This window comes from Sceloporus undulatus, chromosome 7 (genome assembly GCF_019175285.1).
Source record: "Sceloporus undulatus isolate JIND9_A2432 ecotype Alabama chromosome 7, SceUnd_v1.1, whole genome shotgun sequence".
Taxonomy (NCBI): Eukaryota; Metazoa; Chordata; class Lepidosauria; order Squamata; family Phrynosomatidae; genus Sceloporus; species Sceloporus undulatus.
Genome location: NC_056528.1, coordinates 30,869,956 through 30,923,155, shown reverse-complemented (window position 1 = coordinate 30,923,155; position 53,200 = coordinate 30,869,956). Strand labels below are relative to the sequence as shown.

At 48.8% G+C, this 53,200-nt stretch overlaps 3 protein-coding genes across 9 annotated transcripts; 2 read left to right on the top strand and 1 right to left on the bottom strand.

The window, feature by feature from the left end:
- Nucleotides 1-13,482: 13,482 nt before the first annotated feature.
- Nucleotides 13,483-22,902, top strand: GJB1 (gap junction protein beta 1). 5 transcript variants are annotated; one of them, XM_042479700.1, is made up of 3 exons: nt 13,498-13,637; nt 18,274-18,422; nt 21,032-22,902. In XM_042479700.1, the coding sequence occupies exon 3, from the start codon at nt 21,044-21,046 to the stop codon at nt 21,881-21,883; it is 840 nt and encodes a 279-aa protein (XP_042335634.1). In that variant the 5' UTR covers nt 13,498-13,637; nt 18,274-18,422; nt 21,032-21,043; the 3' UTR covers nt 21,884-22,902. The 5 variants fall into 5 exon arrangements, with proteins under 5 accessions (XP_042335632.1, XP_042335634.1, XP_042335635.1 ...); XM_042479701.1 differs by lacking the exon at nt 13,498-13,637 and adding an exon at nt 14,154-14,488 and having other exon boundaries at nt 18,324-18,422; XM_042479699.1 differs by lacking the exon at nt 13,498-13,637 and adding an exon at nt 14,154-14,488.
- A 137-nt stretch (nt 22,903-23,039) lies between these two features.
- LOC121936958 (gap junction alpha-3 protein-like) lies at nt 23,040-28,561 on the top strand. Its single transcript, XM_042479696.1, has 2 exons — nt 23,040-24,590; nt 25,182-28,561. The coding sequence occupies exon 2, from the start codon at nt 25,202-25,204 to the stop codon at nt 26,129-26,131; it is 930 nt and encodes a 309-aa protein (XP_042335630.1). The 5' UTR covers nt 23,040-24,590; nt 25,182-25,201; the 3' UTR covers nt 26,132-28,561.
- A 21-nt stretch (nt 28,562-28,582) lies between these two features.
- On the bottom strand, nt 28,583-50,992 carry ZMYM3 (zinc finger MYM-type containing 3). Of its 3 annotated transcripts, none has more exons than XM_042479693.1 (24): nt 50,115-50,992; nt 49,644-49,687; nt 49,213-49,285; nt 48,337-48,631; nt 47,316-47,493; nt 46,609-46,821; nt 46,139-46,289; nt 45,607-45,722; nt 44,069-44,155; nt 43,463-43,613; nt 42,789-42,961; nt 39,928-40,093; nt 38,274-38,332; nt 37,645-37,804; nt 36,527-36,642; nt 36,237-36,411; nt 34,469-34,615; nt 33,521-33,624; nt 33,166-33,334; nt 32,918-33,069; nt 32,378-32,492; nt 30,354-30,608; nt 30,131-30,248; nt 28,583-29,721 (listed from the first exon to the last, which is right to left on the bottom strand). In XM_042479693.1, exons 1-24 carry the CDS (start codon nt 50,965-50,967, stop codon nt 29,520-29,522), a joined length of 4,272 nt encoding a protein of 1,423 aa, XP_042335627.1. In that variant the 5' UTR covers nt 50,968-50,992; the 3' UTR covers nt 28,583-29,519. The 3 variants fall into 3 exon arrangements, with proteins under 3 accessions (XP_042335627.1, XP_042335629.1, XP_042335628.1); XM_042479694.1 differs by having other exon boundaries at nt 29,583-29,721; nt 30,400-30,608; XM_042479695.1 differs by lacking the exons at nt 39,928-40,093; nt 42,789-42,961.
- Between the last annotated feature and the right edge of the window lie 2,208 nt (nt 50,993-53,200).

The window sequence follows — 53,200 nt, the reverse complement described above, 5'->3', positions numbered from 1 at the left end:
CCAGTCTAGGAATCCATCGCCCTCAAAGTATTCCTGAGAGTTGAGTGTCTTAACTTCTGCCTCCAACGAAGAGTTTGCTAGCTGCCAAGGTAGTCCGTTCCATTCCTGAACTGCCACCATCAAGAAGTTCCTCCTAACGTTCAGCTGGAAACTCCATTCTTGTCACTAGGATCCATTGAGTTGGTTTACGATCTCTTTTTTATAAAGACAACACCCAGCATCCTGTTGGTGTGTTACAAATGCACAAGATCCCTTGCACACTCAGCTGCACCTTTTTTTTTTTTTGGACACTGCATACTGTCCATATTCAGTTAAGTTACTACTCCATGATGTCTTTCCAGTGTCTTACTTGCAATAGAATCACCAGGCACCCTTCCATCCTACACATTTATTGCCTTACGATTCCATTGCAAATGACATGGCAACCCCCTGGTTTGCAGTTTGCAGGAGGGCTATTTGCTACTCCCTGCCAGGGAGTTGTACTGCTCCACCAAACTACAAGATCCCATAGGATGCAGCCATTAACAGTTAAAGTGGAATCATAGCACTATTATTGTGTGCCGTGAAAGGGTCCAGTATATTCCACCAAGGTCAAGAGCATCCTTTAGCAACACAACTCACATCCAGGTGAATGAGGATGGGTTGGGCTGGCATGGATCTGGTTCAGGTGTGTGTGTTTTGCCAAGATGAAGGGTGTATGTGTGTGTGCGCATGCAACCACACGCAGATGCTCTTTCCTGGGGAGCCCTTTATGCCCAGGAAGTCACTGGTTTCACCTCTTTTTTAGATGCAGTTTTCTCATGGTGTTACCATGGCAACCAGGAAGAGAGGGATGCCTCCTTCCTCGCCCGCATCCCCAGGCGAGCACATGGTCCATGATGCCTGGCGAGGTCTGGGAGATGGGCACACACTGCAAAGCATATGGGCTTGGCATCTGTGCATGGCGAAGGGGTTGCCAAAGTGTGCTGGGAGGGGACCTTTGAGGATTGCACACACACACGCACACATATACACACCCAGCTGTGGGGCAAGCAGGGCACCCAGGGTGAAGGTGGGCTCTTTGGAGGACAGGACAGGTGCCAGGTCCCCTTCCCAAGTTGGCACTTCATGAAGCCGACAGGCCTGGTTTCCTTCCTTCTATGCCCCCAGCGCCATCTTGGCCTCCAAAGGAGCCCAACAATAATGACCCACATCTTGCAAATGCTCCCATGTCCAAGGTGTGCTTGTTGTTGTGTATTTCCCTCTTCTCAATCCTTCCCTGGGGTAATGTGCTTGCACAAGTGCACATGCACTCAAAATCATGCCTAAGAATAAACCCGCCACAGTCCGCTGTAGATTTGCCCATCTGCCAGCCGTGAAAATCACCAGCTGCCCTGCTCTGGGAGCATGTGCGGAGCACTTTTGCTAATATTAACACATTCTGACGAATGCCTGCAAATGGAGGCAGGAGGAAGGCAGTATTAATGTCCTGCTAGAGGCACCACAGGAGTCAGAAAACACTGCAGTCAATGGGCTTCGAGTCAGAACTTGGGAAATTTTACTTTTTGCAAGGAAAGTTGGTGAGCGCAACTTGACAGACCCCCTTGTGTGACCATAATGTTGTGCCAGTTGCGGATTTCAGCATATGTTCTCGTTCTTGGCAGAGTCCAGTTCTCCTCGGAGGGCAAAGGCAGCCAACAAAACCTCCTTGATCTCACCAAGGTTGATCCAGCGCTTCGCTCTTTGAAGCATCCATCCCTCCGAGAGGAGGAACAGCTTTTTATCTATTGTTGTTGTTGTTGTTGTTTTGGTTTATACTGTAACTTTTTTTCATACATGATCTTGCATCATCTTTGAGACTCACTGAAATAAAAGGAAGAAATTGGCAGCGTGAGCAAAATGCATCTGAAGAAGTAGATCGAGGTCCACAAAAGCTTCTGCTGCCAATTTCTTTCTTTCAGTGAGTCTCAAAGGTCCTACAAGATCTCTCGACGTATTATTATTATTATTATTATTATTATTATTATTATTATTGCATCTAAATGCATCTGAGAAAGTAGACTGAAGCCTAGAAAACTCATGCTGCCAACTTCTTTCTTTCATTGAATCTCAAAGGTGCTGCAAGATCTCTCTATATACTGATTTTACAGACGGACACAGCTATATCTGTGATTTCTCTTTTTTTTCCTTTTGTCTTTTTTGAAAACACCCTTTCCCTTTAAAAAATAAAATGTTTTGGAAGCCACTTATGGCAAAGCAGCCCGTAAACATTGTCATGAAATAGAGACGCCAAAGGAGAAATCAAACTAGGCTTGTCCCTGAACTATAGAAAGCAGGCCAGCAGTTTTGAGGCAGGTCCTGGAGAGCAGGAAGCTCACAAATTCAGGTGTTTGCATGGCACTTGCACCATCATGTGCATTTACCCAGAAGTAAGCCCTGCTGAGGTCGGCTATGCTTCTTCCCAAGGATGCGTGGGGATGTTTGCAGCCTTGGAAAAAAGAAGTGGCGATGGTTCCTCGGAGGGTATCTGCAGTTACTTTCGGCACGGTTCCTCTCCAGGCTGACCCACATCTCCTGGCCTCTGAGAGCGCCAAGGCTATTTTGGTCTCCTTGCTCTTTCTCTCCATTGGCCACTGAGGGGACAAGGCTGGCGGTGAGGTGCTCTGATCCACTTTCAGGGCTTTTCCTGATCTTCTCCCCAGCCGACCCTTAGCAACATTTCCTCCTCTTTTTAGCCACCTTTGCCTCTGAGGTTCATTTTGCTTTTCTGTGGAGCAGAAGGAGCATCTCATTCAGGGCATAACTTGGGGATGGAGGAAAAGTGGAGAACCAGGCAGAGCAAGTTGGTCCATTCCATCTCAGTGGATCCATTCTGGGTCTCAGCCTGGATTTCCAAAGGTCCTATTCAAGATGCTGAATGTATTTTAATGGACAGCGTTCAGCTCCTTGGATAACATGGAGACATTGGAGTGCTCTGAGAGTTGGACCAGGGCCTGATTCTCACTATCTTTTAAACCAGATCACAAATCGGTTTGAACTGGTTCAAATGATCCTGGTTCCCACTTGAATCAATTCACTGAATTGATTCAGAGGGGGGGGGCATGTGCTAGACCCATTTAAATTGTGTATTTCTGACACTGACTTTTTTCTGTGTCTTTTTGGGTAAATCGATTCCACGCAAGTGTGAACCAGATGCGGGTTGGAATTGATTTAAATTTGCCCTTCAGCCGGCTGGAGCGGGTCCATTTTGAAGTGATTCATTCATCAATGTGAACCACAAGTGGGTTGTTTTATTTTATTTTGCAGCAAGAAAATGCAATTGGGGCAAACGTAGTGTGGACCGCACTCCGATATCGAATCGATCCATCGATTCGGATCACAAAGCGATTTATTTGTAAGTGGGAATGAGGCCTAGGACTCAAGGAGACCAGGATTCGAATCCTGGAAACCCACTGGGTGGCACTGGGCAAGTCATACTATCTCAGCCTCAGAGGAAGGTAAATGGTGGCAAGGCTCCAAGCTTGCCAAGAAAACTCTAGGATAGGATTGTCCTAAGTCAGCTCAACTGGATCCATGTATCCAGCAAAGCACCAGGAGAGGACTTTGCAGAATTTTCCAAGCTGTGAAGATCAAGGTTAAAATAAAGAAGGAAGCCCTTCAGCAAACCCTTCATGCTCCTATGAGAAAGACAAAATGGATGTGAATATGCAAGGCTGCTGCGTGGAATATCTCCTTCCATTCCTGCCTAGACCCATATATTAGAATCCTATTACCTAATTCCCGCTGACAAGGGCCTACTTCTTTCATGCAAGTGTGACCCCTTTCCTCTCCACCTCTCTCTGAATGAATAATATAGGCGTCCAGGGCCCTCCTTAGGGTTTCCGCACCTGGAGCGATGATGCTACCAGCCACAGTTCCCATGGGCATCTCCGCACCTTGTGCTCAGACCCCCCCCCCCCAAAAAAAGAGGCTGTGCCTGGCTAGACATGGATCAGGATGCTTCCTCCGTGGATAAATGTGGCCCAAAGGCATCCTTGGATGGAGATTGGCAGGCTATTTCGGATCCCGGTTGCCATACCAACGGCAATGCTCGGAAAGGCCTGGTCCAGCCAACCTTTTCCTGCAGGGACTCAGAGGAAGGGAGTGCTTTTTACTACAGGGAAGGATGGGGGGGGGGCTGTTTCCATAGGTATCATCACTTTTCTTAGATCATTTATATCTTTCATTGAGTCCCAGGGAAAAGAGAGCAGCCAAAGCATAGAAACAGTGCTGCAATGGAGACTGCGATCCCATATCCAGGAACACCAGTCTTAAAAGCCTTGTGTGGCTGTTGTTGTGGGTCTCCATCCTACAAGCCCAATAAACCTATTTGGGTCCTGCAGAATCTCAAGGTTGCAAAGACCAAGAGAATGGCTGCCTTCTTTCTGGAAGGATTGCGGGACTGGAGACCAAGCATAGCGTCCGCTTCCTTGGGGCTGCTGCAGGGTCCTGTCCCCGAAGGATGTTTCCAAAGTTTCCCAGCCAGTTTTGTCTGACTGCCAAGGCAGGAGCAATCCGGATCAGGTGCTTAACCAAAGTGGCTATTCCAACCTCTTTATTTTTCTAGGCAAAGGACTGAGCCAGTGTGGGGCAGTGGACCAGGACTCCAGGAGACCAGTGCTTCTGCATTATGGACAGACACCTCAATGTCCTAATAATAATAATAATAATAATAATGCAGCTGCACTGCACTACGAATACAAAAATGCAATTGCATTGCAATTACACCACAATGCTGCGGCGCTGCACTGTGGACGCCAGAAACCATTGGCACTGCCCTTACATGCCAGCACAGTGCCACAGTACTGCAGGCCACAAAATACAGTGGCGCTGCACTGACACCACAACATAGTGGCACTGCACTGTGGACACTTCAACACAATGGCAGTGTACAAGGGACTCCACAATACGGTGGCACTGTACTAAAGACAACATGATGCCGTAGCACTGCAATGTGGACCCCACAATGAGGCTGCACTGCACTACGGATACCCCAACGCAGTGGCACAGCACTGCAGACTGTAAAATGCAGTGGAATTGCACTATGGACAGCACAACACTGTGGCACTGTGCCACGGACACCACAATGCAGTGGCGTTGCACTTTGGACATAACACAAGATGGGTAACACAATGCAGAAGCAGTGCACTAAGGGCACCACAATGCAATGGCAATGCATTAAAGACAGCACAGCACAGCACACTAGCAGTACACTGTGGACCCCAGAACGCGGTGGAGCTGCACTAAGCCCACCATAACACAGTGGCATGGCACTGCTGACCCCTTTCATTACGGTGCAATAGGAAAGTTTGCACAATAGAGGGAAAAACAGAAATATGGCTGTGGCATTTTGGCCGTTGTCATCCAGAGATGAAGTTTCCCAAGCTCTGCCACCTCAAGATGCCAGGATGAATCATCTGCACCCGGCTGGTGATGGCGCATGGTGGTGGTCTAGTTCACCCTCCCCGCTTTAAGTGCCAGCCTGGGATGCTATGGGCGCAACTTCTGCTTTAAGACTGAGGCCCAGTAGGGCAGGTCAGTGGGTCTCCTAGCTGTCCCCAGAAGGAGCAGCGAGTGCGGGGTCTGGGGTCCCTCTTTCCCAAGGCATCCTCCTCATCCTCATCGCCGTCTTCTCCTGCACCAGAACCCATCTCTCCCCATGCAATTAGAGACATTTAGATAACAAATTGCTGCACTAATTTAATTAGCCCAGCGGTAATTGGCAACGCGGAGGGCATGCCGAGTTCAGAGCAGAGAGGCTGCCTCGAATGAGCGAGATGATCTGGGGTGAGGCTCGGCCCTATGGGGACACCCCACTCTCTCCCTGCCACCCACCCACACCCCAAAACACATTTGCAACGTCCAGCTTTTCCATCCTCGAATACATTGATATATTCCCCCCCAAAGAGATTGTCTGAGCAAGTACAAAGTGCCGCCCACTCAGCCCCTGAGTTGCCTTCCCATACCACCCTGAACAGACCCCAATCTCATCCGATTTGGAAGCTCAGTAGGGTTGGGCCTTGGATGAGAGACCATTAGGAGGCAGGATCGAAGCTGTGCCTGCACTGCAGGAACACAATAGGTTTCTAGGGCTGAGCAGGGATTTGAACCCAGGCCAGCACTGCAACCTCTGGACCATGCTGGCTCTCATCCTTTCACCCAGGTGACCAAGTGAGGCAACAGATTTCAAATGGCTCATTATTTTCTGATCCCAAAGTACAGTGTCATCCAAAATCCACAAAACAGTGATAACTTTATGGGGCCAACCAAAACGCACCATTTACAGCTTGCAAGCTTTCGAAGCTCCACTGGCTTCTTCATCAGGGAAAGGTGTTTAAAATGACGCAGGAGCAAGAAAGATTCAGTGAAATGCAGCATTCTCTTCCTAACAAAGGGGTTTGCGGCCTCAGGAAGGATCTTGAGACTAAACTGGATCTCAAAGGAAGTAGCTTTTTTGAATTGCTAATGAAATTTAAAGCTTATTTCCTGGACTGAATCTCCCAGTATCCACATCTGCAGAAGGAGGAAAGGGGCCTGCCTGCATGAAGACCCTTCCATGCCATCTGAACTGAGGCCATGACCACTACATCTGGACCAAATGCAGGGCTAGGATTAACATTATCTTTCTTTCTTTCTTTCTTTCTTTCTTTCTCTATCTTTCTTCTCCTGCATCATTTTAAGCACCTTTCCCTGATGAAGAAGCCAATGGAGCTCTGAAAGCTTGCAAGATGTATAACATGCATTTCGGATGGTCCAATAATGGCATTGGTGTTTTGTGGATTTGGGATAATATTATACTTTGTTACATTATTTTAATGAACATTATTTTAATGATTACTGGAATGTTTTAATTGTTATTTATTTATTATTATTATTATGTGGGGATTTTATATGTTTAAGGGAGGGATGGAATCATTTTGGGGGGATTATTTTGTATTATACGTATTTTTAATTTTTGCTTTGTAAGCCGCCTCGATCCCGGTGGAGAGGCGGCATATAAATAAAAAGATATTATAGTATTATGATGATGATGATTATATGGCCAAGATTATATGTTTCCCATCAACCCCGAGAGGAAGCTGCAGGCCTCTTCCTCTGCGTTTGGAAAGAAAACAACCCAAACTGTCAGCGCTGCGCAAGGGCAGGATCACCGAAACCCAGATGGCCAAGGAGCCCTGTTGCGCCCAAATCTCCCGCTGGCATGGAAAAACACAACGCTGGTTATGCAGGAACCATGTGCAGCCGGCAAATGGAAAACTCAGCATGTTTGCCTTTTAATGAGCCACCCCGCATCTCTCCCCCGCCAGGCATTGGCAGAGGTCCTGGACGTTGCGTGGCGCGCTTCTACCTTTGTCCCCCTCGCCTTGGTCGTCCTGGGAAGCCCAGGGCTCTTTTCCAAGATGCTTTGGGCAGGTGAGCCACGTTTCAGGCATGCAAGCATGCATCGTGCACCATGGGCACCATCCACAACCACATTGGCTCTTCTGGCGCCCAAGAAGTTTGGGGTTTAAAAATGTAGATCAAGGCAAGGCACGGTCCATTCTTATTTATTTGTTTATTTACTCCAACAAAGGTAAAGCAGTTTGTCTCGATATTGGGACTGGACTGTCGTTGCTTGATCTCAACACCATGATGCAAAACATGAAGGCTTCTTGAAAAGTGCAGTATTCTCTGCCTACAAAGGTGCCTGCAGCAAAGTCAGGAGACATGGATTCCAAAGGAAGCCTCTTCTTTGAGTTGCAAATGGACATGGCATTTCCTTGACTTTGGAGTTTATCACACAGGAGGAATTTCTCTTAATTTCGAATGAAAAGAAAATGGGGCCAGAGCGCATTCACTTAAAGTCGCTAGTTTCGTGCAATTACGTGAATGCGCATTGCATTCGAACTGGCTTCCCATTGCCCGAAAATGGCATGCCATTGCCCGAAACTGCATGTGGTAGTCTTCAGATGCCAGCCACAGATGCTGGCGAAACGTCAGGAAGAAACTCTTCTAGAACATGGTCACATAAGCCGAAAAACCCGCAAAAAACTATGGATGCCAGCCATGAAAGCCTTCGACATCGACTCTAAGACCCATCCTCCTGATGGCACAGGCCCAGCTGACTAGAGACGCTGCAAAATAGGCAAGGATAGTGGGAAGAAATATTGAAGATACACAAGGAGATGCAAGATGGTTCAAAAATAAACATTCCTCTCCTTACTGAATTATTCTTACTAAATATAGTGGACCCGATTCAAGTGAAAATTACTTCAGATGCGATTAGTGTAAATCTATATGTGATATCAGCCACGCGTCTGGCGCTAGCTAAATGTTGGAGATCCAGGGAAATCCCTTCCATGGATGAATGGAAAACAAGTCTGACTATGCACTCGGCAGGGAAAACCATTCAGGATTCAAGAGCAGACGTTGAAGATGTAAAGCACTTGGGTTAAATGTCTCCCATCTGAAAAGGACGCTGGAGGAAGACTTTGGCAACGCCTTTAAGGCCAGTTTACATTATTTTATTATCAGCGTTCCTAGATTTCAATCAACTTCTTTGGATAACATTCAATGCACCTTGAAGACATCATTCAATTCTTCCCTCCTTTCCTTTTTATACCGAAACTATCACTACGTCTTATCTCTCCAATAGTTGAGTTTGTTAAAGCGCTGCAGGTTCTTTCCATCCAAAATAGGAAGACAAAGTTGGTGAATTTTTGGCAAATGGAGGTTCGTTCTCATTGCGTTGGAATTAAGGGCATCGGAGGAGCAAAGGCGCCCCCTGATGGTGGACTCTTGGCTGCGCAAATCGGGTGGCACTGCGCACTCCGCAAGTAGAGCACTTCGATACCAGTTTAACTGTCCTGGCCCAGCCCTAAGGCATCCTGGGATTTGTAGTTTGCTGAGAGGATTCTTAGCTAGAGAATTGCCAGCCGCCAGGGGAATTTTCTTTACAAGCATCTCATTTTGCCAAATTTTCACTTGAAACACATAAAACTATACACACACACACACACACACACACACACACACACACACACAAATATGTTTATGCTGTGCAGGTGATACTGTAATTTGGAGGTATAATTTTAACTTTGATAGAATCATAAAATCATAAGAGTTGCAGAACATGGCCATATAGCCTTAAAACCCCACAAAACCCAGTATCTGTTTAATTAGAGACCCATTGTCTGCTGGGAAAAACCTTGATCCTGGCTGGTTTTCATTTGCATTTTGCTGGGTCTTGATTTTAGTGTTTTTCAGGACTGGTGCCAAACTTTACAAACTTTTCTTCTTTCCTGTTGACGTTGTCCGGGTATTTATGGGCTTCCATGGCTTCCCTATCTATGCATCCTGACCTGATAGTTATTGGCACAGTGCATGATTTCAGTGTTTTCAAATGCAAATAGAAAGGGTCTTGGGTTTAACCAACAGACAATGGGTCTCTAAAGGCCAATCCTCTTTGCAGATCCTGAGGCCCTGCCATTCAGCAACAGAACAATACACAGATTAACATGCAAAGCACTCCTCCAAATCCAGGGTCACACAGTATATATATACTGTATATGGTGTGTGTGTGTATGTATATATGTATATTCCACTCTCTTCCATGCCAGCATTCTCTGAAGATGCTAGTCACAGGTATCCAAAATAAACTCTGAAATAAATGGCCTGAAAACACCCACAGAAACCTATGTATAATAATAATAATAATAATAATAATAATAATAATAATAATAATAATAATAATAATAATATGTAAGCTGCCTCAATCCATTGGGAGAGGCAGAGTATAAATAAGTTATCATTATTATTAATAACTTATTTATTTCCCTCCCTCTTTTTATTGATTTTTTTCATCATGTACAAAATACACCAAATTAGCATCTCAATATTATTCCATCTGTACATAAACCTCCTTGACTTCCATATTTACCTGCCTCTTATCGATCATTCCCCCTCCCATATATCTTAATACAAAATAAAGTATTAGGCCTGTTACAGACTGCCAAAATAAAGCTGCTTCAGATCTCTTTGGAGTTATGCTGTTTAAATGATGCATGCATCCTAAGAATCCGGAAGCTGGACCAAAGCTGCACTCCAGTGCTTAGGAATGGAGTGTGGCTTTGGCGCAATCTCCGGACTCTTAGGACCCATGCATCATTTAAATAGCATACCTCCAAAGAGACCCGAAGCAGCTTTATTTTGGCAGTCTGTAACACGCCTATTTCATATATGCTAAATGTATTAATAACTTATTGATAGCCCCTTCTCCCAATGGATCGAAGCGGCTTGTGTTCATAAAGCATATAACGCAATACTCATAAAATAACCAGTCACATAGAAATTTAACCCCTCCATCCCCTTATCCAACCCAAGCCATAAACTTACACATTACACAACTAACCATAATAACAACGTTAAAATGTTAAAACGTTAAAAAATGTTAACAACCAGGTGAACCCCAAAGTGCAGAGCGCACCGAAGGCCACTGAAAGCAATGGATGGTTTAAAAATCCAGGTAGAAGGAATTGCACAAGCGAGGAAAGAAGATGGCAACCTCTTTAAATGATGGAGTTGAGGAAAGTATAAGAAACCAGAGGTTTTTCCCTTTTAAAGTTGAGGGTTTTGCACAAATGTAAATGGATCAGAGATTCTGACGGAAGACAAGAAAATGGAAAGGAAGCTAAAAACGTGGGGAGCAGGTTGTTTAAAACTATATGTGTAAAATCAACAATGAAAGAGCCTTGAAATATGTAGGAGGCATGAAACCATCCAGGGAGGCGTCCAGAGACAACAAAGGTGTGAAAAGATTATTCATCCAGGATAAGGGCTGCGCAAAAATGGCAGGAAAAGCCCAACCGTTTCTCCGTATCGGCCTCCTTCGCTCCCCAAAATGTAGGACAGCGAAAGGGGCTCTGAACCACTTTTTCCAGGAGAATTAATATATAGATCCGGAGAGACAGGCTTCCAGGCCAAATGGAGGCATTAAAAATTCACAAGACACTTTTTGCCCAGAAAGACTGAACTGAAACGTAAAATGGTTGATCTTCTAAGAAAAGTGTGTAACGCGCCCCGAAAACTTCACTCTGAGGCTGAAGCGCAGCCAGTGACTCCGGTGTGTTTTTTGACGGAAGGAGGAGATCTGCAAAAAGAGATTGTTTAATATCAAGTTCCTGGTTAACCGGCGGAAAATGCAAGATTAAAGCTGGACTTATTAACGCGGGCGGCTTCTGCTCTGAGTTTTAGGCCGGATTTTAAGGGAGGTATCCAAGTTGTTGGACTCACAGAATGGTAGGCAGCAGTCCCTTGGAGACTTCCTTTCAATTTCAGGGTTGAGCCGTTAATGGATCCACGTTTCCGCAGATGTTTGCACTGTCAAGATGGACTTCCAACATTGAGCAGATGGAAACTGGGGCACAGGCAACACCCGAGGCAGAAGTTATATTGAATTTTAAAAACCAACACACTTAAAAATATGAACCCATGGGTACATTTATACATACAACGTCTTTGATTATCTAACATACGTAGTTGTTGCTAGCCTACAATTCTTCATTCATACAATCATTGGCAACCATTACCTTTACATAGCAACCATCTTTGAATCTGACTATACCACTGTTGAATCTATCATCTTATCCGATTTCTGGTCCCCTTGCCCTTTCCTCTATCCCAACCTTCCTTTACTTATCCCTCTTTACCTCCTACTTCCTTTCTTCCATTATCCTTCCTTCAATCTTTCCTATGTCTATTCCTATTTCACCAATTTGAATTATGGTTAATATCTTCCCATAATACCGCCCACGGTTTCCGTTCCGATTCCCAAATGTTGATGGACTTATGATTTAATGCATCTGTCAGGGAAACTAGGAGGTGGAATTGGAAGGGTTGTTGCCAACCAAGGCAGTTGGACCCTAGCTGGGGATTTGCGTCCCTGCTTGGGTTGCCCACTGCAAGTCCCATCCGGCAGGGAGGCCTTGCTGGGTTTGGGTGGCTGTCAACTTTCTCCCAGTTGCTCTATGTGAGTAAAGGGTGAGCTGTGCCTGTGCCCAAGGCGATAAGTTTCCTGGCATCCGCCCCACCTGCCCAACCCTTCCTGGGCAAAACAGAGGCACCGGCCGGAAGAATCTTGGTCTTTTCCTCTGGACCGAAACAGAAGACCAGGGGCTTCCCCAGGAGGGAGAGATGGGACAGGTGTGCACATGCGCACAGAGATGGGACAGGTGTTCCTCGTGATGGAGAGACAGGACAGGTGCGCATGCGTGCATAGACCCATTTCACCATCAAGGGTCCCCAGAAATAGGACCCTTCTTGCCTATCAGAGGGATAGGGAGAAATGTCTGATACTGAAGATAGTTTATCACACTGGAGCTGATTTCGGCATCAAAGAGAGATTAAAGCACATTTTAAGCATCGCACAAATGAAGCAGGAAATGGCAAGCCATCGGGCAAACAGTGATCACACGCAAATGTACAAAAAAAGCGATATCAGCAAATGCATTGTTGCTGAAATGCCAAAAGTAAAAAGGTGCACGTTAATGCTTCTTTGTGACTACTTTAATGGCGGGTTTTGTGCGACGGCGTGTGAAATCGTTTAGTGTAATTACGCGGGTTTGGGGAAGATATTCGTGGGATAAACTCCCGATCTCCTTTGTGTGATAAAGTGCACACTGAACTGTATTGCATATCTCTTCCTGCAGGCCCACCCAGTCCATCTTAAATCATGGCTTTTTAATTGGTGTAGGAAAATCCACCAAACAGTGATACCTTCATCGGCCAAGTGAAATGCACAATATACTTGTTGCAAGCTTTCAAAGCTCCACTGGCTTCTTCTTGGGTGTTATAACCCAAACAAGAGGAAAATATTGGAGATGTTAGTAAAATGCCTGCATTTTGTTGTGTTCAGTCAGCCCTCCATAACCACAAGTTCTCTATCCACAGATTCAAAATCTCCTATATAGATCAAATCTTGATTTTCTACTTTATATAAGGGGCACCATTTTTCTATGCCAGTTGCAGATTTTGGGATCCACGGGGGGGGGGGGGGGGCTGGAACCAAACCCCAGTGAATACTAAGGGCCCACAACAACAACAACAACAACAACAATAATGTCTCATTGTATTTAATGAGATTTGAGCATTCACAGATTTTGGGATCCACAAGGGAACCTAGAACCAAACCCCAGCAGATACCAAGGGCTGCTAATAATAATAATAATAATAATAATAATAATAATAATATCCCATTGTATTTAATGGGACTGGAGTATCCACAGATTTTGGGATCCATGGGGGGCCCTGGAACCAAACCCCAGCAGATCCCAATAATAATAATAATAATAACAACAACACCCCATTGTATTTAAAGGCCTAGTGGGTGGAGCAGTGTCCAGCCAATTCTTCTCCTTCCCCACTTTCCTCGTGGTTCTTGTGTGATCTTTGTGTTGCCTCACCAGCTGTTTGTGCCACATCTGCGCAGACAGAGGACCTTGGAATGGAGCGTCCAAGTACAAGAGTTAATGTTTACATGCGCGGATGTCAGCTTGGGCCAGAGGCTCTGAAAGGGCTTTGGCAGCAGCTCTGGCGGTACAGCGTGTGAGGTTCGCAGTGGATTACGCTGAAGGTGTGCTCAGGTGGGTCAACAGGTGCTGAGAAATGTCAGTTTGGGACTTGGTTGGAAAGTCCGTGTGGAGATGTGTGCCCCAGAGATTGACCAGTGGCTTGGAAAAGTCTTGCCTAGTGGGTGGCTCAATGTCTGTTTTCTGTAGCAGTAAAAAGCAAAGCTTGGGCAAGTTAATTTGTTATGGGCTTAAAAGCAGAGCTTGGACGAGTTAATTTGTTATAGAAACAGAGCTTGGACAAGTTAGGGTTTGGGGCAAGTCCAAGAATTTGTTGGTTGGGGGAAGAAATTTTCAAGGTTGTATTCTTAGAGCTTATCACATGAAGGAGATTGGGGGTTTATCCCGTGAATATCCAGGGATATTACGCAAAACGATTTCACACAACATCGCCATTAAAGTGGTCACAAAGAAGCATGAACATGCATCTTTTCACTTTCAGGAAAGTGCATTTCCCATATCACTTTATTTGTGCATGATCACCATTCGCGCAATTACTCGCCATTTCCGCTTTATTTGCGGGATGCTTTAAATGCGCTTTAATCTCTCCTTAACGCCAAAATGTGATAAACTCCCTTAATGAGAAATCACGGGACTCTTTGCACTCGATCAGTCACCCGGGAGAGTTGTTTTTCTATGGAGATCTTGCAGTTGTGTTTAGCAGCCGTGGGTCAAACCCACATTGTGCAGCCTTGGGGCTGGAGGAGCTGAGGTCAGGGTTGGGCAAGTTTCCTCCCAAGAGAAAAGGAGGAGGGATTGGCCCAAAGTATTTAAGGCTCCGCTAGGCTGCCCAAATCACTTGGAGAAAGAAAGGCCACCTGGACGCGTCTCTCCGTCTCCGTAGTACCTGGCTGTTTCTGCTACAGGTGAGTCTGGAAGGGAAGGTGAGCACAGGTAGGGATGTCTTGGTGAGATCGGGTCTACATGCAAAGGTTGTTGCTCTTGTTGAATTCTCTCTGGAATCATGGACTGGGAAAGTTGGATAGTATGCAAACTTCACAATCCAAACTCAAGACTTTGCAATGAAGTCCTAAACTTGAACAATTCAAACCCAAGAGGACTTGAAATGCACAATGAGAGCCCTTTGCATCTGGAAGGCACATATATTTCTGATGGTTTTAGGAACAGTTTTATGGTTGGGGGCCACCACAACATGAGGAACTATATTAAAAGGTCATGGCATTAGAGAGGTTGAGGACCACTGTTTAAACTGGTGTGTGTTTTAACTGATGTTGTTTGTTTGTCAATTGTTGTTGTGCCCTGCCTCAATCCATGGAGAGAGGTGGGTAAGAAATACTATTACTACTGCTACTATTACTACTACTACTATTACTCATCATCATCATATTTGGAGGAAGGCATAGCAAACCTCCTCTGAATAAATCCACCCCAAACCCCAGGACAGGGTTGCCATATTGGAAACAGGGTGGATGGACGGACGGATGGATGGATGGATGGATAAATAAATAAATTATTATTATTATTATTTATATCCCGCTAACACGGGAAGTGGCTAACACAAAAATAATCACTTGTTACCATTGTATCCCAAACCCTCCCTAACCCTCCCATCCTCAATAAAATGCAATTAAACTATCGAACAATTATTAAAACAATTATTAAAATACAAAAAAAATTAAACCCAAAAAAATATTTTATTTTGAGAGGTTTGAACGTTGGGCCAGGACCCTGGAAGACCCTGGAAAAACCCATTGGTTGTCTTTGAGCAAGTCCCACTCTCTCAGCCTCAGAGGAAGACCATGATGGCAAACACTTTCCGATCATATTGGGCCTCAACCAGTTTTGGGTTGCCATAAGTTGAAAAGGACTTGAAAGCATGCAACGGAAGCATAATCCTTGCCTTGCAGATGTGATGCTGTGCTCAGGGTTGAGGGACCCCTCACCTTCTTGGCTGGCCTTCTGGGTCATTCCTGGTGCTCCTTCTTCCTTGCAAAACCCTACAACCTCCTTTTGGGGTGGCATTATTTCGCTGCCACCGCCCAAACCAACCTGATCCCTGCCAACTCTCACTGCCGTCATCACCTTTAGCTGGCAGTGCGTCAACACCGATTAAGGGCGAACTGGCCCCAGCCCACCCTGGTCCTCTCCCAGTAAGTAAATGGTGGCAAACAGCCACAGAGGGGTGTGGAGTGGCACATGGCCATTGTTTGGCTGACTCCTGGGTTGCGCCGTGCGCTATCTCAACTTTCACGCACCGCACCCGCATATGTCTGCAATGAATTTGTTATCAGTTGCTCTATAGTAAGACAGATTGGAAATTCACTCTCCAATCAAAGTGGAATCAATAAGACACGGAAATGAAATGCCATAGCTAAAAGCAGCCACGAGATTGCAGGAATATTAAATTGGCCATAGAAATCCAATTGAGACAACAAGCAGGATAAGAGGCTGCTGGCTCATTCTACCTGTGCGTCTTCAAGTCTTTCCCCATTTACAGTGGCCCTAACATGAGGATTTGGGGGGGTTGAGAGTGTGTGACCCACCCAAGGAGTGTCCATGGCCTAGAGGGGAACTGGACCCCGATGTCCAAAGTCATAGCCCAATGCTCAGTCCATTAAACATGCTGGCTCTCTGCTGTTGCACCTTCAAGTCATTTCTGGCCTATGGTGACCCTAAGGCAACCCTATTTGTGCAAGTTTCTTGGCACCTTTCTTCAGAGGGCGTTTGCCACGGTTATCCTCTGAGGATGAGAGAGTGTGACTTGCCCAAAGAAACCCAGTGGGTTTCATGGCCGAGCAGGCAATCGAACCCTGTTGCTGCCCAGTTATAATTCTATACATGCACAAATATGTTTGTTGGTTCATTGCAGACTTTTCTTTTCCTGTTTCCTAATCATCCTCATCCTCATTAAGAGCTCCCTTTTCTTTGCTGTTTGGTGTTGTGTTGTGGCTTTTCGGCACCCCTTCCTTGCTCTACAGACAAACCAGGAGCTGTCGCCTTCCCAGGATGAACAGACAGCCAAGACAGAGGGATCTTTGGCCCTTGGAGAGGAGACATCTGACCCCTGTTCTGGCCTTGTGTTTGAACTGGTTTAATGGTTACCTTCCCTCCATCCAGAGGAGATGTCCTGTTCTGGTGGAGGTTAACCCACCCCCAGCTGCCTCCTCACTCCAAGGGCCGGATTGGGAGCTGACCAAAGGCCTCTGCTCTCTGGGCTCCTGTTAGCCTTATGTTGGCTGTGGGAGCCATTCTTGGCCACTAGCACTCTCCCTGTGCACAAATGGGGAGCATTTCCCCTGCCAAGTATGAATTCATAGAGTTGGAAGAGACCCCAAGGGCCATCCAGTCTAACCTCATTCTGCCATGTAGGAACTCACAATCAACGCATCCCCCAAAAGACAGCCATCCAGTCTGTTTCAAGACCTCCAAAGAAGACTCCGAGGCGGTGGCATCTTCCAATGTCGAATGGCTTTTACCTTTAAGAAGTTTTTCCAAATGTTTAGGTGGATCCCCTTTCCTGCAGCTCCAGGTCCTATTCTCTGGAGCAGCAGAAAATAAGCTTACTCTATCATCAATATGATATCCCTTCCAATATGTAAGCATGACTATCATGCTACCCCTTAACCTTTTCCTCTCCAGGCTAAACATCCTTAAGTGTCTCCTCAGAGAGCTTTATGGTTTCCAGACCTTTCACTCCATTTTGGTCACCTTGGTCTCCAGGTGTTCTGGACTTCAACTCTCAGAATCCCTGGCCAACTTGGCCAACAGTCAGCAATTCTTGGAGATGAAGTCCAAAACATCTGGAGGACCAAAGTTTGGGAAGCGCTGCTCTCGACTGTCCACATCTTTCATGGATGTATCCAAGAAGATACCTGCAGTGATTGCGGGAGTCTCTGCCCTACACACACAAACCCCATTTTGCCAGTGGCTGCCCAGTTTCGTGTCCCTGTGTTTCTTTTCTGGACCTCACTGAGTCCATCCAGTTGAATGGTCACCTACAATGAGTTTACGTTTCTCGAACAAAACCGTTTTGCTTGCTGGCTTCTGTTTGCCACATGCAAATGGGCAAGAGGCTCTGTACCCACAGACAGGAAGGGTGCTGTGTGTGCTTGTGTTTATGTGTGTTGGAGGAGGAAGGCAAGACAAGGATGCCCTGGAACAGGGTCAGCTTTCCATATTCCAAGAACTGAGTGAACCATTGTGTGCCTCCTTGGCTTGGCGTTGGGCCCTGCACCCCGGAAGGAGACGCAAATTGCCAACCTTTCTCGTGGGACATGGTACAGCTGACGCCAAGTGGCGTCACAGCCAAGGCAGTTGCTGCGCATGGCGCATCCTGACCTCTGATCCTGAGGGCCTTAATTCTTCCTCCTTTCCCTCCGCATCGACTCCCCCGTGGGCACTGCCATGTTCCCAAATGGGCAGACAGCCAAGGATGTGCAAACTCCATGCACCCTTTTGCCCTGCTCTTCTCCTACATAACACATACCTTCCAGATTTCTGGGACCCATATTGGGACAGAGGGCAGTGCCCCATGGAGGGTCTTTGCTCCTGGCAGAGCCTGGGGCCAGGTGTCGGTGGGGGACAGGGCAGCCTGGAATGCCATACACAGACACTTTGTTTGGCAAGGGTGGGCGGAAGTCCGGGCAGCCGGTCTGAATTCTAAAGTGTGTTGTTTGGGGCCCGACAAAAGGCCCCATTGTATGCAAAACAGCTTATAAAGCAGCATATGACTTCCCCGAGGCGCTCGGTGCGGTCCGTGAGGCAGCAGCATGAGCCCATAGAGGAAGCCGGCAGATGCTCCGGGGAAGAAGGCAGCGAAGGAAGGACCTATTTTGCAAGGTAAAACCCTCCTTGGTGTGTAGACCTCCCTGGGCCCAGGTTAGTGCCATAGGAGTCTGGCAAGTTACCTTGGACTGGTGGGGCGGGGGATCTGGTTATCGGGTCAGAGACGCATACTATCCAACCGTTCTGATTTGGCAATCCAGATTAATTCTTTGCCGCCCCACTTTTTTCAACTACTTTTCAAATGTCCCAGTTTCTTTGTCCACCTCCCGCTTTCATCCTCAGCTCAATTCAGTTGCTGAAAACTGAGTTCAAAGTGCAGAAGTTACTTGCGCTCAGCAAGGAGAAGCTCAGGCAAAAGCAGACTTCAGCAGCCTCTCCTAGTTTGCTTGTTCGTCCTCTTTAAACACTTTTGTCATCGTGATCACAACAGCGTTGCTTTTCATTTGTTAAATGCTGGAGGGTATGAATGGAGGATGACCAGAGGCTGGGAAAGTGATTGCCCAGGAATGGAAAAATTACACTTTTGTTGTTGTTGTTGGCATGTGTTTTTTTCACACTCACTTTGTAAACAAGATCAGTGTGGTTGTCTCTAAATTGCAAACAAGGTCTGAAGTGGAAAATATGTGAGATTTGTGTAAGGCCACCAGAGATTTCATTCCTGGAGCACTACTCCATGTTTTTGGGAATAATGGCATGGAAGGATAGCACCTGGAGTGTGGCTCCTCTTTAACATAAACCATCCTTTTGGCAGGAAAAGGTTGCCATAATCTCGCAGGCGCATCCACTCATCTCAGTCTGTCTGCTGGCATTCCTTGGGGGAATGTCTCTTTGAGGTCTGGGGTGAGGTTGTTTGTGTTAACACAGAGTGAGGGTACCTTAAACTATAGCTGGGAAATGTTATCATTTTGGACAACAATCCCCAGAATCCCCCAACCAGACAGCTACAAACCACTGGCTTGGAAAGGTTACTTTTTTGGACCACGACTCGCAGAATTTCACAAGAAGCCTGGTCCTCTTCCTCTTTGATACCTAATAATGGCTCCTCCAAAGGTTGGGAAGATTACCTTTTTGGATCACAACTCAGTTGCATGCTGGCTGGGGGATTCTGGGAGTCGGAGTCCAAAAAGAGTTGACGTTTCTCAAGTCTGGCTTTAAAATTGCTCTTTGGAATTGAGATTGCTCTATTACCAGACTCTAATCTACAAAATTCTGATTTAGTAATTGGATGAGTCCTAGTTTTTTATGGGGGAAGGCAGGACAGAGAGTTTTGTAAAAGCTTGGTCCCAATCTCTGGTCATCCAGAAACCAGTTCTGCAGAGGAATGCAGGGAGCCCACCCTCCGGCCTCCTGTCCTGTTCCTCTGCATGGCACATACCTCTCATAGTAACAGCAGAAGGCGGCAAAGGAGGGAGGGAGGGAGGGAAAGAATAAAAGGAAGAAAGGTCCCTAAGCGGTCCTTCTCAAGAACAGGACACTCCAGAGAGGCAGCTGCTTTAAGGACCAAAACTGGACTCCCAAAGACCTCATTTGGAGCTGGACACTGACATACATTAATGCTATAAAATAAGCTGCGTTGGTGATAAATGATGCAGCAGGTGGCCGACGGCAGAGAAGCATCCAAGTCCTTTCTCTGATGGGACCCAGCATCCTCTTATGCCGAAGGGGAGAACTGGACCCCTGAACAAGTAATTCTGCTCAGACTACTATTCCCTGGAGCAGAGTTGGAGGAGACAATGGACAGACTCCCCAAAGGGTTACATAGTGCAGAAACAAAAGCAAAGTGCACAGCCCAGACCCTCTCCCCTTAGTTATGAGAAAGGTGCAAGCAGATTAGCAACAGAGGAAAACCCATTCCTCTGTCTGTTCTTATGGAGAGCGGAGGAAAAGTGGTGTATGTAGTATTGCTGGATGTAGAGTTGGGATCACACTGTCTGACCTGCATTAACTGCCATAAAGTCAATACCGACTTATAACAACCCTATGAATGGGAGGCTGTGTCCTTCTTGGCCAAGCAACATGTCCTCCCCACATCCTCATGATGATCAAACGATGCAGGGTCCAATCCCAAATCTGGAGCAAACTGACCACACAACATATGGCCAGTTCAGCACCAAATCCACCTTATACCACCCTTAACGTAAAGGGACCAACACCAGGTAGCTGCTTATAATACATGCCATTGTACCACCTAATGGTATGGGCTGCTCCCTCTGTGGTCAGATGCTGGGCACCTGGTTTTCAGCTGTAGAAGGAGCAACTCATACTGGCAGCAATGGGAGACCTCTTTGGAGGTCTTTAAACAGAGGCTGGATGGCCATCTGTCAGTGGTGCTTTGATTGTGAGTTCCTGCATGGCAGCATGGTCCTTGTAGTCTCTTCCACCTCATTGATTCTATGTGTAAACAGGCAACTGGTGTTACTCTGGAGTGCTTTGGGTCCAGAAGAGTTCAGACTGCTCCCAGAGTATAGACACGGCCCAAGTCCCTCTATTCTCAAGCGCCCTACTCAAGTCTTGCAGACCCAGGGCTGTGGCTTTCCTAATGGATCCCATCCACCTCTTTTCCTGCTGCCTCTTACTTTGCCAAGTATTGTTGCCTCTTCTAGTGAGCCATGCGATGCCTTGTACTGGATCCCTGATCAGGATTCTCTTCCTTTGCCTTCCAGGTGTGAGGAACAATGAAGTGGGAGAGCTTCTATGCCATCGTGATTGGGGTGAACCGACACTCCACGGCCATTGGGCGCATCTGGTTCTCGGTGGTGTTCATCTTCCGCATCATGGTGCTGGTGGTGGCCGCCGAGAGCGTCTGGGGCGATGAGCAGTCCTCCTTCACCTGCAACACGCAGCAGCCCGGCTGCAAGAACGTCTGCTATGACTACTACTTCCCCATCTCCCACATCCGCCTCTGGGCCCTGCAGCTCATCCTGGTGACCACGCCGGCCTTGCTGGTGGCCATGCATGTGGCCTACCAGCAGCACCAGGAGAAGAAGCTCTTGGTCATGACTGGCCACGGGGACGCCAAGCACTTGGAGGAGGTCAAGAAGCACAAGATGCGGATCTCGGGGGCACTGTGGTGGACCTACGTCTGCAGCGTGGTCTTCCGCATCATCTTCGAAGCCACCTTCATGTACATCTTCTACATGATCTACCCAGGCTACCAGATGATCCGCCTGGTCAAGTGCGACGTCTACCCTTGCCCCAACACTGTCGACTGCTTCATCTCTCGACCCACCGAAAAGACCATCTTCACCGTCTTCATGCTGGCCACCTCCGGCATCTGCATCATCCTCAACCTGGCCGAAGTGGTCTTCCTTCTTGTGCGGGCGTGTGCCCGGCGTGTACAAAAGCCCCACAACCCCACTTCAGGCAAGGGCTCCTTCCTGGGCCACAAGCTCTCCTCCGAATACAAGCAGAATGAAATCAACCAGCTGCTGACGGAGCAAGATGGCTCCCTCAAGGACATTCTCCGGAGGAACTCGGGGCTCCAGGAGAAGAGCGACCGCTGCTCGGCCTGCTAAGGAAGTCCTGGGACACAAGAGGTGTTGCTTTGGCTGTAATGTGTCACGCCCGATAGGAGAACGGGTACCCCTTCCATGAACTTCTGTGGCCCCCCGAACTGGCTGGGCCTGCCCTCCTGAGATGCACCCCACTCACACACTTGGTCTCTGCCAGCTCCCCAAAGTCCCTTCTTCTGCCACCTTCCTGCTGTCACCTTCCAGGCTGCCATAAGTCTCTGTGGACTTGGTGACCATTGCTACGGTTGCCAGGACCTTTCTAGCAAAGGACCCCTGGTTGCACTTCATCAGGGGACCCCTGGCCAAAGGCTGCTTGTCAGGATAGGATAGGCATGGGAATCCCCACCCCATTCCAGCCTCGATTCTGTGGTTCTGCAGAGCAGTCCTTGCAGGGTTAAGGCAAAACAGCTGCAGAACCAGGGGTCCCTTCTGCTCATTTCCACATGCCCAGATCCCTTTTCCTCCGCCTTCCCCATATCTCACACTCACGGCTGTCCTAACAGTCCCAACCAAAAATCAATAGGGGAAATGCAGCACCAGGCCCAAATGTCAGGTCCATCATGGGCTCATGATATAGTGTCAAAGGAAATCATGTCTCTGTGGGTTTGTTCTTGGGTTGACATGGGGTCCAGAGGGACTCCTCTGGACACCTGACCATCAGTGTGTTTTTAAACTGGCCCAAACCCCTTGGTTTCTTGCTCCTTGAGTTTTCTATCCTGGGTCTACCTTGAGTTGGGGAGGGGGGACGTTTGAGTTATAGACTAGTCAATGCAAAAGAGTAACTTTCTGGAAAAAGCATCGGTAGCAGGATTCCTGTGCCTTGGGCAGGGACAATAAGGAGAGGTTCAAAAGATGCCGCTGGGCAAATGGCTAAAGGAGTGGGATGTCTCCCACCGGAAACAGGGCCAGGTCACTGGTCTCCATTGGCCTGGTGCAAGGAGAGTGGCTGGGCTGCTGTTCCCAACCGCTGTGCATCACACTGTATACCAAAGCAGTCACAGTATTAAAAGGGTTTTACATTATATTAAAATGGTCTCTTGCCTTCTGTTTTCCTTCTAGGGCTCTGCGCACAGCCAGGGTGGGGCCAAATTCAGTTTCAGTGAATTGCATTTTAATGGTAGGTGGAGCAAAAATCGGACCCAAACTATCAACCTGTTTTAGCTTTACGCTCTCGCTGCCAGGAAGAAAGCCTTAGGAGAGGTAAATGTCCAGATTTTTTGGAAAGATGTGCACCAAAGATGTTGTCCCAGGAAAAGTCATGCGGACATTTGGGAAAGATTGGAGGGCCAGCCTGACATCCCAGGAGAGCTGGATTTAGCCTTGCATTTGGAAAGTCAAAGAGTAATCCACTGTCAGGGAGACACAGGCCTATACCCACTTGCTGGCCCCAAATACTGTGGATTAATTGACTCGGTGGGTTTCCATTAAGTGCTGTTGCTGTTGGTTGCCATCAAGTTGACTCGGCTCATGATGGTCCTATGAATGAAGGGATTGTAACAGTCCTGCGCAGATCTTGCAAACTCAGAGCAGACATGGCTTCTGGGATTAAATCAATCCACCTCTTCCCAATGTACTGTTGAAAAAGCTACTTTACAAAGCGCTGTTGTCTTTTCCAATAAGTCACGTAGTCCCAACGGTTATGTCCAAAGTAGAACAGCCCCAGCTTAGTCATCTTGGCTGGATCTGTTTTAGGGCTCATCGATTTGTCTTTTTGGCAGAACGCTCCTCCACATTCCAATGAGTTGATTTTCTTTCTATCCACTTTCTTCACTGTCCAGCTTTCACAACCATATGTAGAAATAGGAAATACGATGGCACAGGTGACCCTGACTTTGGTATTCAACTATAAATCTTTACACTTGGGGGTCTTACCTAGGTCCTTGGTAGTTGCCCTTCCAAGTCTTAGTCGTCTTCTGAGTTCTTGACCACATCTCCATCATGACAATGAGGATTGTCATATTTAGTTTGGAACTGTAACCCTATGAAGAGTGCCACCTTGCTTTTCAGCAACGGATTCCACAGGTTTACTCCCAGTGGGACAAATAATTGTATTTAAAAGGCCAGGATTTGGGGTAGGACACAAGGCTGGCTTATGGGAAGAGGATGCTGCAAAAGAGACCATGTTCTCCCTCGCAATGTGACTTTGCTAGGAGGCAGAGGGAAGAGCCATGTGCACAAGGGGCGCTTGCTCTCCACAGCTCTCATGACCGTGTCCAGCTAGAGGAAAGGCATGAAGGACCTTCCAAGAGCACACAGGTTCCCAGAGGCAAGCCATCCCAAAGTCCCCCTCCGCCGAAGAACCTCCCTGCCTAAATATAAACCTGCCCGCCTGCCCGCCATGCGCAGCCCGCCAGAGGGGCTATAATTAACCGAGTGCCCAGTCCAAAAATAAAAGGCAGGGGAACTCCTAGGCCCCACCTCTCTTTGGGTCACTCGCACACACAGAGGCTCAGTGGATAGAACACAGGCCAGTCATGGAGAAAGGCCAATGAGCACCAAAGCTCTGAGGGCAACAAAGCCCCGCTCTTGGATGAGACCAGCGTCCATTGCTCCATTGGTGACACCAACAGGAGGGAACAACTGGTCAGCGTCGGCTGATGGGCACTTAGCGGAGCTGCCACCCAACGGAGCTGGACCTCTCCTTCTTGGGAATGGCGACGCGAGACGGGATTGGCACTGCTTAACGCTGGAGCCTCCAAGTTTGGAAGGGGTGAGTTTTCTCACAGCTTGGTGGAGGGCAGTTGTAGGGAGTTGAGTACCCCACTCTCTATGGCACCTTTCCTATCACCCAGAAAGCTATCATTTGCCAAGTTGGCTTCTGCTTTGCGATACCATTAGTGTCCTCTACTTTACTTATTTTTGCATGGTGCTGTGCCCATGGGGCAAAAACAGAGAAGGGCTCAACCAGCCTTGAAACATGCCATATTCAAAGAGAAGCCCTGCATTGTCAATGCAAGGGCATGCAGGGTGGCAGCGGAGGCAGAAAATCCACTCCTGGGCATTAATTGCTTAGAAGAGTCTGCCGTCACTGGCAGATTTCCACAACTTAAATGCTAGCGTCTCAAAGGCAACAATGGGACCCATTGGGTTTAATGTTTTGCACGCAAACACACAATGGGTGCTGCCAAAGAACAAAAGCACAATGAGCCACCATACAGAACATCAAAGGGTATACAGCTTGGCACAGGTAGGCCTGACCTTCCATCAGCATTTGCTCCCCATGGTTGGCAGAGGGCAGGGTGGCGTGATGCCAGCTGCGGGGACCTTTGATGGGTGTCCGTTCTCCTTCCCTTCCTGGCAGGGCGAGCCCACCTGGCACCCATGGGAGACTGGCACCTGCTGGGCCGGCTGCTGGAGAGCGCGCAGGAGCACTCCACGGTGGTGGGCAAGGTCTGGCTGACAGTGCTCTTCATCTTCCGCATCCTGGTCTTGGGGGCGGCTGCGGAGAAGGTCTGGGGGGACGAGCAGTCCAACTTCTCCTGCGACACCAAGCAGCCTGGCTGCCAGAGCGTCTGCTACGACCAGACCTTCCCCATCTCCCACATCCGTTTCTGGGTGCTGCAGATCATCTTTGTCTCCACTCCCAGCCTCATCTACCTGGGCCACATCCTTCACCTGGTGCGCAGGGAGGAGAAGGAGCAAGGGCTCATCGTGAATCAGGTGGAGGCTGGTGGGGGAAGCAGCAGCGGCAGCACTGCAGCCCAAGCCACCAATGGTCCCGTCTCCGTGCGCGATGCCTGCGGCCGAATTCGGCTGCAAGGGGCCATCCTGCGGACCTACATCTGCAACATCGTCTTCAAGGCCCTCTTCGAGGTGGGCTTCATCCTGGGCCAGTATGTCCTCTACGGCTTTGAGCTGAAGCCCCTCTACACCTGCAGCCGCTGGCCCTGCCCCAACACTGTCAACTGCTACATCTCGCGGCCCACCGAGAAGACCATCTTCATCCTCTTCATGCTGGCCGTGGCCTGCCTCTCCCTCCTTCTCAACATGGTGGAGGTCTGCCACGTGGCTCGCACCAAATGCTGGCGGGGAACCCAGGAAGTCCAACTGGGCTCAGAGGTCCTGTCTGAGGTAGAGACCCCTGCCCATCATCGCTGCCCCAGCAATGCCCACCCCAACAGCGAGAAAGCAGGCACCCTTGGCACAGGGCTGGCAGGGAACAGAAGCCCCAGTTGGGGAGGAAACCAGAAGCGAGGCAGCAAGTCCAGCAAATCTAGCACTAAATGGAGGCCCAGCGACTTGGCCATTTAGGGCAGGGGCAAGCTAGACCCTCTTTGTGCAAAAATGGACCCTCTCTTTCCCCCTGGACAGCCTGCAAGATCACATCTGCTGAGAGCCCTGAACCCAAATGCTAAATTTACTATGACTGGAAGCAGCAGGAAAGGTTCAGCAGCAAACAACCCTATTAGAGTGGACAGCTTGGTGTAGGTAAAGCTTGGAAAAGTTATTTTTTGGAGGGGGAAGACCTGAGTCCTGAGTCCTAGTGATAATCCCAACCAGAGTAGACCCAGTGAATCCCTTGTTAAGTAAGTCAACAATTTGCAAACCCTTTGGATTCAGAACATTTGGTCCAGTTGAGATGCCCAGTAGGAGTTAGAGAAATGTAGCTCCCATCCCTCCAAAAAAACCAAATTGTTGCTGCTGTGTTCTGGGCATGGGGCATCTTTTGACTCCCTAAACATTAGGAATAACTTCTTGATGGTAAGAGCTGTTCAGCAGTGGAACAGGCTGCCTCAGAGTCCATCTCCGGAGGTCTTTAAACAGAGGTCGGATGGGCATTTTTCAGGAATGCTGTATTTTGGCAGGTGAGCAGGTTGGACTAGGTGACCCTTGTGACCCCATCCAACTCTAAGATTCTGTGATTCGATGACCAGGACACCTGATCCTTTTGCCTGCGGCCTCAATCTTTTCTCATTTTCCTGAAAGGCTTCTTTGCACCCCCTTTTTCTGTAACAAGGAGTAACGGCGTGAGGAGCAAAGCTGTCAGAGGAGCAGGATGCTGTGACCAAAAGGCCCAGGCTGCGGCTGGACAATGGTGGCCATGATTGCCCCCAGGTGGCTGAAAAGGGCAATGGTCAAGCCTCCACAGTGGTCCAAGGAGGGGACTGGCCTCTGCCAGGACAATATGGAAAGAGACGCCCCTCAAGATTTGTACCTTTGACTTTTGCAGTTTTATTTGTGGATCTGATTGACATGTTCTTTCTAGGAATCTCTAAGTCCTTCAGTGCAACTCTGCTGGAAGCTGACAAAGAGTTGTGCTGGAGGACTGAGAGATTCCTAGAAAATACACATCTCTTGGCATTTGTAGGCCGTCAAGTGCAATTCTATGGTCACCTTCTCTGGATGTTAACCACAGAGTTGCACTGGGTCCTGTGCCCCTAACCCCAGTGAATGTGGAGGGACTACTGTAGATCCCTTGCCCTGTGGAGGAGAAGTTATTGTACATAAAACGACTTTTGACAGCTTCTGCATTAGATCACCAAGGATTGTGTGTGTGTGTGTGTGTGTGTGTATGGGGGGGGTGTCAATGTTTTTTCATATTCCTGGACTTTGTTGTGAAGATCTCCATCTCTGGAGAAAAACAAATGTTGTTGTTGTTGTTGTTTTTGGTGCAACAGATGCTGCTCTCTGCATCCAAAATGTTTTCTTGCGCTATGTTTTTGGCACAAAGAATCTCTTAAACGTGAAAAATCTTGAGACACCTTTACTTGTAGTGCAGGGTATTTTCAGGGCTGTGACTGCAAAGTGGGGTGGGCATAAAGAGGGCACTGTTCCCCCAAATAAGAATTCTGCCCTTAGTAAATTGTTCCTTCAGTTCTCAAACGTCTAGCATTGTAGAATGAGAAATGGAAAATCGTTCCCGCCTAGAACTCTTCTGTTTCCTTTCTCTGCCTTCCCCTGGTCTCTTTGTCTGGCCCTTTTCTTTGGCTGTATTTCTAAAAGCTCAGCTGAAGTTTTAAGTTACTGCAATGCTAAAAATTTGGAGAAGTGAAGGAGGACAGAACTGTATTTTTGAGAGGCAATGCCCTCACTTTGTATCCCTCTCCACATACAGATGCACCCCTACATATTCATTAGAAACCCAGCATACGCACATGCGCATACAGCCATACAAAAGAAAAAAGGGAATTATCCTACCGTGATACGGACTGATTTTGAGCCCTTACAACACAAACTTTTAAAGAACTACTTCATTCTTTTCAATCCATATCACTTTGGAAAGTATATCGCTGTTGTGATCTATGGGAAACAATTCATTACATTACAGTATTCAGTGCAGCTTATTACTTTTTACTTTTTTGGAGGAATGGGTTTTAATGATAAAAGAACAGCCTAAAAACATCTCCCTAAATGCCTCTGGAAATTCTAAAAAATGCCCTCAAAATTACTTTCAAACACAACAGGAAAACATTCCCCTTTATAAGCCTACGAAAGATCATGCCACCAACTTCTTTCTTTCAGTTAAGTCTCAAAGGCGCTACAAGATCCTTTTGCATTCTTCACTTACAGTAATTTTGCTAGTTTGGTCCTCTCATCGTTCTGTCGCTTCTGAAATCTAACACTGGCCACTGGAGACGGGCAATGCCACTACTTTGCAATGTGTTGATTCCTGTTTCACACACCATCTTTTGGGATAAAAAAGAGATGGAGAGATTGGGGGCAAGGCTCTCTCCTGCCGAATGAGAGGCAGAGACAGAGGGGCATGTTTTGTGCCTTTATTTGAAATGAATGGTTTCCAGAGAGACGTGGGTTGGGGGGCGCAGGAGTGCGGGTCCTAACCCCCCGGTTATCACTACGACGACGAGACCCGCAACTGGCTCACTGGCAACAAGGACACAAACAGAGGCTGGGCCAGAACAATATATACAGGCTCAACAGACGGGCATCACCACCACCACCACCGGCCATAGCTCAGAGTTCAACGCAACACACACAAAGGGGGAAAGGAGGAGCAGGAGGAGTGGGGACCACCAGCTGGCAAGGGGAGGGAGGTTCGGCCAAGCTAGGCTTCCAACAAAAAACCAAAACAAAGCCCCCCCAAAGCAGGAGGTGCTCTAGATGTCGTTTTAGGCTCTGTTCCTCCAACACAGAAGAGAGAAAGAGAGGAAGAGTCTTCAACTGTCGGTGTGAGTGAGGAAGGATTGCAAACCGTTAGGCAAGAAGGTGGGCTCCTCTGCTGGACCCCCGCGCAGAGAGAACGCAGTGCCCCACAAGGAGCCAAGACCCAAGGGGGTAGTTGTGCCCCCAAATCTGGGCTCCTGTGTCAGTTCAGCGTCTGCTAGGGGGACTTCTCTGCCATCGCCTCCCCTCCCGGATGAAGAGCAGCTGGCGACAGGCTTGCCTTGCCTTGACCTGCCCTGACCGTCAGTGTGGTGCCAGGCAGGCCAGGGCAGAGGGGTGGGCAAGCAGGCACTCCGAGGCAGCAGAGAGGGAAACAGAGAAGAAGAAGGAAGAGAAGGGGCCATGGCATGGCATGGCTCCACTCTGGGGGTTGGGAACCATTCACTAGCATGGAGTGGAAATACTCCCACATGCCTGCCTGACCCAGACAGGGAAGGTTCAGTGAGCCATGCTAGCCTCACCCTAAGGTCCCCCCATGGCCGGCCGGAGTGGTGCTGGGCCCCCACAGTCTCTCCCCTCAGTCCATGTCGTCGTCCAAGCCGCCTCCTCCGCGGCTGTGCTCTTCGTAAATCTCGCGCACGGCCAGGATGCGGTTCAGCATGCTCTCGAGCATGCTTTTGTCCATGGGGATGACTGAGTACCAGAGTGGTGACTCCGCGATGCACGACCGCTCTGGCTGCAGGTAGAAGACGTCGTTGCGGTTTCGAAGGCTCTCAGGACTACAGACAGACAGACAGACAGACAGAAAGAGAATAGGAGGTCAGGTTGGGCCCAAGACCCTTGTTCCAGGCTGTTAGTGTTTAAGAAGTAGTGTGCATGCCACTGATCACTGTGGTTTTGGGTTTTTAAGGTAACTTGTTGCACTGCTCACTGACCAGAATTCTGCAAGTAACGTATGAATATGAGAGTTGGAAATAGTTAATCTTCTTTTGGACACACTGCCCATTCCATTTTCAAGAAGGCTGTGCAGGTTCCCCATGTGTGTGCAGCTACTGCCATGTGGGCCCTTGTCACACACAGAAACGATTCCCTCCCACCATTTTAAAGCTCATATTTGTTTCTGCCATCACAGGTAGCGACAGCAACGCTGATACCAGCCAGCGCTGGCCACTCTCTCCCGACTCTCACCATTTAGAGAGATAGAACTCGTAGAACTTGACTGGGCAGCGCAGGGGGTTCATGCGGTTCTCTCGCTGCTCCAAGACTGGTGCGTCCTCCTCCCGTTTCCGCTTGCCAAGGCTGCCGTCTGTGGGAGAAAGGTGGTCAGTTCAGGCCCGAATCAGCCCCAGCATGGGCAAGTGGGCAGGTGGGTGGGTGGGAGAAGCACATGCGTGGGGAGAGCGTTCCCTACCTCGCCCCTTCCGGTGCCGCATGGGAGCATAGTAGCGGATGCTCACCACCTTGGTGGTGCCCCGCGGCGTGGTGCACTTGCGCGACTGCCGCACAACGTTGGTGAAGGAGAGCTGCATGTGTTCCTCAGCTGTCTGCAGCCCAAAGAACTTGGTGTTGAAGAACATGAGCGTGTTGAGGAGGACGAAGGGGGAGTAGACACCCAACTGCTTGCACTCCCAGAGATGCTCCTCTTCCACACGGGAGAAGACCGCATCTGCAAGCACACAGACCCAACAGCCTAAGTAAGCCACAAGGCAAGGGATGGGGAGGCCTCTGAGCCAAAATTTACAAGGCTCTGGGGAGGCCAAGAACTATGTAGCGGGGAGGAACAGCTCAGCATTTTTCTCAGTCCAGGATTAGGGCATCTTACATTCCTGTGGGGCTGGTGATCCTATCTCCATTGCAATGCCAGGAGATGCAAAAGGAAACGGAAACTGGGGAGCACCCAGTGGAACCCACAGAAGAAATGGGTGATGTGTCTCAAGCTGCTCAAAAGATGGTTGGTTTATTAAGTAAGTAAGTAAGTAAGCAAGAGCACACACACACACACACTGCCCTTTTAAATTGTGTCAGACTGTCCACAGCATTCTGGGGGACTATTTAAAATCATAAAAGGGCAACAGGTAAATTAATGGTACTGCATTACGTAAAACTAAACTTACATTGCATATTGTGTTTACATATGTGCAACTTAGAGTCCAAGTTCAGAAACGTCTGGACGAGGAGCTCTCAAACCAATCACTAGACAAATGAAAACATGAACTGAAGGGTTTTTTAAACTGATAAAAACCCATCTTTTGAGGATCTTGAGATGTGCCTCCATTTTCTTCTGTCAATACCCAGAGAGCCAAGGGCCTGCTGCCTCACAGCTGACACACCAAATCTCAGCTGATCCTCCCCAGCTGCATGAGCCTGACCAGAACCAAGTCAGGAGGAACTATGAGGTTTTCTCAAGGGACACTTGACTTAGCAGGGGAAGATTTCAGCCCTGGTCTCCAGAGTCACCATCCAACACTCAAACCACTAACCCTTGGTGGCCCTCCCCAGCTAGAGCACAGACACATTTAGAATCAATTATGGTACAAAACACACAAGAATAATTCAGGTGGAGACTGCTTTAACTGCCTTGGTTCAATGCTGGGGGATCTTGGGAACTGCAGTTTAAAGCAGCACCAGAGTTCACAAAACTACAGCTCCCAGAATTCCCTAGCACTCAGCCAGGGCAGTTAAAGTGGTCTCAAACTAGATGGTTTCTGCAGTGTGTTTTGGATCAATGTTAGCGGTGCACAACCAGTCCTATTCAATTCAGTTGTTCCACTCATTCATGAAGGCTGGATTTTGTCCAGTAGTACCCTACCACTTCTAACTGCAGCAAAAACAAGCTGATGACAGATAATGTATGAAAAACACAGAGAGCAGTAAACACCCTGCATGCAATGGCTATTATATTAAATATATTGCAATGTGTGCCAACTAAAGAACACTAGGATAGAACAACAAGGAGTTGGACTTTGAAACCTCCAGAGTAGTAGCTCTCTCCTTGTCATTGATTACCAAAGTCAGTACTTAAGAAATCTCTCTAGACTTAGATGTGTGAGGAATCTACAGCTCTCTAGATGTTGATAAACTACTCTCTCTTATGCTACTCAGCAAGATGGGAACTAGACAACTATAGTCTACCCATCCCTAGACTGGACCAGCACTCAGCCTTTGGAAACCTGTTAGTGGAGGGGAAAGGAAACAGTCCCTTGCTTCCATCATTGTTCCCCAGAAATTGGTAGTATCTAGGATCTGTGAATGACCTCATCCACAGGTTTTGAGGCAAAAGCACAGTGGCCTGCCTTTCAGAAAACCAGCCTGTTTGGCATCCTTTCCCAGCATCAGGCCAATTCTGTTCCTGAGGGCAACATGAAGCTCCAGGGATGGCTAGAGATGATCTCCCCACTCCCTCTCCTCCCTTCCCCATATGCTATAGCCACATACTATTGGGCAAGACTGTGGGCTGCCAGCCGCTCAGCGTCTTGTTGAGCTCCTGCACAAAGGTCAAGTAGTAGAGGTCCGTGAAGATGTTTACCATGCGGTTGTTCTCCAGCAGGTACTGGGAGAAAAGAAGAGTATAGGGTTTAGACCAGACATACAAAACCTCCCACTCCTTAGTCAGGTGTGAGGAGTTACTCTCTCTCCCCCCACAACCCTCCTTCTGGCAGGTGAAAGCTTGGATCACGTACGAAAGACTGACAAGGCATAAGACCCCCTTGCACTGCTCAGCTATGACAGTTTTGCTGTGTAACGAGAAAGTGCCACTGCTTTTTAGGCAGCATGGAGAGGCAGAAAGCTAGCCATGCAATAAAGGCCGCTCTCTCCTTGCCAGTGAGTGAGTGTGAATGTGTGAGAGACAGAGAGGCAGGACTGGTTGTGAGTAGGTGTGTGTGAGAGGTGGGGAGACAGAGCGTGCACTGTGTTTTGTCCTTGCACAGATGAGGAGAAGAAGGGCACACATGGGGTGCCACACCAGGCCCTCACCTGCTGGATGCCAAGGCAGAGGTAATAGATGCTGTCCGGTTCGTAGCGTTCCCCATTCGGCCGTGTGATTTCCTTGACGAACTGGGCCAGGCCATAGTTCAGCTCCGCCGCCGTGCAGGCCAGGATGTCCTCTTTGATCCGCATGGGCTTGGCTGCAGGGATCACAAAGGAATCAGACCATGGCCAAGGATTAAGGTGCTTCCCGCCTGCTAGGGATTCCTACTTCCATCCTCCCTTTCTCAACTTACGGCCAAAGCGCAACTCGTCTCCCTTGCTGGTTTCACCACCAGCGTACTTGGCTTGGACCCAGCTCTTCCATGCATTCACCCCATAGGAATAGTTGAGCGCCGTGCAATTGGGCTGGCTGTTCATGGAGTCTCGCGAACAGCTCTCCGAGAGCACCAGGCGCTTCTGGCTCTGTTTGGGGGACAGGAGGGGAAGAGCAGAGAATGTAGGCAGATTACATATAGAGTGTTTCCCCAAAAAAATTGGGGGGGGGGGGGTAGACAGAACAAGAAGGCAGAATCTGCTGAAGATTTTCCAGGTGCTTTCTGCATGCAAAGCTGTTTCTCCAGCATAAGGACGGATCTGGGCTCAACTCACCTTGCGGATGGCCCGCGGCAAGTCTTGTTCGGAAGAGACGTCCTCAGGGCCCACCAGGCCACAGTCGAAAAGGAAATCTACGCTAGGGTTAATGTCCAAGGGATCTGGGGAGGGGACAAAACAGAAGTGGTGGAGTAGGCCCCCAAGATGCATGCAGCCCTCCAGAAGTTTCCAGAGCCCTTCCAGGACAATGAAACATTTACTCTTTCAATAACAACTCCCAGAATCCCCAAGCCAGCATGACCAGGTATTCTAGAACTTGTCTAAGAAAGAATGTTCAGAGCTTTGCTTTTCACCTAAGACATCAAACATAACAAACAGCCTCCCAACCATCAAATGCTCAGAAGGCGGCACCTTTTATCCTGCCAACCAGCTTCTCAACCTTGACAGAGACCACTGGGCTTTTATGGAGGGTGACAGAGGGCAGGGACTCACTGGGCCATCTGCTGTGCTTCTTAAGCTATCTGATGTGGGAGAATTTTTGCTTCCCAATGTAGCAGAGACGGTACAATAGAGTCAGCCCTCCTTATCTGTGGATTTATTATCCATGGATTCAAGCATCCACGGCTTGGAAATATTCCAGACAAGTATAAATTCCACATAGCAAACCCTGACTTTCCATTTTATATATGGGACACCATTTTGTTGTGCCATTATATTTAATGGGACTTGACCATCCACAGATTTTGTTATCCACAGGAACGAAACCCCAACAGATATCAAGGGTCCACTGTATTGTTCCCACTGGCTAAAACTCTTTCTTTCTTTCCTGAAAACTCTCTATGAACTGAGAGCAGATTATTCAGAGACCAACACCGGACTGCAAAGCACCGCTTTGAGTAGCACAGTATTGGTTTCCTTTGGGTTCGCCCTTCTCAAGCGAAGAGGTGGCAATACTCCATTGCTGCATCCTCCCCTTCCCACTCACTGACCACCGCCAGCCCTTACTTTTGGGGAAGTCAGCTTCCAGGTCCTGGCCTGGCTCATCCAGGACATTGGCCATCTTGACAGCCATGGCTAGCACGTCATCCCTGGCCGGCCCAAAGAGGTCACAGTCTTCCAGGAGGCCCTCTGCACTCTGGTTACTCACTAGGTCTGTGGAGAAAGGCATGAACTTATACAAGGGTTACTAGTCAGAAAAGGAGAAAGAGCGGGGAAGGCAGAGGGTCCTTCAGCCGCCCCCCAATTGCGTTTCAGAGGGATGTAAATAAATAAATAAATAAATAAATGTTGTTGTTATTATTATTATTATTATTATTATTATTTACCAGCCAGAACAGAGGAGCCAGGTAGAACAGAAAAGGTGGCCGCGATGGAGAGCGTGGGGCAGAGCCAGCCAATCACAGCTCTCAGAATGCTGGGAGAGGTTTGGCAGTTTAACTGCCGTATTTTGACAGTTGGAAGCTGCAAAGCCGCGTTTGGAAAAAAAAAGGAGGAGATTGCAGAGTCTGGCTCAGCTCCGCCACCCCAACAAATGACAATTCCCAGAATTCCACAGCATAAAGCCATGGCAGTTAAAGTGGTGTCAAAGTGGATTATTTCTGCAGTGTGGATGGCCTTCAAGATGCAGCCAACGTTTAAAAATCTGTATTTCCAAAGCACACTTTTTCAAGGGGTATCATGATTCAAACTGCCTGTCGACTTATGCCGACCCCATGAATTTCAGAGTGTTTTCTTAGGCAAGGAATACTCAGAGGTGGTTAATAATAATACCAATAATAATAAACTTGTATTTATATCCCACCTACTCCGATTAGGTCCGAGTCAGCTTACAGTAACAGTCAAAACATAGTAAAATAAACATATACAGTAATCTCAAGTTTTACCCTCCACCCCTTAAAATAAGAAATCAGTTATATTAAAAATTCATCCTAAAAAGATGAATTAAAACAAATAAACCGGAGGTTTTGCCAGTTCCTTCCTCTGAAATATACAGGTTGAGTCTCCATTATCCGAAATGCTTGGGACCAGAAACATTTTGGATTTGGGGGGATTCTGGAATACCTGTATTTGTACATATGTACATAATATCTGGGAGATGGGACCAAGTCTAAACATAAAATTCATTTGAGTTTCATATACACTTTATACATCCAATGACAATTTTATACATCATCTTTTACATAATTTTACACACAAAACAAAATTTGTACACACTGAGCCATCCGAAAGCAAATATGTCACTATCTCAGCCATCCAAGTAAAAAGGTTTTGGATTCTGGAGTATTCCAGATTGCAGATAAGGGCGACTCAACCTGTATTCTGCATTTATTTGGTAGAATTCCAAGATATAGCCATGTTAGTCTGTAGAATCAGTATGTAGAGAGACCTTGTAGCACCTTTGAGACTAACAGAAAGAAAGAAATTGGCGGCATGAGATTTCATAGACTTCAATCTACTTCCAAATGCATCTGAGGAAGTAGACTTCAGTCTATGAAAGTTCATGCTGCCGACTTCTTTCTTTCCGTTAGTCTCAAAGGTGCTACAGGATCTCTGTATTTATTTGATCAGTTAACACATAGTCATTCCCGCTGGCAGGGGAGGGTCTTTAAAAATCAAAACAAAAACCAATGCCAGCAGAGAAATTACAAATGCACCAAGGACCAGAAGGCAGTTTCTTGCTCCCTGCTGGCTGAAGTGTGGCCAGGGGTTGCAGCCACAGTCCAGGCAGCCTTCCATCCCGACCCCAGCTCAGCCCAACACCACTGGAACATACCACAAAGGTCCGACGAAGCTTTGTCCAACTCCTCAGCCTCTGCGATCATTTCGGCCATGGCCAGGATGTCAGCTTCCAGGGGGTTGGATGGGATTTTCACCTTCAGCTCCTCAATGGTTTCCACGATCTTCTCTGTGCTTTCAAGCGTGGTGGGCAAGAACATTGGCACAGGCACCTCGAGATGGCAACGGGGAGAGAAAAAGTCAGCCAGGAAAGATCACAAATAAATAAAAATACCTTGGAGAGGGGAGTGAGGACAGGATAGGCAAGGCCTCGGAAACCAAACTCACCGGGACAGGCATGGAGAAAGGCACGGGGACTTTCTGGCAGTACATGTTCATGGGCACAGGCACGAAGATGGGCACGGGGATGGGCAGCACAACCACTTGGGGCTTCCAGTCATCCTCTGGCAAGGGAGGAAGAGAAAGTGTTCATCAGGAGGGAGAGGGTCCTTTCTTGGCATGCACGGCTCCAACCCCGCAACTTCACACATGGGTCTTTCCCACCAGCTTCAAGCAGAGAGCATAGGCAGGCAGCAAAATGAGGCATGGCACAGTGAGGGCAAATAGAGGTATGCCTTAGCTAACAAAGCAGGCGTGTGTTCCTGGACATGGCTTCTCTAAGAGAAAATTTGATACCAGAGGTAGAAACAACATGGAAAGAATAGGCACGGGTGCCTGAACCATCACATGTTCTAGCAAACCTTTCATTTAAAACTAACAACAGGCACGCAGAAAATGAAACAGCCAAGCCAGCTGAGCCTTGCAGAGTGAAACAAAAACATATTTAACCTTGCAGAGACTACTTGAAAGCTACTCTTAATAAATGCATCCCAGGATGACTTTTTCTTCCTTTCACAAGCATGTACTTTTCTGATGATTTCTATTTTGGTGGTCAAATATTTAAGCTTTAAAAAATGCTGGGAGGAAGGCAGGGTAGTTGGTCAGACAGGTCTTTTTGATGTCCCTTTTTGGCTTTATTTTGCAATTCAATCATATTCAGGAAGGGATTCTGGAGACAGCTGCTGATTACCTTGCCTGTTATAGGGAGGCACTAACAGCTGCACTAGGATCAGGTAAAGCATATTTCTTCTCTTTACCAGATCAAGCATTAGGGCATTGCTTACTGCAAACACACTGCTGCAAACTGACACTGAAAGCCTGCCCTCCAATACCCCTTTTTACCATTCTCTCAATGCTAATGCTGCTAAAATAGTTACTGCTATTTCCAGTGGTAAGGTACAGGGCAGCTTCAAAAAGACTTTTCCAGTGGCTTTGTTAACCGAGGTACACAGAAAAGCACACCCCTGCTGCATACTCCGCTCTCCTGCAAAATCATCTGCTGCAAAAGCACCAGGCTGAGGGCAGACAAGACTGAAAGCCAGGCCTTCCCTCACGCTTCTCCATACCTGTCTGGCACCCCTTGGACTTCATTTCTATCTTGCATGAAACCCCTCGGTTCTGCATGAGGGGCTTGCACATGGCGGCCTTGTTCTTCCGAGGGGTGAGCGGCTGAGATGGCGGGGGAGGACTGGCTGCTCTTGAGGCAGAGCTGTTCTTGGCGGGCACCTGGACAGGTATCCAAAGAGGAGGACATGCATCAGTAGCCAGAGGAGCCAGTGCCTAGAGTGTCTCTCCCACAAGCCACCCTCCCCTGCGCCTCTGCATCGCTACCAACAAACCCAGGGCCCACAAACCCCCAGGACTGTGTCAGAGACAGAGTCTAAGGCAGCTGGCTTCCTGCGTCAGGGCCAAAGGCTGACCCCTTCCCATCCTAACCGCCAAACCTCAGTGGAGCATGCTGCCTCTGAGTGTGGTGGAGTCTCCTTCTCTGGAGGTTTTTAAACAGAGGCTAGATGGCCATCTGTCACAGGGAGGGCTTTGATGGCGAAATCCTGTATGGCTGAATGGGCATGGAAGGGCTGACCCTTGGGGTCTCTTCCAATCCTGTGATTCTATCATTCTGTGAGCTGGCAGCCACCTGAACGTCCCTGACGTCTTAACAAAATGATGCTGTCCACTGGCAGAAACCACTCACCGTGTTGGTCTCTGCTTTCTGGGGGGCGGAGGAAGGCTGTTTTGGTTCCGGAGTCTGACCTGGAATGATAAAAAAAAATGCGGGGTGTTTGGAGCGTGAGCTGCTGCTTCTCTTGCTGTGCCCAGATGGCACCAGGCAGGTCGGAGGCCTCGTGGAAATGTTTTTGCTTGGTGCTGATAGGACTCTGGAGCTTCGTCCATACATTCCTCCTCCCCCACTTCTCCAGGTGAGGATGGCAGGGGGTAATCCCTCCTTCCTTACAGAGCTGAACACCTGGGTCTCTGTGAGAAGGCCTCAAAAATACCAAGTCAAGACGTTTCCTGGAGCGCAAGAGTAGGATTTGTGATGCACCTCTAGGGGTTGGCAGAAAACATACAGCGTTTGGGCACGCGTGACAAGAGAACTAAAGAATCCACCGTCCACTGGAAAATGTCAGGCCATACCATCAAGAATTCATGGAGGGAAACATGTGGCTTATACTGGGGAAACTGGGAGCCAGAGAGGAAGGGAGAGGGTACTGAGTGGCGAATGTTGAGGCAGAAAAATTGGGAGGAACTGGAAGGAAGCCGCTGCTGCCCTCTCCGCTCACCAGCACTTTGCGGGACCATTTTTCTATTCTGCGGATGCACCAAGGCCACTTCCCAACCTCCCTGCCAATGGCAGAAGCTGGCATTCCCCCCAATGCAGCATCCTACAAATCCCATCCCTTTATCTTTTTTCTCGTAACACAAATTCCTAGCCCTTATGGCTAACCACCACGTATCCACATGTACGTATCATCTGCATAATTTACACAACAGTCACAACATTGAGCTTTTAACAACAATAAAAAAGGACAGAAAAAAGAAGAAAAGATGCAGCCAAAACCAAAGATTTGGAAAGCTATGGGATGGGGGTGGTGGAACAAGACTGCACCTCCCAGAATCCCCTAGCCAGCCTGGCCACCAGTCACCCTAGAGGGCCAACGACTGCCGTGTGGCAGAAGGTTTGTGGAGTGGGCCAGGAGAGGGAAGAAAGCAGAGTCCTGAGCAGAGCCCCCAGAAACATGAGAAAAGGGGGAAAGACACCGGGAGGGAGGGAAGGAGGGGGGCAGTCCTCCGTGCGTCCTCACTCCTTTCCCAGCAGAGCTTCCGGGAGCCCGCAGCACCACCAGCTCAGAGGAAGAAGGGCCCGGCGCCCTTCCCCTGGCCTCAAAGGAGGGCCTCCCATCCCAGGCAGGACTGACCTGGCCCAGCACAGCTTAGTTTTTGACTCTGGGGAGAGGCACTAGGGCGACCGATCGACCGAGCGAGTACCGAGCATCCCCGGCCCGGCCCAGCCCGGCCCGGCCCGGCCCTACACGGGGGGCTCTCCGCTGGAGAAGAGAGACAGAGACAGCCGCCCACGGCAGCCGCCTTGGAGCCTCTCGGCTAGGCACCGGAGCGACCGGCAGCCCTGGCACCGGCTTTTCCTGGCTGGCCCTGTGTGTCATAGAACCAGAGAGGTTAGCGATGGAGGGAAGGGGGTGAGTGGGCAGCACGCGCCCTGCGAGGTCCCCTCCCGCCTCTTCCCACCCCCTCCGGGGGCCAGTGCAGGATCTTGCTCTCAAAGCTCAGCCATATCCCCCCCACAGCTCCCTCGCAGCTCTCGGCTAGCCAAAGCGCCGGCTACTCACTGTTCAGCAGACTCTCGGGCCCTTTCTGAGTGTCTAGGTTGGGTTGGTTCTGTTGGTTGTAAAACCGCAGCAGGCACTGCTGGTTGCAGAAGTGCTTGATCTCCCCTCGCCAGTGGATGGTTTCCAACAGCTTGCCCTGGCGCTTGCAGGCGTGGCACCGAGCCGCCTAAACGCCAGGGGAAGAAGGAAACGGCAGGGTTAAGAGGGGTCACAAAAATGCCAGTGGCACAGCACTGAATCTTATTTACCAACTAGAAGAGGTACAGCCCATAATATCGAAGGCAGAGGTGGGCAAAGTGCAGCTTATGGGCTGCATGTGCCCCTGCCCCAGGGCCAGGAGTCAATGGTTTTTGCTCAAAATTCTCCTAAATTCCCATCCTGATCATCCTACAGAAAACTCATCTGAAACTATTTTAAAATTTGTTGTTGCTGTGTGCTTTCCAGGCAAACCAATCATGGGTTTTCTTGGCAAGATTGGTTCAGGGGGGGCTGCCTTTGCCTTCCTCTAAGGATGGGAAAGTCTGACCTTCCCAAAGGCACCCAGTGGGTTTCCAGAGCCAAGCAGGGATTCAAACCCTGATCTCGAGTCATAGTCCAACACTCAAACCACTAAATCATTTGGGCTTCAATTTAAAATTGAGAATAATAATAATAATAATAATAAAAAAACAATCTGAAATCATTGAACTTTATGGCCATTTAAAACAAATTTAAAAAGTTTAAAGCATGCACACCCCAAATGGTTTTGTTGTTGTGTACCTTCAAGTCATTTCTAACATATGGCAGCTTTAAGGTGAACCTTAAATGGGAGGATGAGAGTGTGTGACTTGTCCAAATGGTTTTATTTAAATAATACTAGTCTTTTCCCCAGCCATGAGACTCAAGGTGGCTAACAACATACCTGACACCATACCTATTAAAAGTTGCACAAAAATGTGATAGAAGTATAAATGTAAAATTATTTAAAAAGCAATTAAACAATTTACAGTTGGACTTTCGTAGCTGCAGGGGGTCTGTTCCAGACCCCTCTGTGGATAGGAAAACATGCAAGACCTCAAGTACCATTGTTCCTAATGGTGGCACACTGTGCCCACGGCTATTAGCGTGGCTACATGCATGTGCAACCATGCCTCCCTGAGATGCTTAAATCCGTAGATGGCAAGTCCGGGACAGTAAGGCCCTACTGTATCAGGTTGAAACATTATGTATTAAAAACATTAAAACTCATTAAAAGGAATACAAAAACAAGTTTTAATGTGGCCTCAATCTTCCTCCAAGTACTGAGGTCCCAAGGATTCTGGGGAGCATTTTGGTGACCTCCCTTTTAACAGAGAGCAGGTCTCTAGCCCTCCGGATAAGAGAGAATAAAGTCCAAAACACAATGCAGAAATAATTCAGTTTGAGACTGCTTTAACTGCCCTGGCTCAGTGCTAGGGAATCCTGGGAAATGTAATTTATTGTGGCACTAGAGCTCTCTGACAAAGAAAGCTAAATGTTTCACAAAACTACAGTTCCCAGAATTTCCTAGCATTGAGCCAGGGCAGTTAACGCAATCTCAAACTGGATTATTTCTGCGGTGTGTTTTGGACCAATGTCTTTAAAAAGAAAAAGGTCCACATCTAAAAGTCACTGAATCCGTTGTTCCCAACATTTGGTCCTCCATTTGTTGTGTATTTCTGCATGGCAAGGTCGGGCTGGACTATATGGCCCTTGAAGTCCCTTCTAACTCTAGGATTCTAGGATCTGTTCAACAGGTCTCTAGTTCAGACTCACAAATGAATTTAGGGCACAGTTTTTGGCTGAAGGCTCAGGGGCTAGAAATGAAGACTAGTAGCCGATTCTTTCTGCCTCTCTGCTCTTTCCAACCTTCTTGCCCTTTCCATGTAACTCAGGCTGCATTTACACTGCAGAATTAATGCAGTTTGACACTCCTTTAACTGCCATGGATCCATGCTATGGAATCCTAGGATTTGCCATGTGGTAAGATATCTATCCTTTTCTGTCCCAGAGCTCTGGTGCCACAAGAAGCTACAAATCCCAAGATTCCATAGGATGCAGCCATGACAGTCAAAGCCATGTCAAACTCCATTCATTCTGCAATGTGGCAGCAGCTTCAGTCAATTATCCTTAGCTCTACCAATGCCTCCCTAATCCAGTTGTATGGAAAGCTATTTTAGGCTTTGGCCAAACAGATCTAGTTTTGTAAGTGGGACTTAAAGCACAACAGTGTAGCAGAGAGTTTGGTGCCCCAGCCCTCCCAAGCCTTTTCCTTCGATACTCTACTTCAATGATATCATTATCACTGTTACAACTGTTCTTGTCTATTTATTGATATCCCACCTTTCCCTCCAAAACTGGGACTCGTGGCAGCTTACAAAAGTTAAAACACAGAAGAAGAAGAAAAAACCTGCGAGGATATTAGCAAAAATGCAGGACAAAAAGCTACTGCTAAAATGCAATCGTGCTATTCACAGAACTGAAACCAGTTCAAAACCAATGAAACAGCATCCTATTAAATAACACGAAGGAAAGAGCATGCTTATAAGAACAAGAAAAGCCCATTAAAGAACACATTTCTCTGACAGCCTCTGCAGTGAGTTCCTGAAGGCCCATTGGAATAGAAAAGAGAGCGACACAGGAGCCAGGCAGTTCCAAAGACTGGGAGCAACCACTGAGAAGGCCCACTCTAAAAATGCCATCTTCATGTGCTCACAGCTTTTTGACTGACGAGTTTAAAAAAACATAGAGAAAAGGTGATGAAATGAAACCAAAGACCCAGGGCAACCCTTGCAGCTCAAAGGGGCTCTCCCCCTCCAGCAATGCCGCTTTTCCTCAGGGCAGCCTGGCCCAGCCACACTGACCTTGTAGTACCAGAGCAAGTATTTGCTTTTGCAGTCTTCGCTGCAGAAGTCCCAAGTGCTGCCCTCCAGCTGCTCCGTGACGGCCCGCTGGCACGTCTGGGAGCAGTAGGTGCAGGTGATGCAGCAGAGGCCCAGGTTCTTGGTGAAATCCTGTTTGTAAAGAAGCACACAACCTGCGGAGAAACAACAGGGGTGAAACCTTCCCGGGGGGAGGCGAGGCGAAGCGGAGGAGTGCGGCGGGCACTCCGGCGGCGAGGAAAGCCCAGAAGAAGGGCTGAAGAGAGAGAGACAGAGAGAGAGAGACGCAGCAAAGCAGACAAGGATGACGACGCAAAGGAACCCTGACAGCAAAACTCCATCCTGCACTGGCCCCCGAGGGTGGGGTAGGAACAACACGGGGGACGACAACGACCACGGGGGGAAAACTTGCCATCGCTCACCTCTCTGGCTCTAAGCAGAGCTTTATTATTTTTTTTCCGAGTGACGGACCAGCCTGAGTCCTCGCCTGCCCCATGCAAACAAGGCGGAAGGCACAGACCTGCCGCCTGCATCCCCAGACCAAGGGAGGCTTCCGCCTGGCCCCCTCCTGCCCTCTCGCGGCCCCCGGGCCCCTTCCTCCTGTCTGCCGGCAGGGCTCTTCCATGCTCATGCTCCCCCACTTCTCCCCCAGGTACCTTCGCTGCAAAAATTCTTCTCCACCCCGGAGAAGCGGATCTTCTCGTGCAGCAGCTTCTCCTGCTTGCAGTGCTCGCATTGGGAGACCACCCCGTGCAGCCGCTTGAAGTCCTCACAGCAGTCCCGGCAGCAGAACTGGTAGACTTTGTCCTGGCAGAAAGAGAGAGGGAGGGAGGGAGGGAGAGGCGGGAAGGCCAAGGCGGATGGACGTCAGAAAGGGGCAGCACTGGGGGCACGAGGGTGGGCAGCCTCCCAAACTGACCCCACCCTGACCATCACCATCACTTCTGGACACTGTCAACCACCAGGCTCCAGTTGAGAGTCTGGGGTGCACTGCAATTCCCAGAGTCCTCCAGCTGTGGGGTTCTGGGAGTTGCAGGCCTCACAAACCCATTAACCTGCAATACCAGTGCTACATTTGTGAATGTGCACCCGAAATGACACACACACCCCGGCCACAGAAAGCAAGGCTAAAGTGGGACTGACCATGCCTCACCTCGATCACAAATTGTCTTTAGAGAAATGGCCACCCAGCTGAGGGCTCCAACACCCTCCTCACCCCCAGGACATGCTCGGTCTTTCCATCTCTTCCACCCTGGCCTCACCTTCCAATCCAGGATCTCGGGCTTCTCGGTGAAGAGGTTGTGGCAGGAATGACAGGTCAAGTGGATCCCACCTTCGGGGCTGGCGCGCTGCATTTTGAGGGAAGGGGAGAGATTCAGAAGGGGGCATGGGATCACCTCTGTGCACAATGGGCACCCGTCGGACGCTTGCCCAGCCCCATAACTCTTCACCCAAAGACCTCCAAGCTTGCACGCACCCTCCCTCCCATCCACCCCAAACTTTTCCGACTCCTTCCTCACCAGTGGATTGCCACCCAAACCACACAGCACACTGCAGGCTGTCCCTATGCCATCAACATCCACCTGGGCCCAGTCCACGCACTGCTACCCTTCTCTCCACATGTCCTAAGTACCCCCTTCTCTATGCCCTCCAACCCCAGCTGGTTGCAGACCCAAGCCCCCCATGTCCCCCTTTCCCGCCACGGAGGGCTGACTGAATCCCACTGTATGAGGAAAAGGGGAGAGGAGGGGAAAAGTAACCGGGAGGCTCCCCAGACCGCATTTTCCCAGGGGACGTCCAGCTGCTCCTGGGAAGGAAGAGGGTTTTGCCCCTGGGCAATGGCAGAACAAGACCAATAACATTCTGCGAGTAGAATAAATTATGCAAACCACACAAATGTTAATTTGACTGATTTATTGGATAGCAGAACACACACTCTCTTCGGCATCAGCAGAAGTTGACACAGCTTTTATTTTGAGACAACAACCCCCACGATAGATTCAACATCATATATAGATAGATAGATATATATTGTTAAGCTAAGAATGAGATGCACACAGCTTGCCTTCCTTCAATAACCTGCTCCACGCCGCCACCCCATCTCTGGCCACAGGCCAGGCTTCTGTGATGTCAGAGCGTTCGCAAACATTCTCAGGGAGAAGGGGTGGCCATAAAGTTCTAGAATATAGAGCAGCTGCCAGTGGTCAAGCAGGGGTGGGATGGTCAGGAGGGGATAGGGGGTTGGAAATGTCACCCAGGGCCTCAGGACAGAAGGAGCCATACATTTATGGGGCACCTGGGGGGAGCAGAAGCTGGCCTTTGGAAGGCAAGGTAGCAGAGGGCTGTAGCCCCATAAAACAAGCTAGCAAAGCTTTGCATGCAGGGTGGGGAGAATATGGGCTTTTCTTATTAAATGGCACCAGGAGATGAGAAGGCAAACTGAACGCACAAGCCACAGACAACGTTACTCTTCTGTCATAACGGCCAGACAGGACAGCTTGTCTAACCCTGGGAGGGAATGGGCAATTCCTTCTTGGCCAAGGGAAGTGCTACACCGCCTCCCACCTTAAGAGCTTTTAGGAGACACGGCCTCTGCCATTCAAAGCTTTTCTCAGCAAACATCAAGAGCTAGAAGCTTCCCATTTCCCCCCCTCTCTCTCTGCTTTAGAGAAAAATATATCAAAGCAGAGAGCCTTTTTTCAGGAGTCTGATGGATGCACCAGATCGCAGCCATGCAGAGAACCCCGTTTCCTGGGGGTTGGTTCCGTCACTGTGACGGTGGCAGAGCCTCTGTATGTACCTGGAATTTGGTCCAGCAGCTGGGGCTGCAGAACTGGTACACCACCTGCTCGTTCTTGTTGTAGTAGCACAACTCCAACGGGGTCTTCCGGCAGAAGCTGCAAGGCCGAGGGGGTCCTGGGATGGCGAAGGAGGAAAGGCAGAGAGAGGAGGGCTGGTGAAGGTAATGGACAGACTGCCTGTGAAAGACTCTCTCTCTCTCTCACACACACACACACACACACACACACACACACAAACAATCCCAAGATGCTGCTCACTAGAGCCTGAAAAGTTATTTCTTTCAGACAACTCTCAGCATGGCTGATGGGAAGACCCAGCGAGATCTCACACACAGAAGAACGTAGCGCACACACACACACCCTCTTAGTCCAGCAGCACACTGAAAGCACCCCGACAGCATCAGAGGCCTCAGCCCAGCTCCACTTGCCACCCTCTTCCACCCCTGCATCCCACTCCCCCACCAACACCAGTTGCCTAGCCTCCTTGTGGTGTCTACCAGAGGGCAAAGGGTACCACTGGTGCTCCATTACCTGTAAGGCCCGCTTGCTTGACTCTGTAGGAGGTGGTGCAGCAGATGGAGCAGAAGAGACCCATCTTGCCATTCCGGTCTTTGTAGGTCAGCATGTCAAAGTTCTTGCAGTAAGTCTTGCACCACATGCACTGGTAGACCCGGGTGTTCTTCTGCAGAGAGAGCACACAGGGGATGGCTGCCAGGTGGGCTCATTCATGCTCCAACCCCCCAACACATGCAGTTGCTTCACAGATGGAACACACTCACTTGCACGCTCCTGCTCTCTTACACACTCACCCACAGAGGCATCCAAGCCAAGATGGCCAACCTGCTAGTCTTTCTACAACCTCCCCTCCCAGGACACTTAAAACCTCTCAGGCTGGGGAGGGAGCAGCCCACCCCTGAAGGATTTTGCAGGTCTCTTGTTGCAAGAAGAGACAGAGGAAGGGTTCCACAACCTCTCTCCTCCCCTCCTGCCTGGGCTCTTACCTTCTTGTAGGTGTTGAGGCACGTGGTGTTGCAAAAGCGCTTCTGCTGCCCCTCGTGGAGGAGATATTCCAGCTGCAGCCCCTTGTTGTACAGGTAGAGGCCGCACTGGTCACAGCAGTTGGTTTTCAGCCCCTTGGTGGCACGGAACTTGGTGAAGCAGGCGTCGCTGCAGAGGCGGTGGACCACGTTCCCGTTGCTGACCTCATGCTGGATCTGCAGGGGAAGCAGAGGTGTCACTCATCATGGAGGGAGAGAGGGAGAAAGTGCTGGCCCCCTCAGCCGTATCCCCCAGTGGCTGAACATTGTTGGCCAGGAGGAAGAAAAGAGTGATGGGTTTTGTGGGCAGGAGGCTCTGGATGAGTACTAGAACCTCACATGGAACCCTCCAGCGGCCTGCATTACATTCCTTGCTCTGCACCTTGAAAACTCAAGTGTGCCCATTTTTAATCTCTCCCGTCATCAGTCAGGCCCAAGTGTTGTATGTGAGCAGATATGACCGGATAATGTCTTTTTCAACCTGGCAATCCACTTCCTTCCAAATATCACTTCTTTCTAAGCCACAGATCTCCCACCCTATAATCCACCCCACCCTCCTCTATATATATTCAGCTTGCCTCATGGCATCATCATGGCCCTAGGATCTTAGAGGAGATTCCTCTATCTGTTCACCCCTTCATGCTGCCTCCCAGAGCCAAGGGCATGCTCACCTCTCCAGCTTTGTAGCACACGCTACAACGGACTGTGTCAGTGGCTTCTGTGGCCTGGGAGGCTGGTTTCTGCTGTTGGGCTTCATACAACGAGAGGCACGTGGAGGTGCAGAACTCGTGGAAGGAGCTGCCGGAGCCGACCTGGGCCACCACGGACTCCTTGGTGTTCCAGATCTCCCTGGAGATAGGAAGGGTATTGGTTAGATACAGGTGTATTCACGCCACCCCATGATGGGACTCTGATACCACTTTGACTGCCATGGCTCCATCCTGTGGAATCCAGGGATTTGTAGTTCAGCAAGGGAGTAAGGAATTCTCTAGTTCAGGGGCAGGCAACTACACTGCCCTCCCTCCAAGATCTTGGTGGGCTGCACCTCCTGAAAAAATATTTTTGCTCCCCAATATCCTGTTTAGCATGGGTGAGGTGTCATTGACCCCCTTTAGGCCACTTTAAGCCCAGGAGAGATCTTTAATATATATATATAGTCAGGCCACCCCTGAGCCGAATATAGTGCAGAAGGAAACAAACAAACAAACAAAAAAAAAAAAAAAACCAACAACCCCAAATCCCCACAAGGCCTTTGAAGAAAAAAGGTGTTTTAAATCCTAAAGGGTTCTGGGATTACCTGTGACCTGTAGGTCATCCTTTGCCTACCTATGGTGCAGTGCATGCCCCTAAACCACAAACACTGGAAGAAAATCCTAAAAAAATACTAAGCGTCTGACAATACTACATATCCCAAGACTCCATAGCGTTCAAGGGGCAGTATTATCACAGTGCTGCAAGTGGACAGTGTGGATACATTCAAGGAGGAGGGAGAAACTCTCGTGGGCCCCTGCTTCACCCAAGCAAGGGCAGAGCAAATAGGGGTAAGCAACAAGTGGGCAGGAGGTGAGAAGTGTGATCACAAAGGTGGGTCCCAACAGGTCAAGAGGAGGAAGGAGGCTGAAGGCAGCCAGACACAGCAATCAGGAGGCGAAAAGGGATGGCAAAAAGAATAAAGGAAGGGAAGGCACCTACTTTTTGCAAAAGGTGCAGTTCTTTCTGTGGAGGGGCCTTTTGGAGAAGGTAGTGAGACAAGAGCTGGAGCAGAATAACTGGGGGAGCCCCTTCCGCTGGTAGGCTGTCTGGCCTTTCTGCAGGGGTGTCCGGCAGTTGGCACAGGTCATCTTGGCAACAGTGGAGCGGGCCGCTGCCCGCTGGGCTGCCTGGTTGCGCAGAGACATGCGGGTGGGGCGCCGGACGCTGGAGGGAACGAAGTCCTCGTCATTAGGGTCGTCCACCATGCCATCCGAATCCTCATCAGAAACAGGGACTGGGAGACACAAGCGAGAAAGTCAGCACAGGATGACCAGACATCTTCCTTCTCCAGAACATGTCCTATACTTCAGCCTTCTGTCCAGAAGGAATTTCAAAATGTCCTCCAGTCTGACCATCATGAAGAAGCATGAATTTACATTTATATTAGTGTTTTCAGTAATGCAATGTCCTACATTTTTCTTCAATGTCCTTGTTCTCCTTTGAAGTTAGGCCCATGAGGTTGACAGAGTGTAACCTGCCCAAAGTCCTGGCTGAGTATGGATTTAAACTGTGGCCTCCCAGAGTCTTAGTCCAGCACTCAAACTGCTACACCACACTGGTTCTCAATTTAGACTATATCAGGTTGTTTTTCAGGGAAGGGACCTCAGTTCAGTCACAGAGTGCTTCCTCTGTGCACAGAAGGTCCTCAATTCAATCCCTCACATTTCCAGTTAAAAGGACCTGGAAGCTGTGAAGAAAGCAGCCCCACCTGAGACCATGGAAAGCTACTGAAAAGCACACAATCCAGAGGAAGAGGGGCCAATGGTCTGGCCTGGTGTTAACAATGAGCTTCAAGCTACCAACCAAGTGACTTACTGCTCTCTGAGGAATTCACTATTTCAGGCCGAGACACCTCTGACCTCCTGGCTCGTTCGCTCCTCTTCTGTTCCTGGAAGAAACCAAGGATTCATCATCACAGGGCAGTGGCCATCAGCTTGAAGAAACCCTGACATTTATGTTCTAAAAGCACCAGGCGGGGTATGAAACCTGCAGACTCAAGGGAAGCCCTGCCCTCAGGCTCACAATTTAAGATGTTGGTTTTTCATATACAGAGATATATGCATGGGGTGGGGGAGGAGGACATATAGTACAGGTAACTTTTGAGCCTGGGACATTTGCAGAAGAGCAATGGGACAACTGATTCTCTTTTGCTGCAAAAAAATGAAGTGCAGGCAAAAGGAAAGAGCTGGGAGGATCTGAATGGAACAGAGACTACTCAGCTAGGCTGCCACCACGGCCCTCCTTACCTTTTCAACTGGCTTGTCGTTCCCTGTCGCACTAGGACCTTCTCCTAAAAAAGAAGCACAAAAGAGACCCAAAGCTGCCTGTGATGCTCCAAAAAGAAGGCAGGGGATGGGGAGAGGCCATTAAAATCAAGGCTAGGGACTGAGAAGTGATGCCACTGCAAAGCTTCCAGCAAACTTCATACAACTGCATCACTCTGCTGGGAACAGGGTGGGAAACAAGTTGCTTTGTTTGAGAGAAGGCAGGCTGGCTGGCTCCCTTGTTTAGGCTGGGGAAAAGGAGGTGGAAGGATCTTGCAAGAGAGGGTCCCCCCTCACGACAGCCTGGGCAGAAGGAGGGCACAGAGAACCACACCAGGAAGATGGAACCTCCTTCTGTAAGAGGAATGCAGCCACCATGCCTCCCGCTGCTTGCAAAAGCAAAATGTCAGGGGGACAGAGGCTAGCAAGAGCCCACCCCTCTGGTTCACCCACCTGCAGCTGGAGCTGACTGCCCTGTCTCTTGTGCTCTGGACTTTGCAGCCTCATTCTGGCTGGTGCTGTTAACTTTCTCCCCTTCCACTGGACTTCCAGTCACCTCCGGAGGAAGATCCGGAGTGCTGTTAAGGATAGATTCCTTGGTCTCCTCCGTGGAAGTTGCTGCCGCCACGGCTTCTGCCACCTCCTTTCGCACTGGGGAGCTTTTTCGTGGGGATTTCAAGCGGGCCTTCTTAGCCGGCCGCGGACTTGTGGGTGAGCCGCCAGGTGAGGTGGTTACTTCATGAGAAGGCGGCGTGCTGCTCACCTCCACCACATCTGGGGAAGGTAAAGAGGGGGCCTCCTCCACCTGGCCATCTTTGGGGCCATTGGAATCAGCATTCAGTGTGCCGTCTTCTTTCCAAGCTTCTGGCTCAGGAGTCTTGGATGCTGGTGGGGAAGAGTCCTCTGGTCCAGGGTCTGTGCCCCCAGAACCATGGGACTTGTCCGAGTTGCCCACATCCTCGGACTTCTCGAGGGCCGCCCGACTGTCACTTTTATTCAAGCTGTCCAGGAGCCTGGGCTTCTCCAAGGCAGCAGGTTTATCGGGGGCCAGACTATTGGATTTGCTTTGGTCTGGCAGGCTGTCCTCTTTCACCAAGCTGACATCCGAGTCACTCGCCAAGGCGGCTTGCTTGGGCGCTTCCCACTCCATCTCTTGGGTCTGGACAGCAGAGCCCTGTGGGATGGAGGCCGTCTGGGAGGCCAGCAGATCCTCTCCAAACTCCATGTCTGCAGGGAGGTCACCGATCAGGGGCTTATTGGGCAGAGAGAGGGGCCCCAAGGAGCCAGGAAATTCATTGGAATCCATTTAGAACAGAGCTAAACAACTGGGAGAAACCACAAAGCAAGGAGAGAAAAGTATGTCAGCGGACTTCATGAAAATAAAGGCCAGGATTAGGACTATGTGACCCTCTGGGTGTTTCTGGCCTGCAACACCCACAATCCCTCACTAATGGCTATGCCAGCTAGGACTGATGGGAGTTGTAGGCCCAAAACATCTGGAGTTGCCCACTCGCCTGTATAAAAAACCCTGCTCCTCTAAACAGCCAACGCAGCAAAGCTTTGGAAGAGATCGCTTGGTACTGTATCATGCAAGGACTGGAACAGGCGCAGAGCCTCAAACATTGGCTCCTCATGATTTTATGCTACTTTTACAGTGAACTAGAACAGAACCTGAACCAGAACAGAAATCTCTGCTGCCTTGACTTGGATCTAAAAAATCTGATAAATAAATACATAAATTCAAAAGCAGCCATTCAAAAAACAGTAACTCTGGAGGGAGTTTCTGGGCGCTGGAAGCACAGCCATCCCAACTCAGGGTTTTCACAGGCGGTTTTGGAAGAAGCAGGGCTGGAAAATACACACGCACGCACACACATATTGCTTGTGGGAAAGTCACTTTTAAACAAATCAGCCCAGTGCTGTGACCTTTTACAGGTCAAAGTTATTTTGTTATCCTACTTTCAAGCAAACTAAAGTCTTTCCACAAGTGGTTTATCACTGGCTGGGGCTTCCCAAAACCATTAAGGAACACAACTGGGGGGAAGTTGTTTTCTTTGCACTATAAATATATATGTGTGTGTGTTCCTTCATGTCGCCCGTTGACCTCTGGTGAGCCCCTGCATCTCTCATAGGGTTTTAGACGTTTATACACAAGACATATCTGTATATTCACAAACCTAAACTACACACACATATACATATATAGTGACCAAAACAAACATATATACATTTTTTCTAACTAAATCATAGGGTTTTTTTCCCTTAAGCAAGGAATGCTGGGTGGCTTGGCCAGTTCCTTCCTCTGAAATATAGCCCTTGGCACCCAGCATTTATCTCCCCCAAATCCTTCTGGCAGCATGGCAATATGGAGAGACGCAATGCAAAAGTAACGGTTCCAAGCAGTCCATAAGCAGCCCAAGCCCATGCCACCTACAAAGCAAAGCTACACACAGCGAGTGCTCTCTGATTCTGGAAATCCTCACAAGTCCCACAGCAACCCAAGCCTTCCCCTTTTGTGCATTCATGTGCCGAAAAAAGAGGCTTTTTTGGTAGGTTGGCAAGGGGGCCTTCAGAGTGCTGGACTTTTCCACACTGCAGAATTATAGCACTTTGATCCCGCTTTCAACTGCCATGGCTGCATTCTATGTTATCCTGGGATTTTTAGTTTGGGGAGACACCAGAGGTCCCTGTCAGAGATTCCCAAATACCTCATGAAGGTCCAAAACACACTGCAGAAATAATCCAGTTTGAGACTGCTTCAACTGCCCTGGGTCAGTGCTAGGGAATCCTGGGAACTGTGATTTATTGTGGCAACAGAGAAGGCTAAAAGTCTCACAAAACTACAGTTCCCAGAAATCCCTAGCATTGAGCCAGGGCTGTTAAAGCAGTCTCAAACTGGATTATTTCTGCCATGTGTTTTGGGCCAAAGTGGGACCCAAGTCCTTTAAGTGTATCATTTTCAACGACGCGTTCTGTGGGCTGCTTTCTCAGTGCAGTTGTGGACTCTGAACCTGCAGTCCAAACAAACAAATAAATAAACCCCAATTTCATTTGTAGTTCTGTAAAGCACCAGCGCTCTTTGGAAGAGAAGGCTGAAGTCCTTGTCAAACCACAGTTGCCATAGGATGGCACCACAGCACTTCAAGTGGGGCCAAACTGCACCATTTCGACAGTTTAGACCCACTCTTAGGCTGCATCTGCACTGCAGAAATAATGGAGTTTGATACTGTTTTAACTGCCGTGGCTCCATCCTACACAATCCTGGGCACTGCAATTTGTTGTGGCAGCAGAGCTCTCCAATAGAGAAGGCTAAGCATCTCACAAAACTAAAAATCCCAGAATTCCATAGAATAGAGACAAGGCAGTTAAAGAAGTATCAAACTGCACTATTTCTGCAGTGGAGATTAGCACCCAGAGAAACGAAAGGCAAAAGCGTTTCACCAGCATGAAGAAACTTGGGCTGGAGCATATCCTTTGCCCTCTGCCTCCGGTAGTTTTCTGTAGGATTCAGCCAAATCCTCAATATCCCCCATTTTCAG

Bases quoted from the DNA above. Each gene is read 5' to 3' on its own strand.
- ZMYM3 (XM_042479693.1), bottom strand. From the start codon at position 50,967: ATGGATTCCAATGAATTTCCTGGCTCCTTGGGGCCCCTCTCTCTGCCC. The intron at 36,643-37,644 runs GTATGGAGAAGC...CTCCCTTGCCAG, and splicing joins GTCCAAGGGGTGCCAGACAG to AGGATGACTGGAAGCCCCAA. The intron at 36,412-36,526 runs GTGAGTTTGGTT...TGCCATCTCGAG, and splicing joins CTTTCTCCATGCCTGTCCCG to GTGCCTGTGCCAATGTTCTT.
- LOC121936958 (XM_042479696.1), top strand. From the start codon at position 25,202: ATGGGAGACTGGCACCTGCTGGGCCGGCTGCTGGAGAGCGCGCAGGAG.
- GJB1 (XM_042479698.1), top strand. From the start codon at position 21,044: ATGAAGTGGGAGAGCTTCTATGCCATCGTGATTGGGGTGAACCGACAC.